This window comes from Xiphophorus maculatus, chromosome 12 (genome assembly GCF_002775205.1).
Source record: "Xiphophorus maculatus strain JP 163 A chromosome 12, X_maculatus-5.0-male, whole genome shotgun sequence".
Lineage (NCBI taxonomy): Eukaryota > Metazoa > Chordata > Actinopteri > Cyprinodontiformes > Poeciliidae > Xiphophorus > Xiphophorus maculatus.
Genome location: NC_036454.1, coordinates 26,941,007 through 27,001,954, shown reverse-complemented (window position 1 = coordinate 27,001,954; position 60,948 = coordinate 26,941,007). Strand labels below are relative to the sequence as shown.

At 41.0% G+C, this 60,948-nt stretch overlaps 3 protein-coding genes and 1 pseudogene across 3 annotated transcripts in view; 2 read left to right on the top strand and 2 right to left on the bottom strand.

The window, feature by feature from the left end:
• Positions 1-1,849: 1,849 nt before the first annotated feature.
• Positions 1,850-12,235, top strand: LOC102220827 (annotated as a pseudogene).
• Positions 12,236-14,498: 2,263 nt separating this feature from the next.
• Positions 14,499-36,137, bottom strand: LOC102231650 (leucine-rich repeat-containing protein 75B-like). Its single transcript, XM_023342991.1, has 4 exons — positions 35,334-36,137; positions 30,002-30,130; positions 23,648-23,760; positions 14,499-17,511 (listed from the first exon to the last, which is right to left on the bottom strand). Exons 1-4 carry the CDS (start codon positions 35,604-35,606, stop codon positions 16,917-16,919), a joined length of 1,110 nt encoding a protein of 369 aa, XP_023198759.1. The 5' UTR covers positions 35,607-36,137; the 3' UTR covers positions 14,499-16,916.
• Positions 36,138-41,788: 5,651 nt separating this feature from the next.
• On the top strand, positions 41,789-50,920 carry LOC102231385 (glutathione hydrolase 1 proenzyme-like). The gene is made up of 12 exons (XM_005815925.2): positions 41,789-41,991; positions 42,087-42,217; positions 42,303-42,392; positions 42,708-42,900; positions 44,022-44,182; positions 45,221-45,370; positions 46,841-46,977; positions 47,118-47,305; positions 47,396-47,523; positions 48,774-48,886; positions 48,973-49,086; positions 49,908-50,920. Exons 1-12 carry the CDS (start codon positions 41,798-41,800, stop codon positions 50,052-50,054), a joined length of 1,746 nt encoding a protein of 581 aa, XP_005815982.2. The 5' UTR covers positions 41,789-41,797; the 3' UTR covers positions 50,055-50,920.
• A 1,949-nt stretch (positions 50,921-52,869) lies between these two features.
• Positions 52,870-60,948, bottom strand: part of anapc5 (anaphase promoting complex subunit 5) — a 16,773-nt gene continuing 8,694 nt past the window's right edge. The window contains exons 11-17 of the mRNA XM_023342986.1: positions 60,847-60,948; positions 60,609-60,683; positions 60,343-60,464; positions 59,296-59,403; positions 59,020-59,167; positions 53,393-53,555; positions 52,870-53,298 (exon numbers count right to left, since the gene is read on the bottom strand). The exon at positions 60,847-60,948 is cut by the window's right edge and continues 34 nt beyond it. Of these exons, the coding sequence (XP_023198754.1) occupies positions 53,078-53,298; positions 53,393-53,555; positions 59,020-59,167; positions 59,296-59,403; positions 60,343-60,464; positions 60,609-60,683; positions 60,847-60,948 (939 nt within the window). The 3' untranslated portion in view covers positions 52,870-53,077. The remainder of the gene's footprint in view (positions 53,299-53,392; positions 53,556-59,019; positions 59,168-59,295; positions 59,404-60,342; positions 60,465-60,608; positions 60,684-60,846) is intronic.

The window sequence follows — 60,948 nt, the reverse complement described above, 5'->3', positions numbered from 1 at the left end:
CAGTCATCTCCAAGATCATCGCTTTTATCTCAGATATTGCAGACTGAGTGGACCAAGACCTGTCCATGACGTTTGGCTTTTATGGGATAAGGTACTGTGTGTTACATACAATACAGATGCTTTTGTTAAAACTATGCCAAGAGTTATATTTCTAAAAGTCTGTGTATATATGTATTGGGTATGTATATTAGCATGATTTTGTAGTTAGAGTAAACCAAACATTCAATTTGAAATTCAGAGTGCAAGTTATGCTTATGTGTTTAAATAAATCTGTTCAAGGAATTTCTTTGCGGTTATAGAATTAGTGCTTCTGAATGTGCACTGGCATAATTTTGTTGGTAGAAAAACATACTTAAAGGAGTCAATGATATTGAAAAGTAGTTTTGGCAAATAGTCTGTTACTGCAGTGGTTTTGTACAAATAAGGAAAAACGTTGTTGGAACTTCTTTTGTGGAACAGAATTATTAAAACATCCGATAAAAGCAACAAAAGTGTTAAGATGACTGGATATTGAGAAAAATATTTACATGCATAGAATGAAATTGTATTTGATAATTCACATTATTAACTGAGCAGAGATCTATTATAAACTCTACGGGCTAAAATTTTAGTTTCAAGTTTATTTGACATGGGTGGAAAATGTTTATTTGCAAGGGATTTCCATCTTATTTAGATAAACTACTAAGAATTTAAAATATAAGACATTTATTTTTCCAGCAAGGTCTGTGAAGTTTACCATTTAAAACATATACTATAAATTCAGTTAGCCAGAAAAATTTACCTTTTTGTGAAACTTATTACATTTTATAGGATACTTTCTGTTGATGTTGAGACAAAGTATTGCAGTGTTTTTAGTTGTTTTTTTTGGTGTGTGTTTTTATGATGTAAAGCACTTTGAACTGCCTTGTTAGTGAGTTGCGCAATACAAATAAGCTTTATCGATTGAACAAGATTAAAACTTTTTGGAGAGGTTCGGGTTTGGTATTAAAAACATAAAGACTGACATAAAGATTGTAATAATACTTTTTTAATGTGAAATGTTCCACTGTCATACAGTGAAAGTACCCTGTTGGTTTTTTTTTCTTACGAGGCTCCATTTCTTACTATCTTACCTGTAAAACAGGTTCATCAAAGTCTGGTCTGGTTTGCAGCTATATATAGTTCAAAATGGTGACCTATTAAGAACTATGACGTTCCTTCTAATTTCTTCAACCGGACAAACTTTGCGAGCCAAACACTCTTATAAGACTGCCCTGGAAAAGCAGCAGTAGTTACAACATTGCAACCAAACAATTAATCTTTTTTAAGATTGTTGCTTAACATACCTGCATTTCTATTACCATTGGATGTCTAAAAACATGTTAGACTTTTAAAAAGAATTTCAGATTTTGACCAAATCTCTTCCAACTTTAACTGGTAGTTGAATTGGGTTAAAGGAAAATGTTAAAATGCTTACTGGACCAGTAGACTGGGTCAAGCCCATAACCCAACTCTGTGTTGTGTTAAATCAAGTCAAGCCTATTATTAGACAGAGAGAAGAAAATAACTTCAATTGCTACTGTTTTTTATGTGTCAGTTTTATAAATTTTAGTAGGAGTAGCATACAGCATTCAAGAGTTTTGCATACAGCTACATTGTCCACATATTTGCACAAAATGAAACTAAAGCCACAATGAACTCCACAAGACAAAAATACATTTGAAGCACTCCTCCCCTTGACTGTGACATTTACTTTCTTTTTCTGCTGTTTATCAGTGTGAAGAAGGGCTCCGCCTCATCTGATCCAACCAGGTACATAATCCTTCACTCACTCAGTTTTATTCTTCAGACACAGTGAGACAGTGAGAGCAGAGAAGCATGGCGGAATCTAAGGCGAAGATCTGCGTTGTTTGTACAGCGTTTCTGCTGCTGGTATTTATCTTTTTCATTGTGATCATAGAAGTTGCTAAGAGGCCCAATACCAGTCCCACAGAAGCGACTTTCACCAAAGGTGCTGTGGCTGCGGACAACGCGAACTGCTCAGAGATCGGACTGTAAGTTCTGATTAACACTTTTCTTCAATAGTCAGAAGAATGAACAACTGGACTTGCCTCTGGTTTAATGATCACCATACACATGTTTTCATGATGATATGACGATGGACACATTATCCTCAGCTGCAACTTACATCGGGATCTTGCCGTTTTGGCCTCGTGGGTCAGATTACGCTTCCGCAGTTGTATGTTGAAATCTGAATTTTGCAGACAAACTATTTGTATTTTTATTGGCTATTTGGAAAATTTAATTAAATGGCAGCTGCAGTCTTTGTTCCCTTTACAAATTATATTTGCCATTAAATCTTTTTTATTTCACAACATTTAACACACTAACCAAAATTTAAATTAAAAAAATACACACATCAATAATGAGTGTGTATTTTACAGCAACATTCTTAAAAAAGGCGGCACAGCAGTAGAAGCTGCCATCGCTGCACTTCTGTGCACCGGCATCATGAACCCTCAGAGCGCAGGGATCGGAGGAGGCTCCATTTTCACCATAATGAACAGTTCTGGTGAGAAAAAGGCTTTGACGAAGCTAATCCTCATAAAGCAGAACTGTTTTAATAATAGTTACTGATAATAACCGATGGTGTGAACATTTCTTTAAAGGTCATGTGAAGATCATTAACTCCAGGGAGACCGCACCGTCCAATGTTGACCCTGATCTGCTCAAGTCTTGCCCCAAGGATTCTTCAAAGGCTGCGGGTACGTAGCTTGCTTAAATATGTCAAACAGAGATAAACATGTTAGTCACTCTCATCTGTGAAGCGACTATTTTTTGGGAGAGATCGGGGGGTTATTTGTTTTCAAGTATTGCAAAGGCAGAACTGTGTCTTGACTTTGGCCACATGGATGGTGAGGGGCGGGGCAATAGAGCTGTTAGTAACATCCATTTTAAATTCCATTAAAATAGTACAATGGGGACAGTTTTGACTAATGTTTTGTGCATTTTCATATATGTTTAGGCCTCCAAAAGAGTGCTTCTTTTCAGAGGAGAATCATAATAATAAACATTTGAATTACAATAGCCCTTTGCAGCACTTTTGCTCTGGTGAATATTTAAATATATTTTTAAAATGTTGTATTTTTCTGAAATACAGTTTTAGTATGTTACCAAGTGGATATACTTATTAAGATCATATTAAAAATGTAAAAAAGATATAGTTTTAAAAACATGCTTCTAATATTCTTTTTAAAAGATGTATTTTGGGACACTTTCTAAAAGTATACTTTTTCTAAAATATACTTTAAATTCCAATTAAATATATTACTAAAATTCTTTGGATAATCCTTTTAAAAATACACTTTGTATGTATTTGCAAAAATTTATATTTTACATGTACATTTTAAAAACATATTACAAGTATATACAAACAATACTTTTCTGAAGTTGTACTTTTGGTAATATTTTTAAATAGGTTCTGTGTATATTTTAGTAAGATTACTAAATCTCAAAATAAACACATTTCAATAATATTTATAAGTTCTTTGTAAAGAGCATCTAATTATATTTCAATGAAACACTTTCAGTATTCAGATACATGCTACTTTATGCAAAAGAAGTATGCCTTATTAGCTGCCTTATTAATCTTTACACCTTTTTTTAAATTACAAAAAAAAGAAGAAATTAAACAATCCTTATAGTGAAACTTTCTGTAATGTTGTTTCCCTTGTGAAAAGTAAATATACTAAATATGTTAAATCTTAGCATACTTGAAGCCACACTAATCATCAGTAAACTTCAAGTTGGTTAAGGATTATTTAACTTTGAAGCATTTTATTTTGGAACAACTAATTTTGTGCTTAGTGTATTTTAATTGTAATTAAATTGTAGAAAATCACAATTTGAAGTGTACTAAGTATACTATCACATGCTTTTTTTTGGAACAAGCAAAGATATACTTTGCACACTTTAAAGTATATTGCTTTTTTGTAATATAAACATGCTTGATTGGGATATCTTAAGTATTTTTGTGATCAAATTACATTTTTCAAGAGTGCATTGCCAATATGCTATCACAGAATTGTACAAAATTATCAATATATTAAAAGTTTACAAACAACATGCTTATGAAAATTAGCACAATAAAACAATAAGTACACTTTAGAGTAGGGGTGCACTGATTGCAGTTTTCTGGCCGATTACTGATCTTTTAAAAAGCCTAACTTACTGATGCTGATTTTGGCCTATACCATTTTTTTTTGTCTGAAATGTTGCTCAATATATCAAGAAAATTGTTGAATTGGCAACAATGGGGTGACTATTGTTAACTGTAAATGTGCAGATATGACCTTTTTGGCCAGTTTGTCAGTCAAACCTCTCTCACGGGAGAAAAGAAAAGCACAGTGGTTGGTTTTTAGACCTTTGTCGAGGTTGATAAGATCGGCTTCACATGTAAAAATCAGATGATCACCAATCTCCCAACATTAAGAAAATTGACACAGATAAATCGGTGTACCTCTACTTTAGAGGAAATGTGGAAAATATTTCACCAAGGACAGAGTGTTGTTTTAATACAATGTCACAGTATTCCAGTATTACTGCAGACAAACTGACATTTCTCCTTTCTAAGAACAATGAGGATCAACAACAGAACATTCCCATTCATTGCACTTTACAGAAAATGGCAAAAAAAGAACAGAGCAATTAAACAGAGAAAGCACTTTTTTAAAGAATACAGAAAAACAGCAAAGAAAAAAGCCTGACTTATAATTTTAGGACGTCGTGAACTCGTTATGTACAGTATGTGACATCATCAGAACTGATGATGATTGGGACCGAATGCTTGGAGTGAAAAACATTTCTGGGTGTCTTCTTTGCCTGTTTATGTTAGAAGGAGAAAAAATAGTCAGCAACATCACAGAATCAGTTGATGTTGGCATTAACTATGAAGCTGTTTTAAGTGTGGATTTAAGTTAGACAATCTACCTTAAAATCTTTCCATCCATGATCTGAACACACTGATCCTTGCAGGGTGGTTAGGGGGCTGGTGGTGCCCGTCTCCAGCTGTCATCAGATGAGAGGCCCTGGACAGGTCACCAGTCCATCACAGGCTCTGAAAGCTAACAATGAATAAAATGTATGAAAGAGAAATGGTAGATTAACAAGGAGAATAAGTTCTGTCCAATTATTTTCAAATCAAATCATGTTTATTTAAGCACTTAGTGTTGGAAATACACCAGTTTTTGCTGTTGTTAAAAATGTAGCAAGCTGCTCAGTAAAACAAAAAACGAACAAAAAAAAAACAAAGAAAAAAAGCACTTTAGGTTTTTTGTAATGCCTGATTCCTGGGTTCTCAGGCTTAAATTTGATTGAGAATCAGTTGAAAACTTGAAAATTAAAGTTCACAGATTCTCTCCATGTCATCTGACTGAGATTTAGCTATTTTTCAAAGAAATCACAACCAACATTTACGTCTCTCAAAGGTCATTCAACCAACAATTTACTTAGGAGAGCTCAATACAAACTTTTGAGTTTGCTTCCACTTATAGCTAACTTTATTTGCTCTATGACATTATTACTGTCACTCATCTCTGTCTTGGGGTGGGGGTGACAGACATACAATTCTAATAACATGATGTTTGTAATTTTATGGTGTCAAAAAATGATTCCCTATATCCAATAACTCTAAATAACAGTAGAAATATTAAAACTCTGTCCCTTCATTTATCTCTGTAGGAATAAAATGGATTGGAGTTCCAGGGGAAATTCGAGGCTATGAATTAGCTCACAATCTTTATAAAAATCTGAATTGGACAGATCTGTTCAACGAGACCATCGAGCTGGCAAGAAATGGATTCCCTATTCCTCCAGCCCTAGGCTCCTACCTGCCAGAGATTAAAGAAACGGAGTCCCTGAGGTATGGAAGACCATAAGAATCACAATCTGGTTCTGAGGTATGAAGGACAAATATTTATATTCTCTTCCTCGTCTCAGGAAACTATATTCATATGAAAATGGAAACTTGATGAAGACTGGAGACAAGATCAAGTTTGAGAAACTGGCCAACACTTTGGAGCTGATTGCAAACAAAGGACCGGACGTCTTCTACACTGGAAGCATAGCAAAGGATTTAATCAATGTTTTAGGTATTGTCATTAAAGTTTCCTACAGCTGTCTTTATGTCTCTGCATGGCCCTTTTATCTAATTACAAATAAACAAATTCATTTGATCTGTAAGTGCCACCATACTGCTACATTGATGTGGGTGGCTATGGGTTTTCATGATGTTTTTTCTCCTGCTCAGCAGAAATAATTTAATTCACTGTTTTTTTTTTTGCCCAGGAGGAAACCGCACAGAGGAGGACTTAAAGTCATATAAAGCCACAGTGACTGATGCATGGGATGTCCCTGTGGGAAAGGAGTACACCATGTACATACCTCCACCCCATCAGGAGGATCACTCCTCAGCTTCGTCCTCAACTACATGAAAGGTTCCTGCTGGACACAGATGTCAGAGCTGTTGTTCCTGTATACTTTCAACTTATTACCTTTTAGAACATTTACCCTAATAATTCATGTAGAAGGAGCTTTGATCAATCTTAGGAGAAGATGTACCATGACAATGGACTAAATTATAAATATACATATCTAAATATAGAAGTGTATACACACATATAGATGTGTATACACCCCTATACACATATACACATACACACACATATGTGTGTATACACACATCTATAAGTGTGTCTTATAGATGTGTAAGTGTATACACACTAAACATTATTTTTGTTTACAGGCTATGAAAACACACCAGCCCCTCAGTCTGTTGAAGAAAAGATTGAATTTTATGGTCGCTATGTTGAAGCTCTTATATGGGCCAATAGATTAAGGAAGTATATTCGGGATCCACTCGTCGTTCCAGAAGAAGTAAGTGATATATATTAAACATTGGCCTAGTTGTAAAATGTTTTTTTCACCAGAAACTATTCTAAGCAAAGGTATGGTAACTGCTATTTCATACTATATGGCTACAGAAAACCTGACTGTGTTATAGGTGTTTTTCTCTCTCTATGCTCTTGGGTACAAAGAGGAGCTCTCTGCCTCAGAATGTCGAGTTGTCTCCGCCTTGGATACAGTTTGTCTGGTAGCCGACTTGATCAGACAACAAGCTGAATGCATTTGCAGCAGAACTTTCCATCTCTGTCTGTCATGGAACATATCGGGCTTGGAAATGTTGGCAATCTTTTGGGAATCTTAAAACTAAGATAAAAGTCCTTTGGTAAAACACACCAAGAAACTTGGTTTATGCTCACCATGCTAAGGGTTAACATAAGATGCCGAAGAAAATCTAAAATGTTAATAATTATTATTTTTTAAATAATTTTTAAAAGTAATATTTTTAAAAATAAATATGTAAAAAAACAAACTTTTTTGAACCAACAACTCTCTGCCTGAAGCTACTTGAAATGACATCATAGTTCTGTGAAGTTATCCATAGGTCTGGTATATCACAGCCATCACTGACAGCATTAATGCAGCATATCATTGTTAACACGACCAGTCAGATTTTCCTACACTGTAGGAGAACAGGCCAACATTAAAAAACAGTTTGCAACAATGGTTTTCCTGATGTGCAGTTCAGTGCAGCTGTCTGGACCCATGATGCCATAAGGCCTCAACATAACAATAAAGTTGTGTTTCTAAATACAAAGAATGTTCATTTAATTAATGTGCAAATCATGTGACCCAAACATGCACCTGGCAAATTTAGTGGCAGACTGATCTGGTTCAACACATGACTCCTTTATCCTGGTGAAAAGCAGTTTAGGGAAGAGACTGTAGGCAGGTTCTTAAGGTAATGGCTGGCTTCTTGGCGAGGCCATGAAAAACTAATTTGTTAGGACCACTAAAATCTGCAGGGGACAGTGGCTCACATGCCGACGCCTACCCCAAAGCACAGAGGAGATGCATTCCAATAATACTCACACCTGTGAGCGCTCAACTGAGGAGCATACTGCAGGTCTCCTAAAATGCCAGTGGTGTTGTGTGTGAACTTTACCGTGGCTACAAAATACATTTTCAACTCTCCACCTCACTCACATTGGTTTTCTGCCTCTGTGAAATTGGGTTTTCACCCGTTTTCCTCATGGTTGCCATTTTAATTAACAAAGGACATTGATCAGCTCGCTCATTTAAATCAACAGATATTCACAAGGTGCTTTGCATTGACCATTTATGGTTTAATGTGGGTGAGTAGAGGACCTAACAGGAGGTGGGACTTTGTGAACAAACTTTGAGGTTCAGCTGTGATTTATAGAGGAAAATTGCCTCCCAATGTGCATAAACAAGGTTTCATAAACTTGGAAATTTTGGGGAGTGTGTTCTTTAATCACAGGTTGTTAAAGAGTATTCCAGAACTTGCAAGTTTAAGAACCTTCTAGAAAAGCTTAAAACTAAGATTCAAGAACAGACAGCAAAGTTCTTAAAGGTTATAGAATAACCATGACTAACAAATGAATCATCCAGGGCTAAAGCACAACAAATTTGTTGCAACCGAATGGCTATTGGTTTTGTGTCAACAAAAATTAAATAAGACAACAACGCCACCTAATTGAACTAAGAATAAAATAAGTAAGCTGGGAGGAGAAGTGCGTTTTAAGAATCAGCTGTGAGTGGATGACAGCATTTTGAAATGAATCTTTAAAAACTGGTTACAAATTCCTTTAAAATAAACTCCATACTAACAAACTTTCTTATTCATGATTTCTTTCTTTCTTCTTTGTATTCCTTTATAGCTTCTTCAGATGGCAAAGAAAATGACAGATAGTAACTTTGCAGGCAACCCATATGACAATTGTACATCTAATTCCAGTCAATTCGATGTCTCCTACCCTTATGAGACTATGGGTACCACACACGTGTCTGCGGTGGACGAAAATGGAACATTTGTTGCCGTCACCAGCAGCATCAATGGCATGTGAGTATCTAATTTATTCTGCTTCAACATCTATAGACAGTTTTCAAAGAAATTACCGAGTAAGAGTCACTGAAAATCTTGGGGTGTGGAGTGGCGAGTTAGAGAAACACATTCTGATGTAGATCTACAGTTTATTTTACTCATTGAGCAACTGTTCAGCTAAAAAACAATGAAACAGTAATGATTCTAGTCAACCATGCTTTTAAAATGATTCAGGATTCAACATTGTTCCCAAAGAACCAGTTGTGAAAAAATAATTCAGACAGCGTAAATAACAATTCTTACCATGTGATTTAGTGTCGATGTCTGCAGTTAAGAGTTTACAGGGATGAACAAGGGTTATTTTCCACTCACAAAACATTCTGACATTCTCTCAGATAAACAGGGGAAGAAATTACTAAAACTAATTGGTAGGCGTAAAATGGCAAGCTGCAGTTTTGACAATATACCAGTGGTATAACTGGTATATTGTCACCACTACCAGAGGGATTGATGAGCTCTTAGGATCAGAACCATTAAATGGGCTTGCAGCCAGTCAAACAGAAATACCCAGGGGTCTCAAACTCCAGTCCTCGAGGGCCGCTGTCCTGCAACTTTTAGATGTGTCTCTATTGCAACACACCTGAATAGAATAATTAGGTCATTAAGACTCTGGAGAACTGATCTACACAAGGAGGAGGTAATTAAGCCATTTCATTCCAGTGTTTTGCATCTGTGGCACATCTAAAAACAGCAGGACAGCGGCCCTTGAGGACTGGAGTTTGACACCCCTGGTTTATAGGGTGGTAGTGATGGCCAAATGACGCCTCGTGAAGCAATGAAGCTTCCCAGCCCATTGCTTTACCCAAAGGTTCATTACTCGGTGGTTCATTCATTTCTCACTAGTGACATCTGCTGTTGAAACTGTGGCAGCCTTGTCACTCAGATAGACATACATAACAAAATTAATAAATGCAATATTGTCACAAAGTGTTTGTCAAACTCATGTTTAGTAACAGGAGAGTCAATTAAATCTTATTTAACTAAGCTTTTTTAGTTATTAAAACTATTTGTAGCCCTGTGACAGACTGGCGACCTGTCCAGGTTGACCCCGCCTCTCGCCCAGAACATTAGCTGGAGATAGACACCAGCACCTCCCGACCCCACTAGGGATAAGGGTGTAAGAAAATGGATGGATCGATGAAAATTATTTGTAGCCAATCATGGTATATGTTGACTGTCAGTGGCTGTTTTCTTTTGTCGTCGACTGATTTGACAATAGACATTTGTTTTATTGTATTCGGAGTGCAGTGCTTGTTGGGGCAGACAGTATTTTTTTGAGTTTTGATTTGCCTCCTGAAAAACTAAAATTCTTCTTCTTCTACTGTAGGTAAGTGAACTATTACCAATTACAACTTAACAGAACCTGACATTAAAAATCCAAACTAACTCTCTATGGTTAGGATCTACTTTCTATGAGCTTCATAGTGGTCGATGTGCTAGCCAAGCTAACCCCAAAAATATGAGGCTAAAGTGAGTTAAACATTTTTTAACAGATTTGGCTCCAAGGTTTACTGTCCAAGAACTGGAATCCTCCTCAACAACCAGCTGTCTGACTTTTGTGGAGTAGCCGATGAAATCGGCATGAAAGGTATCACTGAAGGTAATCACATTAATATGATGTCTGTTTATTTTGTTAAGTTAAATAGAGAATAACCAGCCTGGATCATTTTAAATCGCTTCTTAAAACTCATTTTTATTCTTTGGCATTTATTTGAAGTAGTGTTTTGATACTCTGTTTTTATTGATTTGTGTTGCTGTCGTTCATGTACAGCACTTTGGTCCAGTTTTACACCTGTTTTTAAAGTGCTATATAAATAAATTTGACATTGACATTATTCACTTCTGCTCCGCTGCGAGCGTTTTTTAAGGTTTTGCTGGCTCTAGTTGCCTTTATTTGAAAGTGGTCAGACAGGAAAATGGGTAATGAGAAAGGGGTAAGAGATGTGGCTAATGCCATCAGGGCAGGATTCGAACATGCGACAGTCACATCAAGGACTAAGGCCTCCACATGTGGGTTCTTTGCCCCTGCGCCACCACAGTACTCCAATTGATGATTAAAAATTGCCAGCATTTTTAAAACGCAACACAGACAACTGATCACTGTCAGGAGAACAAGAAAGTGATGATTAAAAATGCTGGCAATTTTTAATCATCACTTTCTTGTTCTCCTGACAGTGATCAGTTGTCTGTGTTGCGTTTTCAGGGGAGCAGCCCCCCTCCTCCATGGCCCCTGCTGTGCTGAAGTCAAAGTCGAGGACGCTGGCGATTGGAGGGAGCGGTGGGAGAATGATCACGACGGGGATAGCCTCTGTACGTGGCCATGGCGACCACAGTAAAGAGTATTCAGGATTAGCTGCTGCACATTTTACTCTCCTTGCTGTTGTCATACTCTGTTTCCATGATTACCAGTACTCTAATGATCACATTCCCATCAGTGTGTTTTCTTTCTCTTCCAGGCTCTCATCAACCACCTTTGGTTTGGGAAGAGCCTCAAGGAGGCCATTGATACTCCGGTTGTCTTTGTTGACTCTGAAAACAAAAAGAAATTAGAACCCGGCTTTGACATTGTAATGTATTTGTGACTCTTTCAGCATCAGATAAAACACTGCATAGCTTTAAACTCATCCCGTTTTTCCTTCTTTCTCCTCAGACTTTAATTAAAAAACTTGAGGCACTTGGATATGAAGTAGGAAACAAATTCTACAATGTGGTTAACGCTGTGGAGAAAAAGAACTGCATCACTGCTGAGTCTGATGACAGGAAATGGGGAAAAGCAGCTGGTTACTGACAAAGTAATGAAAGTAATGCTGGTCATGGGGGTTGTTCTGAAAATGAGTGAGATCTTCCTGCAGCAGAAGTTGTTTGTTGTTCTTAAACGTCATTGAACAACAGGCGAAGAAGCGGGTTTAGTTTTCTGAGTGTTTGCTGTAACCTGGCTTTATGTTACTGGAATGAGCTGACAGACTGTACCAAGATGTTATCAGGGGGAAAAAAAAACATTTTTATGTAGGAGATGGTCTTAAATATTTTTGCCCTTTCATTAATGGTTTTTTGAAGATGGTGAAGAGAATGTACTAATCCAAATAATCTCCGCAGTTACTTCATATTTTTACCTGTAAAGAGGATTCACAAATACATAACAGGGACGGTTTGGTGGAAATACTGCATTTTAAATATTAGCTGTAATTCCTTCTTTTAATTGTACTCCACAGTTTATTGAATTTCTTGTGTTTGTTGCAATAAAATATGAACATTATAGCAATTTTAGTAGGAAATATTTATTTTCACAGGCTTCATGATTTTAAGTTCCCTAAAAGTGGCACCAAGGTAGAAAATTATCTATAGAAGATAAACTGAAATTTATTAAGTAAGCAAACAAATCCTGCAAAAGACTTATATCACTTTTGCGATATACTGTATGTCCTTCATCTGATCCTCTGAAGGTTAGGATGTCATCTGGTATCTGAACAGTTACTAGCAGTGAATAAGTGGATACATTTCTTAGAACAAGTTTGGACTTGATGCATGGATGGGATCAGTGTGTATTAAAAACTATTTTGGTCTCATTCAAACATATAATTTGAATTTGTATCAAAGCCTTAAAAATCAGGCTGCACAGTGGCGCAGTTGGTAGCACTGTTGCCTTGCAGCAAGAAGGTCCTGGGTTCGATTCCCGGCCGGGGTCTTTCTGCATGGAGTTTGCATGTTCTCCCTGTGTATGCGTGGGTTCTCTCCGGGTACTCCGGCTTCCTCCCATAGTCCAAAAACATGACTGTCAGGTCAATTGGTTTCTCTAAATTCTCCCTGAGTGTGTGTGTGCATGGTTGTTTGTCCTGTATGTCTCTGTGTTGCCCTGTGACAGACTGGCGACCTGTCCAGGGTGTACCCCGCCTCTCCCCCGGAACGTAGCTGGAGATGGGCACCAGCAACCCTCCCGACCCCATTAGGGACAAGGGTGAACAGAAAATGGAAGGATGGATGGAGCCTTAAAAATCGTGTATCTGGGGTTAATTCTCTTTTTTGTCAAGAAACCGGAGCAGTCAATCACACACACACAGTCATGTTTTCAGGCCTACACCTAAATTTGACCTCTAATCTTAAAACGGCACGTCTTCATATGAAACCTGAGTTTTTAAGTATGGAGCAGTTGGTCTTTACAATATAGTTGTTGGAAAAATGGGCCTTACAAGGTGAGAAATGCTAAAACACACACAGAGTTTGCCTGTTCTCCCTGTGCGTGACAGATCTCTCACTCGATATTCCAGCTCCCTCTATGCACTGGCCACGGGAGTTAGTATGTGGGTTTATTGCTGTTCAATATGTTTATCTCTGTGTTAGTAAAAGCAATTATAGACAAACAATGGATGAATATTGAGGGAATTACTCATCGACTGGCAAGGATGTAATAGCATGTTCTAAAGAGAGTTGAGGAGGTCATACACTACATCAGTGCTTCTCAATTCCGGTCCTCAGGCCCCCCTGCCCTGCATGTTTTAGGTGTTTCCCTGCTGCCACACACCTGGATTGAATATATGAGTGATTAACAGGCTTCTGCAGCACTTGGCGGTTGCAGAACAGGTAATGCAATCATTTGGATCAGCTGTTCTGAAATAGGGGTACAGCTAAAACATGCAGAGCAGGGGGGCCTGAGGACTGGAATTGAGAAGCACTGCACTACATCAACATTATATTCTCTCTTTAAAATAAGAAGCTTTAGCAATGAACTTCTGGAGAGATAAACTTTCTCAAGAATAAAGAGAACAATTAAGTTAACAATCTGGGAGCAAATGCTTTGCTAGAATCATGTAAAATGAGTTTTCCTCTACATATTGGAGGCTGTATGGGGTCTTAGACTAAACTCTGAATTTGTGATTCTGGACATCCAGCGGCGGAGAAGTTTCCTCAGTGAATCCGTGAAGCTCCTTCTCTGTCAGCTTAAAGGTCTACAGCTTCAACAGTAGCGCTGAGGAAATTGATATTTCACCGGTAACACAGAAATAAACCAATCCTGCAAAGGAAAGGTCAAACAACACAAACCTGGTGATTTCTTGGGGCGGGCTGTGTTGCCTTGTCACACGATATTTGGACCTGGGGAGGGGTTGTGACAGTCACACTGTGCCCTGACCTTATAGGAGCCACCTGTTGCAAATGTCACATTACCATGTCTGGCAGCACGAACAAAAGGTTGCCAGGAGAGGATCACGGTCTGGGCCTCACGCGCAGAACGCCGTGTTCTTCCCCGGCTAACGGCTGCAAGCTGAGGCATTTCCTCGACAGCACAAACACGTACAGCTTCCCGGCTGCCGGTCTGAAACAACACGGCCCAAACCCGGCTCCTTTAACAGGCTAATCTGGAGAAATCAATCAGATGCTTGTTATGCTTTTGCCTGTGACCCACTGCATGTTCTGACAGCGACCCAGCTGGTAAAAACAGATCAGTAAATCATTTTAGCCTTACCAGAAAAAAAAAAAAATCACAACAAGACGTCACTTCTCGGTTTGGACAGGTTCTTTTATTGGCAGTCATTGAATGAACGAGACATATGTACACAGACCACAACTAGGAAAAGGTTTGACACTTACTGACACATGAACATAAACTGCAGAACGTTGCAAAATCATCCATATATCTTGAACCTTTTCGTATAATGTTACAACCACAACTTTCAATGCATCTTGCAGGGGTTTTAGGTAATAAACGGGAAGGAAAATTAGACATGGTCTTTCTATTTTAAAATGAAAATCTGACTAATGTGATGTGTGTTTGTATGTAGCTGCCAGTTCTCAATGAGCGATGTAGGAAATGTAGCAAACGTGTTGAGAATGGACAAACAAATGGATGTGGACGGTCCTGAACACCTCCCTTTCACTGTGAAACATGGCAGTGGCAGTGTCATGATGTGGGAATGGTTTTCTTCTGCAGGAAAAGTGAAAGGAAGGACTTGAAACTGGTGGCAGTGGTTCATCCCTCTGCAGCCAGAGCTGCAATCGAATGGCTCAGATCAAAGCATATTGATGTGAAGTGGCTCAGTGAAAGTCCAGATCCAAATGTATTTCAGAGTCAGTGGGAAAAATTGAATATTGATGCTCATGAACACTCTTCTTCCAATCTGACTGAGTTTTAGCTATTTTGTAGAGAAAAACAGGTCGATGATTAAAGTTGGTGGAGGCACGTCACATCTCCAATGTTCTTGCCAGGTTTCTGTTGGTCTGACTCACAAACTGAAACAAAATCTAATATAGTTTGTGGATTTAAAGTGACAATATAAGTGAAAAAGGACGAGCTGTATGAACACTTTTGCAAGGCGCTGCACGAACCAAGAGGAAACAAGAGTTTAGTCTGGGAGGATTTAATATTCCACATAAATATCCTCTGCTGGGTAACATTTACAGAGCAACTCTCCGTTTTATTGCATTATCCCATAAAACATCATCCGTTCAGTCCAACAGCAGGACTTCTTTGGGCTAAATGTTATTGTTCTTTGTCATTACGTACAATTAAATACGACTGCTGAATCAGACGAGAGACAAAACAACAGCATTTAGACGTGTTACGGACACAAATTACACAAAAATACACAAATAACACGTATTGAACATTTATTATATATCTGGTGAGCTTGTTTTGCTAACAATCATCAGCTGCGTAGCTCGTACTGTCTGAATGTGGGACACTTTCAACGTCTGCCTTGTAAATACTCAGGTACGAACCATGTGCACAGAGTATACGCTATGGAGGAGGTGAAACGTCGAATAAACGACTGGGCCTTAAAGTGCGCCGCAGTGTTCTGGTCAGCCTAGGTGATCATATAATGCTACTGCAGAAAGACTGGGACTGATAGATAACAGTCAAGGAAGTGCCTCACAACACAGGGCCACTGATATACGACGACGTTAAGTGGAAAGGACGACACCTGTGGAGACGGACGGCAGTAGGAAGAGCGGCTTGGCCCTCCTTGCTCTGACTCAGAAGCCGCTTCGGCTTCAGGAGCCATAAATGTGTCGAAATACTGTGGCTATGACCCTAAAGAGCGCAGTGATGTCAGCTTTAATGCGAGCACAAAAACAACCGGAGACACCTCTCCGTTGTCGAGTCCTACCCGTTGTCTTCTGAGACCGCTTTGTCCGCTAAGGTGCACAAAAAAAAATGTATAAAAATGACCCGTCGAAACGCAACAACTGTTTTGTCTTCTGTTCTCGTTTCCATCTGCACATGGGCTTTCACGGGTAGACACTGGGAAAGAACGTAAAAAGTCGACCAAGCAGTTTTGCCAGCGCCACGTGACGGGTCGCTGGCTGTATAGTCTGTTGAACTTGTGTCATAGCTTTTGTTGAGAGATTAACAGAGAACACAGAATGTGGAGCCTAGGCCCTGTCGGACAGAGAGAGTCTCAGTCCTGGCAGAGAACCCACGGTGGGCCGACGGTTTCCAAACCTCACTCCAGGTGTCCCCCCTCTCTCCTTCGGGATGCGGCCCCTTCGTCCGACCAACTGATTCAAGTCTCCTGGGGATTGGCTCTCGACAGAGACCGAGATGGAGCGATAGACGTGGATAAAAGGATAGAGAGAGAGAGAGAGAGAGAGAGAACTGGCACCTTGACTCCTCCAGCCACCCTCCAATGAAACCGCACCTTTTTCCCAAGAGCGCCATCCACCAACACAGTAAGTCTGCCGTCCAGGCCGTCGGTTTCTTCCTCGCTGTCTTACGGGGGTTAACTCAGAGATGGTAAAGATTAGCTTTAGTAGCTGTGTCGGGACAATTGGTCCGCAATGTGGGCACCGGGCTCCCTGATCGCCTGTAAAGGGTGACTTTGTCTCGTGGTGTGAGGGCAAGAGGGTGAAAGAAGTAACAGAGTGCTGCGGGGCGTCATCTCAACCGCAGCCGAAAGCTCTCCGGACGGGAAGCAGCCCATCACCTCTCACAGTAGTGTAGGGTAAAATGTTTAGAGAGCTGTTTCTCCCCCAAGCCCCACGACTCCAGCTCAAACCTATCCCCCATGTCTTCCTCCTCCTCTTCGACTTCCTCCTCCTCCTCGTAGTGGCTGGGCTCCTCGATGGAGGTCTCCAGGTGGTAGGAGTACGGCTGGCCCTCCGTGTACTCGTAGATGGTGGGCAGGCTGCTCTTCAGGCTGCAGCGGCGGCGCAGCGCCACCAGCAGCGGCTGGGGCATGGTGAAAATGTCCACGTTGTTGCCCAGGTCGATCCAGGCCAGGCTGGAGAACATCTTGGGGTCCTTGAGCAGTTCGGTGAGGTCTTTGATGATGGCCAGCGTCAGGCGGTTGCCGTTGAGAGCCAGGGTGCTGAGTTTGGGCAGCAGGGCGAGGGGAGGCAGCAGCAGCCTCAGGTTGTCGTCCGTGAGCTCGGTGAAGCTGATGTCCACGGCCACCACGCTGTCCCTGTTGCTCTGGAGGTAGAAAGCCACTTGTCGGACGTCGCGGGTGGACAGGGGGATTCCAGACAGGTCCACGCTGTCGCTGGACAGCTTCTTCTGTAGAGTCGTCTTGAGACTGTAGAGGAGGAAACAAAAGGGACCCGTAAAGCCTTTGAACTTACAGAGCAAAACAGGTTGGGACGTAGAAAGGAAAAGGATATTTATTTTGGATTAAGGAAGGATTTTATTGCATATTGTGTTTATTAGTAGTGCTATTTTAACTTTAGAGTAAAAAAAAAAAAAATTAAGAAAACCAAAAATGTGGTCATTCTTAATGGAGGAGCAGATCTGTGTGGGAGTGCATGTATTAGTGAATTAGTATTGAAGTTATAATTTTAGTATGTTAGCTGAATGTGTGAGGATATTTATATAAATCTGGAGCTCGCAATGTTGTTTATGAACATGTGCAGAGGAAAACATGTATTTTTATAATATCTTGATTTATGAATTGTATGTATTTTAATGTGTAGGTTTAATTATATGAATTTGGAGGTTGCAAGGCTGTTTCCATGAAAAAATACAAAAACATATAGTCTTAATGCATTTTGATTTAGAAATGTTATGTATTTTAATACATAGAAATGCCAAACCACTGAAGTTGTGAACAACTTGCAGCTATGTGCTCTTGGCATAAACTCAGACTTGTTCTCTTCTAAGTTTTTTATGCATTGTCTAATAAATGAAATGAAACGATAATGGAGGTTTTGACGACACCAGCTCTTAGTGAAATCTGGTAGCAGGTAAAGCAAAGTTACACTGACTTAAACAAGGATTTATTTAACAAAATAATAATCATTTTGCTGAAGTTTAGGGAGCCTTATTGTAATTTGACGACAACTTCTGACTCACACTTCTAAGATCTTTTTCAAAACACTGCGTTAGTGGATTAGGGATGGTAGAGATGTGTGGTAGAGCCTTGAAGAAATTTCTTCAGAGCAAAGAACTGTGTGGAAAGTTGCATTTACAGGCTGTTGTACTTCAAGTGCCATGAACTCATGATTTGCATGCCTGTTATAAATCTAGCGTGGTGGATGGAGTCTTAATGAGGTAAAAGTTCACAGTGAGCGTTGGGAGAATCATAATGACCGATGGAAAATGTTGAATTATCTAAACCAGGGGTCTCAAACTCCAGGCCTCGAGGGCCGCAGTCCTGCAGTTTTTAGATGTGCCACAGGTACAAAACACTGGAATGAAATGGCTTAATGACCTCCTCCTTGTGTAGATCAGTTCTCCAGAGCCTTAATGACCTAATTATTCTATTCAGGTGGTGCAGCAGAGGCACATCTAAAAGTTGCAGGACTGCGGCCCTTGAGGACTGGAGTTTGACACCCCTGATCTAAACTGATATCAACATCGACACAATATTACCACAATCACATGATTTTCTGGGCTTTGTGACCCTGATATGCCATTAATCTCTAAAAATGAGAGTTGGAGGATATGGATGTAGAGTAGAGATGCGATGATCCGATATTAATATCTGCATCGGTCCAGATATTGAATAAAAAACCAGACAGGGTATCAGTGACTATGTGCCCAAGCCATAAGGGCAGATCTATTCAGTCTAATTCTATGATTTTTATTTATTTTACATTATACTTAGAATTAATAATTGCACTTTCTGAATGAAGGTTTGTTGCAGTTTATTTTTACGTTTGACCAAAGTCATCAACCTGCTGTTCCTGTCAGTTTCTTTACTATTTATTTTACAACCAACTGAACAAATCAAAGCTGTGTTGTTTTTACATGTTTGACCAAGCTGTTGTTGTTGCTAAGTGTGCTGTACTGGTGCATAGCTATCAAATGCATTTTTCATTCAGTGAAGTTCTGTCTGGGGTTTTTTTAAAAAAAAGAAAGGTTTTAAGTCAACTCAGCACTGTTTCTCAGTGTTGGATCGGTATCGACTCATACTAAATCTCAGATATCGGTATCAGAAGGGAGAAAAATGGATCGTGGATAGATGGATCTAACATGAGGCTGAGATTGAATCAGGAAGCACAAATAGTTCTCCACTCACTCACTTATTCAGACCTGGGAAACACCCAAATACATTTCAGGCTGGACAGGAACCCTGGATGAAGATGTGTTTTACTTCTCCCTTGGTGATTTCAACAAAAACATCTTCATCTGTCACCTGAGCAGTATGCTGCGCTGCTACCTCCTTCACTGAAGGCTCAGAATTTCCAGCAGAGGTGTAACACAATAGTTACTGATTAACCTTACAGATGAAATCATATCCATTATTCATAACTCCACCCGGCTCGGCCCTTTGTTCTCCGTCGGGTACATTTTGCAGGAGCCCGTCTCGGCCCACAGAGGACAATGCAGCGTGTCGAACTTGAGCTCTTCCTGAAGTGGGCTGTGATTCTGGTGCGGTGTCAGAGTGAATTAGAGCATCCTCCGCTGCCTGGCGACTTACAGTTTCATCCTCAGCGGTACCTGTCACTTCTCATGCTTTGAAGTGTTTTTTTTCCTCCCCATCATATTGAAAATAGTCACGCCCTCAGCAGTTCTTGCTGTGTGGCATAAGGAGCCAGTATGGGTTTATAAAGATGGAGGAAAACCTGGATGTAGAGCAGGCAAGGTGAGAGGGATTCTAACAGCTGTCCATGGTGACATGTTTGTCAGGCTGGCTGTATCTTTTATCAGAGTCTTGATTCGGCCCTCGTTACCTTTTTATATGACAGAGGCGTAAAACCCTAATAGCCATGGAGACGGGTTTCTCCTGAGGTGCTAATAGCTTGGATCACACAGCTCTCAGATTGATTCCTCTTTCTGCACCCAGGAAGCAAAGAAATGGTTTTCTGAGGCGATCTGTCCAGAAACTTCCATCACCTTCCAGATTCATTTGACACCAGAGAACAAGGGCGACACTACCGCTGGTTACCAGGATCTGTCATGTGTTGCATACTTTTCAGCTTTATTTTGGTTTGTTTTTGACATTTTTTCGAAAGATGATCATACCGGAAATCGAGCAATTCCTAGCAAACCCTAATACCAAACAGGATCTTTAAACCCTCGTGAAGTTTAGACAGATCCAGAGCAAAGTGCACAAACAAAACAACTACCACTAAATCTACAAGGTATCAGCACTGAGATAACATTCATAATTCAAATCCAACTCTATGGTCTAGTAACAGATGTCTGTCAAAACCATGAAATTAAATTTACATTTTAAAAGGTTTTTTTTTTTTGCTAACAGCCTGTGAGCCTCCGGTGGGTCATCAGTCTCCATAAGTTTGAATTCTGTATGAAATTGCTACAATGAATTATTAAAATATAAATTTTCAAATTGTTTCTGGAAGCAAAGTCAGCATAACTTTATGTGAAAAAGAATTTCAACAAGATCCAATTTTGTAAGAGTTTATTTTTCCCCCCTCGGCTATGTGTGGTGAAAAACTAACACTTTCTACTACAACATCTGCACTGAAGCGAGTCCTTTCAACACAGAAACAGACAACTGGAAGACTACGAAGTGGAAAAACGTGAGGTCCATCACATCAGAAACCATCTTATTATGCTCTCATTTTAATTTCACAGTAAACACAAACACTCAGTGACGTATCCAAAACATGACCTGGGGAAACTCATTAATTAAGCTCAGCTGGATAAAGCAAGCGCTTTGGAAGAAAGAGAGAAAAATGCTTCATATCTCTTGTTGTTGCAAAGAATATACAATAATAATAGTAATGATAGATAGATAGATAGATAGATAGATAGATAGATAGATAGATAGATAGATAGATAGATAGATAGATAGATAGATAGATAGATAGATAGATAGATAGATAGATAGATAGATAGATAGATAGATAGATAGATAGATAGATAGATAGTGTCTTATATGAACTGACTAATAAATATTTATCAACATACCAAGAAAAGCATGTCACATCTTTTATTTTTGTTGGAGAAACTCTAAACTGCTTTAACATCCTGCTGTGTGGAGCTGCAAGCAAATCTCCATCAGCTGTGCCAGTCCGGTGACGTTCCTCTCTGTACGCAGAGGACAGACAAACGGCTCGGCTCTTTGTGGCGCCGCTGGATGGTTCATCAATCTATCATCCAGCAGTAGCTCTGAACATTAGTCGCTCCAAATGCTCAGAATTAAACGAATCCTGTTAATCTATCTAATTAGTTTGCTTGAGTTTGGACTTCCTGTTTTTCCTTTTCTCGATTAATCAAATAGCTTGATTAGAGCAACGGCCCAGAGCTGAAGCCAAGTCAGATATTAAAGATGGCAGCTCCAACTTTAACAGGGCCTCCAGTGAGACACCAACACAGAATAGTGGATAGTTGTGTTTCAACAAATCATAATTATGGAAAGTGTGGCAGCCTCTCGTCACAAAACAGCCCAGGTTTGTCTGAGTCATTCTCACACACGGATTTGATCTGAACTTTTGTTGTTCCATCTGGGCCATTTGGATCATTTTCCCCTCTGAAAGGTGAAGCTCCAGATCAGTCTCAACTCTTCTAGGCTAAGAGTTTTTTTTTCTCTCAGCAGGATAATTAGCTCCATCCATCTTCTTATAAACGCTCTGACTTTTTAGCCTCTGCTAAAGAAAAGCACCCCACAGCATGATGCTGCCATCACCGTGCTTCACAATGGTGATGATGTCTTCAGCGTAATGTAAAGCTGAAACGGTTAACCGTTTTATTCATGATGAATCTAATTTAATAATAGATCAATTGTTAACTGGAGTACACAGATAAAGAAAAGGCCATTTGTTAAAAAAAACAACCCAGTCAGAGCAGAAATTAAACCAAAACAGTACAAATATATATATATATATATATATATAAAACAATGAAGATTAAAAAAACACTTCTATAGAGAACTCCTGTAGTGGCCTAGTTCTAGCTTCACCTGGATCAAATTCTGTAAAAACTTTTTAAAAAATCTATAAGCATTTTTTGTGTCCAATTATTAATTGGTTGATCTAAAAAATGCTTTTCACATTTTCACGTTGAAAGAATTTCTTTGGTTTGAGATGCGTCCCTTGCTACAGATGATCAAACATACACCAAATAAATTGTATTTAACATGTTCATTTTCTTATTCAAAAAGGAACTAAAATAATCGAACAGAGGAATCGAACACTTTGACAAGCGTGAGACTGATGTGCAGCGTTAGTTTTACGCCACATGATGTTTTCCATGGACACCAATGTGTTTCATTTTGCCACAATCTGACCAGAAAGCAGCTGGAGACACATTTGTTCAGAGTAGCTTTTAATTAGTTTTATTTTGTTTCATGTTTCATCTCTCCTTCAGTTGTACCTTCTGACTTGTAAAAAGTGCTACATAAATAAAGTTACTTGCTACTTTTGAACTGGTGAACAACGTGGCTTTTGTCTACTTCACATTTTATCACACAATTACAAACTTTGAGGTTGCTGTGTGACAAACTGAGTACGTGTTTCCTCTCAGTAATAACGAACACGGATGTGAAGCCCTCACCCGGGGGTGAGTTGGGGACAAGGCGAACAGCAGGCTGCAATTGTCTCGTCTCTTCAGCTCTGACAGATTTTTGTTGTCAAATGCAGCAGCAGGTGAAGCTGTCAGACCTCCACCCCTGCATCCTCTCTATCAGTATTCTGTTTTAGGGCGGATTTCAGTGTTAATGATTCATGTTGCTGCTGCTGCTGCTGCTGTCTCCACCGGCATCAGCCCATCCCTCTGCAGATTTATGAAGCTCCCAACATGACTAAGTGAAAAAAAAAACACCTATCAGCTGAAGAATAGTTGCCATCGAATGTATTTACAGTCTCAAAGACGCTGTGGGTGTCAGATTAATCTTTGATCCTTTTAATTTTTCCGGGATGAATTAAACTTCGGCGAGCGCAACAAAGCACAGCTCACGCACATCGACAGCTGGCTCTATGATCCTGTTGATGCTCAAGTGACTCATAATGAACCAGTCGGATACCACAGAGCTCATATTGTCTTCATTTCTGTTTTATGATATGAACGACTACTTTTAGTGTCTGCGAAAGCATCTACAAAAGAACTGCGAAGGGTTTTGTTCCAAACGGGACTGGGAATCACTCTGTAATGAAAATCTACATTTTGTGGAATAACTTAGGTTTGCGTGAGCAGACGGGGAGAGATTCGAAGAGATATCAGCGCCGGCTGAGGGCACCGAGCGCCGCTCCCTGTTGTGCAGATCTGCAGATTAGTTACAGACTGGATGTCTGGACACGAGGGCTTACCAGGCCTGGGATTTCCGCCTGGACATGCTCTTCCTCAGCCACTTTGAGTGCGGGGTCAGGTGGTAGATCAGCTGCCTGCAAATCTTATCAGAAGACTTTATGGTGTCCGCATCCTGCAAAAAGGAGAGCGAGGAATTAAAAAACAAAAAAAAAAGTAATAAAAGGAGAAGGTTGAAGCAGTGAGAGGAGAAACAATCGTTGGAGCTATCAATGCAAAACTTCAATTCATTTCCAAAAAACGCGTCGCGCGTTATCTTTCACATGAAAAGGAACGGGGACAAAATAAGGTCCAGCGTTTCCTCGACGCCTTGAGCGAGTGCACAACAAAACCCAATTTAGCCGCCTCGTTGGAGCAAGAAAATCTAATCACATGCAGGGGGGAGAAACACAAGAAGCGCGGCGAGGAGGAGAAATTAAACACAGCTGCGAGGGAAAGCTGCAGAATTTAGGTTAATATCAGTTCAGCAGACACTGGAGGCCACAACCTGGGGAGGATGATGAGAAACAAACTGTGAAATAGATTCATCTTTTACTGCAGAAGCATAATCTCATGCTGCAAAACTTTGAACAATGCAAGCTTTAATTTCAGTGCAATTACTGAGTCAGGAAAAAAAACCCATTCCACGTCGAGGAGCTACGGTTTTTAAAATGCGTGGCCCAATAACTTGTAGCTTTAAAATAAATTTAACAGAAACATCTTCTATTTACATCTTATGCCTTAAAGTTGATCATTTTCTAGGAATTGTGAATAAAAAACACGCGACTTTTTGTTTCTGTTGGATAACAGCAGGAAATGTTGGGGTCACCGAGTCTCCATGACAACCGCTGGACTCTATTTACAAGCCAACAGGTTGTTTTGGAGTGATGTCAGAAACGAGCCTTTCCTGTCCAACCATCAGAAAGGAAAACATGGGGTCATCTGCTTGAGATTTAATCAGCTCAGCTGAGACAAAGGCTGAACCTTTATAGGAACACACACACTGTGTGGGTTTGGTGTGAGACGACTGGAAACTGTTAGGTATGGTGGAGGATCTGTGATGCTGTGGGCCTGTTTGTTAGACTGCATTACTATTACACAAGTGCATCTGATTTTAATCCATTGAAGAGTTCTTATTTTAAAACATAACCTCTTTAACCTAATTCATTAGAGATGGTCTATTTATCTACGTACATGCAGGGAACAATAAATACAGAAATGGCTCTTCAGACATAAAATGGGCCACTAGTTTCGTTTAAAACTATAACTCCTTGTCAGGATATTTTTTTTATTTTAAATAAGAGCAGATGAGAGGGAGTGGCATCTACTGTGGACTCACTGGAGTTTGGATGTTATGAATAATGAAATCCAGGTTATGAATAATGACATAGGATTGTTTTTTAAAGCTGCAGTATAAAACTTTTATACACAACACGTTATAAAATATATTTTTTTAGGATTGACTATGTTTTGACAGCATAATCTAAATCGGCCAATTTATAAAACGATTAGCCAATTGTGAAGCTGTGCGAAGAAATGCACTGCTGCCTAACAAAAACATCCAATCAGAGCCAGTGAGCTAAGTGAGTCTTAGCGCTGTCAATCAACCTTGTGAATATGCTGCTAAACGTATTTAGCAGCATATTGAGAAACGACTCACTGTTAAAGAAAACAGGATGCTAACTGACACAAAACAGTGTCAGTTAGACTCAAAATAGACAGAATTTAGTCTCAGCCTCTCTGAGCTGCTCTTTAGAACCACAGTGATGGCAGAACGTCAGAACTACAGACATGGTGGAACAACTGCTATAAACTCATCGCATCTCTGAATGGTGCTGTTTATGTTGTATCTTATATGCATATCATCAAATCTAGTGTGCTGTGGACTTAAGATGGAGTACATGCACACATATTCATGACATACTTTGATTAAACTAATTTATCTTCGGTGTGATTCCAGTACCAAAAAATTAACTTTATACCAGGTGAGTCTCTCTAACCTGAGAATGTGAACCTGTACTGAGCTGATTCTGTGCCTTTAAATCATTTTAACAATACTCCTGGAGAAGATTTATAACTTATAACTCTGAAACAGGAACAGGTCTGAAAAACAGCGTGTGTGCTACACTCAAGAGAGAGATTCATTTGATGCATCAAAGAGTGATGTCATCACTGCTGATGTCATTGTTACCAGTAGAACTGAACATTCTACTGATGCATTAACATCAAACACGTTTTGAGTGTCAGGCGAGTCTGGTTTATATTCAAAGTCTATGTGAAGCGTTGGATGCGCTAGATGTGTCAAACGCTCCAAACGGTTCAAATCGCGCCGCGCTAGAGGCTTGAAGCGTGATGCAATAGCCCTCGACGCGCTTCCACATAGACTTTGAATGCAAACCAGCTGCGCCTGACGCTCAAAACGCATTTGGTGTGAACACACCATTATATGTCCATGGTCACATTAGGTCAGTGCTTCTCAATTCCAGTCCTTAAACCCCCTGCTCTGCATGTTTTAGGTGTGTCTCTGTTTCAGAACAGCTGTTCCAGAACAGCATGACCTCTTCTGCAGTCATCAAGTACTGCAGTAGCATGTTAATCACCCATAGATTCAATCCAGGTGTGTGGCAGAAGGGGAACACCTAAAACATGAAGGGCAGGGGGGCCTGAGGACCGGAATTGAGAAACACTGCATTAGTTCCATCATATTAGGACCAAATCCTGGTCCTAATATGATGGACTCACTGCTTTGGGTCAGGGGTAACATTTAGTGGTAAGATGCTATTTAAGTTTTAGATAGGGTTAGGGTTAGGAATAGACTAATATTGTTTGGGGTTACTGAAAATGTGTGGATTAGGCAAAATCCCAGCTACTAAAATGAAGGAAATCAATGCAAAGTTCTAATATGGGTCAAAATAGTTTTGACAAACCTGTACAGCATTTTGTTTTCTAAATCATTATACACAATGATGATATAATATTGGGGTGTTTTTCTGCCAATTGTGTAGCTGCAGTACACTAGTAGTCTAATGTGTTGAATGTGCTGAGACACATTCAACACATTAGAAACCAATCAGAACCAAAGGTTTGTCTTTTGGTTCTGATTGGATGTTTCTGGATAGTAGCAGAGCCAGATGCATTTTTGCAGATTCTCTGTTTCATATTCTACTGTCAGACACTTTTAACAAATATTCATCCATCATCTAACACACTTATCCTTGCACACACACATTCACACCTTAGGACAATTTAGAGAGATCAATTAATCAAGCAATTAATGCCGAGTGTTAGCAAAACCTGGGTTTGGATACTGACCTAGGTTAGTGCCACCTGGGTGTGGGTCGGCGTAAAGGCCGAGCCGGGCATAGATTGGCCTTCACGCCAACGCCAACATGAAGCCCCTTCATGCAACCAGTGGAGGTTGGTCGCATGGACGTATGTCTTTCCTCGGACCTCCATGTTTGTGTGGAGGTTTGGCTTTGCGTGGACTCCTCTGATTGCAACCTGGGTGTGGGTCGGTGCAACGGCCGAGCCACGCTATGCATGGAGACCCCTGGTTGATTGGAGGTCTGTATTTCGTTAGACCTCCCTGATAGATTGGAGGTCTGTCTTTCCTCGTAACTCCCTGATTGATTGGAGGTCTGTCTTTCCTCGTACCTCCCTGATAGATTGGAGGTCTGTCTTTCCTTGTACCTCCCTGATAGATTGGAGGTCTGTATTTCCTCGTACCTCCCTGATAGATTGGAGGTCTGTATTTCCTCGTACCTCCCTGATAGATTGGAGGTCTGTCTTTCCTTGTACCTCACTGATTGATTGGAGGTCTGTCTTTCCTTGGACTCCTCTGGTTGTAGGGAGCCTTCTATTTGCAGGGGGACCTCTGGTTGGGTGGAGACTCTAGGACGGTTGTTTTCCAGAGCAAGTTTTAACTTCACCTTCAGGTCTGCAACCTGACCCTGCAGAGATTTTACCGTTTCCTCCTGTTCTTTGAATTTTGAAGCTTGCTCAGCGTGACTTTTGAGCTGCTCCTCATATTTAAGTCTCACTCTGTATTCTTCTACCATGACTTCTATCAGACCTTTGTTGCGGGAGGCGTATTTTTCAGCCTCCCTCTTGAAGTAGTCCAGCTGTTGAAGAATGGTCTTGTCAGCTGTAACTTTGGTAGAGCAAGAAACCTTTGATACAGCTTTAATCTCTGGCACGTTTCTTTCATGTTCACGTTTGACTCGCAGGTGATGTTCTTTTACTACCATAGTTTGCAGTTTCTCAATCTCCTCCTGCTGTGATTTGACTTCAGCCTGATATGCAATCCTTCGGTTTCTTTCCTTATGGAGATCAAAAGTCTTACTCTGCAGTTCGTTTTTAAGATCGTCTACCTGCTTTGTGAGATCGATGACGTGTTGGCTTGTTTCTTCCACAACTTCCACTGCGGGGGTGATCTCGAAGCCAGCAGAGGGAGTTGTTTCCTGCTTGACTTCCAGTGATGTTGGACTCTCAAAGTTGCCAGAAGGACCTGATTCCCCCTGGATCTCTACTGATTCATCTTCCGGCTTAATGGGGCTGTCACTGTCATCTTCAAAAGAAATGACTTCGTCGTAGTCGACTTGGATGTTGAGGTCCATCATGTCGAGCCATGAAAGCTCAGCTGGAAAAGCTTCATGTTCACAAACAATCTGTTGTTGCTTCATGTCTATATTGTGGTAAATTCTTGCTTCTCTGAAAGGCGTGTAATATCTGGAATCGATATCCCGCTTGTTTCAATTAATTTCGAACGTGCTCTGAAGAGTGATCTGTCGCGATAGAACTGTGGAACAGGTCTGAGAAAACGCTGTCTGCGAGCTACATTCAAGAGAGAGACTCCTTTGTGGTATCATAGAGTGACGTCATAACCGCTGATGTCATTGATACCATTGGAACTGAACATTCTATCAACCTTATTACTGGGAGGCTTACTGGGGAAACGATTAAGGGTGTTACTTCCGTCGCCCACCAGACGTAGAAATATTTCATTGTAATTTGGAGGGTTTTTGGCTAATCTATATTCATGATAGAAGTTACATCTCTGTTTTCAGTTATTGTACAATATTTTGTAAACTTGTTTATGGACACCGTCTGCTATCAGAGAGCTATTCAGTACAGAGGATTGTAATTATGAGCTTAATCACGGGGAGCAACAGTGACACCGCGTTAAGTTTTGTAAAAGAATTTCAAAAGAAAAGCCTAAATATTCCTCTCAGGGTAGTGCTAACTAATATTAGCCTTTACTATCTTTTTTCTCTCAGGTTATTGCACTGCCCTGCTGCACAAGACAGTAAATTAACCTTAGCACAAACCTTTGCATTTCATTGCCCCCATTAGCATTAGCCTTTTCCCTAAAAGAAGCTTTTAGCTATTTTTCTTATTTATTAGCCATGCTTAATACACTGAATGGAGTGATGCTCCACATGCTACTGACAGCATTTTGGCTAATGTTAGTAGTTTGGCTCATTTTAACTTGTACACTAATTTCAACATACTGAATGGCATAAGTCCATGTTACTCAACATGTTTGTCAATCTCCACATGCTATTGAGTAAATTGTAGCTTACTTTAGCATTGACGCTAATTTGTAGCATCAGAACGCCCACGAAGTGTGCCAACCGACAGGCACATTTTGGCAGGCTCCGTTAAAATTTCTTCAGAAATGTTCTAGTATGTTTCTTACTATACTGTCACAACACAGTGGAGTTAAAACAAATATGTAGATTTGTTTTTTTATATAGGTTACATACTCTGAATCTGTGGAAATTAGCACCAGACCTATAGGCTGGTACAGTGCATCTTTCCTTTTAACGTATATAACTCATTGTCCCTGTTTTAAATACATAAAATCTAAAATTGTGAGCAACCTTCATCCATGGCTGCCCCAGACATCAGACCAAATATGACCTAGCATGATCTAGAGAGACTGTTCAAAGTTCCTCCTCCTCTGTCTCTAATCCAAGCCCGTAAAATATTAAAGCAGATGACTAAGCGCTGTCCTACTGTTAAAATAAGTTTGTACAAACACAGCCAGCAGGGCTATTTTTCATCACTGAGTAAATGCACTCAAATTAAAATGCTGCATTTTTCAAAATGATTAACTGTGAGTTTCATTTTCTTTCCTTGCGGCTTGATGCTTTCAACTTTCCCTGTGTTCATGGATCGCTCTATTTTTGGGTTTGAGGAAAAAAAAAACCACACACACATCAAAGAGAGTAGCTTGTGGTGCACAGCGAGCAGAAATGCAACATCCGTCTGCAGGAAAAAATACCAGCCTCAGATTGGATTGTTTCTCCAGCCGAAGAGCCGATCATTAATAAAAGTAAATGTCTCGCGTCACGGCGCACACGGGGCTTACTGACCTTCTTGGGACACTGCATCTCCCGAGCCAAGCTGAGCAGCAGTTCGTGTGAGATGGGGTCCACCAGATTGAGGAAGGCGGCGTTTTTGTACAAGATGTCGTTCAGCGAGGCGCCCTCCAAACCCAGGTCCTAGCGAAGAAGGCGAGATAAGAGAAATGAGGAACAACACAACAGCAGCGAAAACGTGACCGGACCGAAGCAGGTCATGACTAACACTCCCAACGCTTGGCCTGGCTACGGGGTGAAAGGAGTGGGATGGAAATAGGTGCCTTCTGTGTTGGGGAAGGGAGAGGAAAAAAGGAGTGCTTTCCTTTAAATATTCATTAAAAGAGACAAAGAGTTTTTCATCTACAGTGGACAGTGAGATCTGGGGCGGCGTGTCAGCGGGAATGTTACCCGAAGACAGCGCTAAAAATATTGCTAGTCAGAAGTAGGACTGGGCATTTATCGTATCGTTTATCATTTATCATGATAAGCTTCTTAACAGGATAAGATTTTGATTTATTGGTGTCACAATAAAATCATAGTAATGATGTTTTAAAACCCCTAAGACTGTCAGGATTTTTAAAAATTTTCCCCACGGTTTGTTTAATAAAGCTGTATCAATAAATATCAATGAAATCACACTTCTTTATGTGAGTGGTGACTAAGGCTGGACAATAAATCAATAACAGTAGATACTGAGACAGACACATGATTAATATCAATAGATAATACATCTGATAGAATTTTCAGTAAGTTTACTGAATATCCAGAAGCGCTCTGCATTCTGGGAGATGTAGGCAGAGGAGAGGATTTAGCTGCTCAGCCTCTCACAGCGAGCTAAGCAAGGTGAAAGCCATCAACTTACTCGCTCTTTGGTTACCTAGCAACAACCTGTTGCTAACTCGCGCAGCAGCAGTTTCAGGTTTCACCACCTGCCTCATAACTTCTTAAAAACACGAAATGGTGTGGAGTGAAAAGTTTGGCATTGTCTCAGATGTTTAAAACAAAAAAAATGGATCAATAATTATTGATATCGACCAATATGAAACGCTGATGTTGCGATACGTTTTTCAGCCATGTGGTCCAGCCATGCTGGTGTTCTAAAGTACCGTAATTTGAAATGGGAATGTTTTTCAAGAGTAATATTTGTTCTTGTGGGACTATAATTGAGTCAGATTTACAGTTACCTAATAAATAAGTAATAAACAGTTCTCATTGTCACTTTTACAGTACCACAAAATATTGTCATAAAACTAAAAAGTCCATGTCGCCCACCCCTAATCAGAATGCTACGCTCACTCACAATTCGCACTAACTCGTAATAATTTGAGTCTTTCAATGATGAATTCGGACCATTCTTTTTCCAGGTTGGGAGTTTTTAAAAAACAACAATGCGACCACCGTATACCTGACTTTATATCCGACCAAATCCTCCTCTTTCATGGTTTTATCAACATGTCCACGTCGTTGTGGACATGTTGATAATGAGAGAATAACATGCTTTAATGAGAGAATAAAGCCTTCGAGTGCATCCATGCAGCACGCACATGCGTGCACAAAAGCATCTGCATGGATTTTCTGCCCAGCGCATTCGGCGTGGATTATAACAGACAGTCTGAGTGGGCGGCTGGCAAGCTCCCCTTTTTTAACAAGGGCAACAGTAAACACAGACTGAATCCAAAGCGGAGGAGAAGAAGAAGCTGCTGCCCGTCTGAGAAGGAAGGTATAAAAATATACCCCCCCCCCCTCCTCCATCTGTCCGTGTTTAGACACGATCAATTGTCATTTGCAAAGCGTGACATGACGGAACAAATCCTTTTTGCATCTGCAGGCGACACTCAGATCTCTGTTTCCTTCCTGGAGCAGAGCGAACACTTCTGAGAGCAAAATCTGTCATAAATCCGCTGAAAAGCATCATAATGTAGAGATAAATAATAATAATAAAGAAGGAACTGATTATGAAGAGAGAACGAGGCTGCACGTGTGTCCCATATGTCGCACGGAGGCCGGCCAGTTTCTCTTCTTCTTGTCTTAATTAAGGAGGTGCCATTGTCCCCCCCTCCCCTGTATGGAGACTTCAGAGTAATTAACACAGTATTGAGCGGCTAAAACGCAGACCCAAATAAATGAGATCCCCAAGGAGATGCTGCTAGATCTGGATGCACCTACTTACATTTTAATGCAACATGTCATAGCAGGTGAGAAAAGCCTTTAAAAACAAACGTCTAATTAAGATCTGCCCATGTTTACTCGGTGTCACTGGACGCTGCTGCCTATTCCATGTCACAAGTGGAATGGCTGGAATATGCAGCAATTAACATCAAATGTAAAAAGAAAAATTAATAAAAAGAGTGGGGTTATTTTTAAATTGCGTGTATTTTACAGGTTGGTATAATGCGTGCGGCTGTTAAGTGAAAAGGCTGCTTGTTTTCTTTCAAAATAAAAGAGTGTGTTGTGGGTTTGGAGCCTGGAAAGCCAGAAAATCAAATGCCAAGAAGATCTCTGAGAATATTAGTGAACAAAAAGAACCACAAGGACCAGGAAACACAGCAGACAGTGCCTGGGGGACGTTGTGGAGATGTTTAAAGGCAGCATTATTTCACAGAACAACATCCTTAACTTTGGAGATTTCACAGGAGGTGGAAATCCATCGTCAGAAAGTAGAGAGAGAACAGCACAACGGGAAACTAAAAAACAAGTAATATAGATGTAAAATTGTATTATGAAAACTTTCTGGCCTATATTATGATAAATGTAATGATACATCATCTCTAGAGCAACAGCATACGCTGCTCTAAAAATGACCCTATTGTCAAATGACACCAGTACACCAGTTGCACTAAGTAGTGCACTTGTGTCTTTAAGTAATAAATAATAACTGTATTCAATCATATGTTTCAAATTTATTGACAATTAAAGATGATGGTAAAAAAGACAAAGTTCAAACAGCAAAAGTACCAAAAGTAGTGTCAGATTTTGGGGGTTGCAAACACCATTAGCTCAGTTTTTTCACTCTTACAATTTATATTTTTATAATTTTCTGCCAATGATAATCAACGATAACATAAATGTCCATTTATATTTCAAAACCTGCCACCTGAGGTGACAGGCTGGGGTAGGAGAGCATTAATCAGAGACGCAAAGTCCTATGGCAACTTTGGAGAAGCTGCAGTGACCCACATGGTGGTGGCTGCATCATGCTGTGGGGATGCTTTTTGCAACAATTTGGGGGGGGAAAAAAAAGTGATTCTAAATGCTCAAAGCAGGGAGAGCCATACAACACAAGACCTACAGCTTACACAAATGCACACCACACATTTGCAAAAATATTTCTTTCCACTCACCGATGAAGTCCTAACCTATCAAATAAAATACACTTATGTTTGTATTTGAAACGTCACAAAATGGGAAATAGTCCAAGAGGCATTAAAGGAGAAAGTACTTTGCAAAAAAAAAAAAAAAAAAATAGACTCACACAGAACAAAGAAAGTCTATGCTGCAGAGGCAAGGTCAGCACTTAATGTTTTTTTATATATATATTACTTCTGTGACCTTATTCCTTGTAGTAAAGAGTAAATATAACCTTTAAAGAAGCATTTGTTTTTCTGTCGAGGTAAACAAAGCGGCAGGCAGGGCTTAAATTGTCGCAGCGGAGGGAGATAGCCATTAAATGTGGGGAAGCGATAAAGAGGCCATGTAGCTGTAATGGCAGCATTAGAACAGCCTGAGGAGAGACACGAGTCTGCCTACAGAGGAGGAAACAAAGGCACCGACGCACGGGGGTCGGCGTGCGCGTGGAAATATCCAGAGCCCATCAGCCGGGGAGAGAAAAATTAAATTAGAGAAAGCGTAACGACACACACACACACACACACACACGCACACACACGGCGTGCGGCTTGACCGGCTATCCCTTCGAATCTCATGTCAACGCGCTGTGCATCTTACCGCTCTGAGTCACGAGAAACGGTGTGTCACAGGTACGCCGCTCGGAGAGCGGCCTACTTTACGTGCAAACGAAGCAGAGAGGGGAGGGGAAAGAAACAGAGTGACGGTCAAAACCGCACAAAGAAAGAGGCCAGAGTGGAGGTGAGTTGGGGTCAAAGGTCAAGGGGATCAGGAATTGAAGCCCAGCCTGGATGACAGCATCATACGTAGTTCAAACAAAATATAAAACACGGTCTAATAGGTTTCACAACAGAAAAAAAAGATCAAATGTTCCCACTGCATATTGATTGTGATACTTTTACTTCTCATATTTTTTTTATGCAACAGAAATGTGGCAAAAATATCGACTAGTTAAATTTAGTCTTAGATGCACAGAAGGTCTTAGTTTTTTGCCATTCTGCTGTTTATGGTGCATCACTAGGAGTAAATGAAGCTGATTAATTGATTGGCTGTTTCCTCTGGTAACTAGCCTGCAGTCTGCTGCTTTACCAACATGTAGTTGAGAATATTTGTTTTAAAACAGCATGACCACAACTACATGGGTGGATGGCTTCCATATAATGACTGTAAATGTTTTTCCTCACTGGGAATGTTTCCGAACAGCCAAACACACGTTTCATCCCTGCTGCTGTATTTTCCAGCAGTAAGGAAAATACAGGAAATAACGACTAAAAAACAGTTTAGTCTAAAGTAAGATGGATAACAAAGAGAAACGAGGAAAAAGAAAACAACAAATGATCAAAACTACAAATCTAGGAAAACCCAAAACAACCCAAGACTCAGGCAAAAGTAGGTCCCATATTACCAACGCAACCAAATCTATCACCACATTTTCATTGGATTATCGGACAGCTAATTTATTGACCCAGATTTCCTGATACCTGAAACCGATCTTATCCATACAGGTCTGAACTTCAGCCACCGTCCTCTTTTGCTCTGTGGTGACAGAGCGCTGACTGATGCACCCGCCCACCAGGTCGCCTGGTTGACAATAGTCACCCCACTGCTAACAACTTACCAACTCTGTCATTTTATTTACCAGCTTTACAGACCAAAAGTTAGCACTGGTCAAAATTATACAGCAATCGGCAGGTCGTGCTTTTTAAAAATGGATGATCGGCCAGAAAACTGCAATCGGTGCGCCCCGATTGGACTCTATGAATGAAGATTTAAGAGTAGAGAAAAGTTGAATGTCTTCTAATATGAGTGCAGTCTAATAATAATCAATTTGACCAAATCCAACTGCCCACCCCTTTAAAAAGTTTCTGGCAGCGGCCCTGGCATGCACGAGACTAAAAGTGTTTAAACATGCTAACATCCGCCCCTCATCTGTTGCTCCTTAACGAGAACAGGATGCGTGGTGGTGATGGGCGCCTGACCTCTCCGTCCCCTCCTTTACCTTCCTCAGCAGCTTGAGCACGTCGGTCGCCTGCTCGATCCTGCGCTCGCGCAGCAGCTTCTGGATCTCCTTGATCCACGCCACCCTCCTCATGTAGGGGCTGTGGTTGGCCCTGCGCAGCATCCCGGGCAGCTTGTCCGACTTCAGCATCAGCGCAAACAGAAAGTCCCCGCCGCCCCGGCCGCCCTCCCCGGCGCCGTCCTGCAGCCTGCGCCGCTTTTTGGAGAAATTCTCGTCGTCCAGGCTGCTCTGCCTGCTCAGTCTGGAGCCCATGGCGAGCCGCGCGAGGTGGTTGTGCGCGCGCAGACGGCGTCTTTCTTTGATCGAGGCAGGGATGCAGCTGCGACAGTGTTACCAGAAGGACAAACGCATGACACGGCCCCGGTTCCGACGCTCCTCGTTGGGTTCCGATAAACAGCGCCGGGTTCGTCTGGAGCTGCTGCTGCTGCTGCTGCTGCTTGTCCGGGGCTGAGCTTCGACACAACAAAATAAATACAGAGCGGCGTTTTACGCGTCCGGCCCAGGGCTGCTCGCTCGGCTACGTGCGGTACGTGTGATGCCTGGGATGATGAGGAGCTCCGACTGCTTCATCCTCCGCTGCTGTTTGGGTTCGTGTAACGCGGGGCGTCTGACCAATCACAGCGTCTGCAGCCCGCTGAGCATCTCTGTAAAAACCCCTCGGTGCTTCACGGCGGGATAAAATGGTCAAACTTCAGTTTGTCAACGCGAGAAACACAACAGTCAACAACGAGCAAACGTTGTACTTGTTTTTAAGATTTAAACGTTTTTTTGTTTTGTTTTGTTTGTTTGTTTTTTTTTTACATGTTGGCAGCAGAATCTGGGGGGGAAAAACAAAGATTTTAAAAACGTAACGAAAGATACACAGAGAAAAGGAAAAACATAAACAATGACATTCAATAAATGAAAACCTTTTTTGAAGAAATATTGTTGGTTCTTTTCATTTGGTTCGGACAGTCCAAAATGCATGGAACTAAACTGCAAACATCTTTTTTCCTGGTTTTTAAGGTGTGGTTGCTACGGTGATTCCAGTCTGTTTCTCAGCAGCAGGTTTAAAATCACACAGAATACAAAGATCTGCACCAACAGCTGCTGCTAACCGTATAGATGGTTTCGAATGGCAGAAAAATCTGGTGCTTATTTATTGTGGGTTTTTAAAAATATATATATACAGCACTACTGATGTTTTATGGAAATTACGATTTCCAAAACTTCTCTCAGCTCTCACCAGTGTAGGCTTTTCTCACCTTTCAGTTCTGTTGGACACCAACAGGCAAATACGTCGCAACTTGTTCAGACTTTTTCAATTTTCAATTCAGATGAATAACAAGACATGACACCTGTGTGTAGGCCGCTGAGCTTCCTCCTCCATGCTGTCGCTGATCCAGCCTTCAAAAGGCCTAAAAGTATATATTATTACCAGCTGTTGAAACAAGCTCTGCTCTCTCCCACCGGCCATTAGATAAGTAGGAATTTCTCTTTTGGTCAGTCCAGTTGTCACTTTGCCTTTGTACAAGCTGTCAGATCCAATTTGCTTCTGCCAGTGCTCTTTCTTTGAGGAACTTCCATGGCCCAGTTGGATCAGTATCTGTTTCCATGGGCCCACACTGACAGGGGGGAGGAGGGAAGGAGTGGCGCCCCAGGGGGGGCTTCAAACTACAAAGTAGACAGCTATCAGTAATTTCTCCTGCCTCTCCAGCCTGATTCTATTTGTAGCTCCAATCCTTGTGGCTTAAAGCACTTTGATCCTGGTTTGACCTTATTTTCTTCTATGATTCAAGCTTATCCGTTTTTTGTGTGGGATATACACGATCTGCTCTCCAACACCTGTTTCTCCTCCCTAAATATCCCCTGTTGCTCACTTTCCTCAAAGCTGTATTTCTACAAAGACGTCCTTTTCTTATAATGCTACTTATTAGCACCAACAGATCTACAGTTCTGCAATATTTATCAGACATCCCTGTCCTTTTTTTTTTCATGTATCGTCATTGCTTTTTCTCATGAGGTTCAGGTTTTGCTTTCTTAATAAACCAGTCCAGATATGGATCACCAGGATATGTGTTAAAGACGATTTTAATCACAACGCAGTCAGTAAAAACTGTAGGTCTTGTCTTTCAAGGGGAAACCCTCTAGTGGCAGAATGAAGTATTACAAAAACAATCAATTTGATAGAGAAGTCTCTTCAAGAAACTCGTTTTCCTTCTATCTACAGTTAGAGAATTTCTCTCTTTGTGCAAAAATACTTTAATATTTCACAATATAGTGAAATTGTAATATCTGTAATGTAAACATTATCCAACTGCTCTAGTTCAAAACATAAAGACAGCAACATCCTAATGATATTAATATAATACATAGATTATTGCACTGATAGTTAGTCCATTTACAGTTTCTGTTTACTGTTGATTGCTAATTTAGCAATGTAGCTAGGCAAACAGCTACATTAACACAATTTAATAAAAGATTAAGAGCAATTTTCAAGTGAGAAATTACACACTTGCCATTCTGCAATTCATATACTACTAAAAGTTTAAAAAGCTGACATGAGCCGGTTATTTTAGTAGAGCTATCTGCTGATGTTGCATAACTTCTGTCAGAATGATGGTATTTAAATCTTGCAAGTGAACAGAATATGAGCCTTCATTCAGCCTGCTGACTGGCAGTGATCAGCAGCCGGTAGGAAAAGGAGAGCGCTGTGTCATTCTGCTCAGTCCAACACTTTCTCTATCATTTCTGATAAGAACAGGAGCAAGAACATATGAACAATTTTTAAGTAGAGCTTCCTAAGGCTTCCTAAGCGCGTGGCCTGAGACTGGGAACCCTAATGCGTATTCTCCAACACACAAAATCAATACCTGACAAATGTTTTTAATCAGACAAGTCCACCTGAAGATCCTAATTGCACAGCATTTTGTCAAAAATAGCTTTGAAGTATATTTCCACAATGCGACCTGATGATGTCTCCTGAGTTATATCGGTTTGAGTTGAACATAAATCTTGCATCGCTGCAGAAACGACACACATTTCTCTCAATAGAGACGTTTTTGTGCGTGCTGGCTGACACGTGGCCCCGTTTTCAGCGGTTCTCCTTCGGCTTCGTCATCTAAACCCATTAGGTTGTCGGGTGGAAAACATGAGCATGCGGTAATGACATTTCGAAAGGACAACAGAAGAAATCAGGTTTGTGAAGAGAGCACACAGCTCATGCAGAATAACGGGACAACTGGAGGCAGCAAAGCATTCATGCCTCAGTTGCTGATATGGATTTGGATGCTGATTATGAGCATGATGACCTCAATTTGACTCTTTTGAGTTCTGCACACTCAGCTCTAGCCAACATATAACAGTAAGGCAATATCACTAAAAAAAGACAATATTTCTGTAAGTCAGATCTGTGCTACTGGATTTATGTGTAGTTTTTTAACCCCTTACGGTAAAAGGTGACAACATCTCTGAGTCTGGAAAGGGTTACAGACTCAGGGACGGGGATTCTAGTAAAACATGGTGTGGAGCTTTTGTCCACAAACGGAGAGAACTTAAAGTGTAAGTTGGCCTAACTAAACTATTCCAGGAGCATATCGAAAACTCCTTAAGGAAACCAGTAAAGAATCTAGAACAACATCTAAAACACTGCAGGGCTCATCTGCCGCGGATAAGGCCAGTGTTCATGATTTCATGACTCAGCAATAACAAAAAAAAACCTTCACTTCAGCTCCTACAGCGCTTGCTGTAACTGATGGACGCATGGCCGATGCTTTTATGACCTATAGTTCATGAATGCGTGGGTTAACTAGCAGTAAATCCACCACTGAATGGTTCAGACGACACAAAATAAAGGTTTTGGGGGTGGCCTATTCAAAGTCGGTAGCATGAATCTGACTGTGACGTGGCAGCATGATATTAAACTGGCTGTTCGTTCTCAAAATCAAGCCAGTGTTGCTGTACTAAAACAATTTTGCATTCAGGAATGGGCCACACTTCCTCCACAGCAAGGTGAAAGACTTATTTATTGGTTTTACTCTGATGCCTGGTGAGAGTTTTGGCCATCAGGGACAACCTGTTATTAACTGCAGGAGGCGTTTGCTTTCTCACACAAGTCATGGTTGGTTTGGACAACTTTTCAAAAGAAATAAATCATCATTTGAAAACTGCATTCAGTGTTTTACTCTGGTTCTCTTTGTCTAATCTTTGGTTTAATGATCTGAAACATCTAAGTAAAAAAAAAAAATTAAAAAATAGAAGAAATCTGTAACACCTGCTTCACAGCAATATCTGTGCATATGTTGCCATCTACAGTATATCCTGATGTGATAATGCGGTTTCAAAACCCAGCCGCTCATCACTGCTGGCACATAAAACACAGCCGAGATAACAACAGAGATCCTGTCATTAACAGCCCAGCAGCTGACCATGAAAACACGTGACATCACCACCTCCCTCCTCCGCTGCCGCCGCCGCCGTGTCCCAGCTGTTCATGTTACTGCAGCCGACTCGTGATTAAATTTTGCTGCTGCACGTACAGGAGCAGAAGATCCACCTTTTTGTTGTTGTTGTTGTGCAAAAACAAACTGGGGCAAATCATGGCGGGAAGAGAGACAGAGAGAGAAGGAGCGCGTCCTTCCCAGTTAATCCAAAAGAAAACCTACAGCTGTAAGCGTCTGGATCGGGGATAAAAAACATTTAGATGTTCAATCATCCAGAGACAATCACGTGCGAGAATAGTTAAGGAAAGCTTCTGTGGTCTGCTGCTGCAGTGCACAGTAATGTGATTGTCCTCTTTTGAAATAATTCAGCTGTGACTGCTGAATAAACATCGCTGCTTCGGGTGACTTTGAGCCTGAGAGACGCAGAACAAGATAGAAGTGATTCGATTTAGAGCCAATCGGCAGCTGGACAGGAGCGAGTAACGCAGGTCAGCAACAGGGCCGTGCACCGGAACAGCTGACGGTAACGGGGTGTGGTGACGGTATTCACACCCCTTGTTGTTTTACATTTAGTCAAGCCTTAAACTATATGATTCCTCAGCACAGTGTTGAAAAGTGCTTATGTGAGGATTGGGAGAAAGAGGACGCAGGGTTCCCCCCAAAAATCTTTACAAATAAAAACTTGAAAAGGGTGGAAAGCATTTTTATTAATCCCCCTTGAGTCAGTAATATGTAGTACATATGCTACTGGTTTTCAATTGGATTTAATTCTGGACTTTACTGGGCTCTGGCTGTATTTTTGGTTTCATGAGCCTTCACCCCTGTCTTGTATATTTTGCAACCTCTGGCAAGTTTTCTTCCAGGATTGCAGTGATTTATCTTCCCACCAACTCTGGGAGGGGGAAAAAAAAGGATCTTATAATCGGAGATGGTATATTTAGTGTTAGTTTTCTGGTACACATTGTTTTACGTTTAGACCAAAATGTTCAGTTTTCCTCTCTTAATGCCAGAGCTTCTTCTTCTTCTTAAAAAGTTTGTGGCATTCCTTACATCGCAAACTGAAAACAGGACTTTTTAAGGTTTTCTTCCAGCAACTTTATGCCTAAAACCCAGAAAGGGTTAATTGGAGGAGTGTGTGATTAATAGTTGTCTTGACAAGACAACTTCTCTCAACTGTGAGGATTCAGATTTTTGTAAAAAAAATAAAAGAAACACACAAGCTAAAAATCTATTTTAGCATTGATCTATGACATAAAATCCCAGTGAAACACAGTGAAGAGTGTGGTTGTAGCATCACAAAGTGCAAACAGGAGGTTTTTGCTTTTGTAAGACACTGTGTTAGCTGCTGAACGAACACATGAAGATCACCAATCACAGAATGCAGAGTCAGGACTTTAAATAGATCACCCTCACCTTCCCGTTGACAGGCCGTGGCAGACTGATGGCAAAGTGAGATGGAAGGTTATGGATGATTTGGGGGACAAACCCCAAGAGTTTCACTCTAAAGAAATGAGAGGAAGGCATCCATCACTTGGAAAACTCGCGTCATTATCTGAGAAATGATAGATTAAACAGTTACTACCTCTGATTTGTGTGAAGATGTGATTCAGCAGTTTGGCTTTTGGAGCACATCTTCAATTACAGGGTCGTATCAAGACAGAAGAAAGTTGCAATAACTGTTATTTTTCAGTATTTCGTTATCTGTAATCCTCTTTTTTGAAGCACCCAGCGGAAACGCAGCACATGTTCAATAAACACAGTATGACAGTGAGCTAACACCTGAAAAACATGGATGACGCACCCAGTGGCTTAAGCCAGACATCTTTAACACCTTACCATTACAGCTGATGCTCATTCAGGATCTGGTCGGCTCTTCAGCTTGATGTTTTTCTCTTTTTATCAGCCTGTGAAACATAACAGCATATCAAAGGTGACCAAACTTAAAAATTATGGGGGGAAAAAAACAAAATCTGTGGGTGAAACTTTACCCACCTGAGCTGCAGGTCTGATGAAGGCGGTTTGATGATTTTCACGAACAGGAAAATGGTCGGGAAGTCCCTGATTGCTGGTGTGGTGGTCCTTCTGGTGGCCACCGTGAGCCTGTTCTTGGGGGTCTTCATGGGCTTAGGGAGGAAAAACGCGCCTCCCCCCTCAGACTACTTCTACTCAAAGGCCGCCGTGGCTGCTGATGCGGGAAAGTGCTCAGAAGTGGGGAGGTAAGAGCAAAGCCAGAGCGCATATGTTGAGCCGTGTGTGTGTGTGTGTGTGTGTGTGTGCTTCTCATCCGGTAAGTGCATTCTTGTGTTTCCAGGGACATTTTGAAGAGAAATGGCTCAGCTGTGGATGCTTCCATCGCCGCCCTGCTATGTGTCGGCCTTTTGAATGCTCACAGCATGGGCATCGGGGGAGGGCTCTACTTTATAATATATAATGCTTCCACAGGTGAGTGCGTACAGCAGGTCAAGAGGTCACAAGTGAAGAAAAAGTACGGGCACTTTCCTATCACTCCTCGCTCTCTGCCGAACAGGGATGGTGGAAACGATAGATGCGAGGGAGACAGCGCCCATGAACGCCACTGAAGACATGTTTGGCAACAACACTAAACTCTCTCGCACAGGTACCGACTAGCTGTGTGCTCGCAGAGTGTTTTCCAGCAACAGATTGCATTTTTGCTTCTGTCTCTCCTCTTTAATCCCTAACAGCAGGAGAAGGATTTAGGGTGGACATATTCTAGTCTTAAAGTTGTCCACCCAGCTTCTGAGGAGTACTCTGTCTTCTGCAACATTCCTGCCACATCTCTTGCTCTATTTATAACAGGATCATTCAAATAAAACAGCAACAGCTGTTAAATATAGACAAGCAACAATGCCTTGTGTGCTGTTACTTTAATCAGGAATGTTTGACAAAAACACAATTTGCTTTTGCACGACAGGTGGATTATCCATAGCGATCCCAGGAGAGATCCGAGGTTACGAGATGGCACACAAACGGCACGGCAGGCTTCCCTGGAAGGAGCTGTTTGAGCCCAGCATCGCTCTGGCTCGGGACGGTTTCCCCATCGGGAAGGCTCTGGCTCACGCCATATTTAAGAGCAAAGAATCCATTCAAGGAGATGCCAACATGTGGTGAGGGGGAACAGAAAGAGTTGGCTTTGACAATGTGTTCATAAAAAAAAAAAGAAGCAACTGCTGCATTGTGTTGTTCAGGTAAATGCTGGGTTCATGCTGGTAGAGAAGGAGTTGGTTAGTTTTAAACATTGGTTCAAAACCCCCAGTTAGAGAAGATAGTAGAAGGAGCCTCATCATTGTTCACCGACCGCAAATTTGAATTATGCAACAATCTGGTCAGAACCTTTTCCAACAGGAAAAGTAAGATGGCAAAATGATTTTGTATAATAATGTAAATGTCAGTGGGTTTGTTGTTTTACTTTAATGAAAACCGTAGAGTAAATTTGAACATTTACACTAGCCTTTTAGCTGCTAAATGATTAGCTCAAGTTAGCTGTGTTCCCACTTGCACCAAAGAGTTGGCCATAAATAGAGACGCTTAACCGACCGCTCCCCGTGGCGGTGCCCGGCCCGCGGCTCCATTCCCCCATTTGTGACTTCTCACTGGGTATCCAGCTTCCTCCCACGGCTCAGAAACATGCATGCTAGGTTAGCTAGCCCCTCTGGACAAGTCACCAGTCCACACTGACTTCATTCAGTCAAAGTCTGAATGTTGAAAATCGTTAGCTATAATGTTAGCAAACAGTTAGCTGGTTAGAAAATAGTTAGCATTTGATAGCTTAATCAAACAAATGTAATGTGTGGTGTGAAGTAAAGCCTTCCACCCAACCCTTAACATCTTTAAACAGCATCATTTTCTCATCTTGCCATTACTTGTTTCATTGTGTCAAATAGGTTCAGTGAAGTCGTTTCAAGTTTTGTTTAAAATGGCGGCCGGTTAGTAACCATCTATTCTACTCTCTAGCCCCACAAACCAGGTCACAATGTTTGAACTAATGTGTTTGTTTGGAATGATCCAGCAGCCTGAACCCAGCATTTGAGATAAAGAAATAATAACCCAGCAGTATTTTATGGGTAATAATCTGCATACACAGGAGCTTTTTCTCTCCTGAGGCTTTGTGGGCTCAGGGTTCCACATTTTCAGTCATGTCTTGCTGTCTTTAATTTTCTCTGTCTTCAGACACTTGTAACATCTTCATTTTGTTGCATTTTTTTTTTTTTTGTGGTCATTTTCACAGTGAGGTGTTCTGTGATTCTGAAAAGAGAATCCTGAAAGAAAATGATATTGTTAAATTCCCAAAGCTGGCTGAGACGTATCAGAGGATAGCGGACGAGGGGCCTGATGTGTTTTATAACGGGACCATGGCACAGAGCATCGTGGAGGACATCCAGGCGGCAGGTGCTGTGCTCAGGGTGTTTACTTTTAAAGTGAAAGGAAGTGGGGATTGATCAAAACAGACGTAGAGGAGCCCTGATGAAGTTGCACAAAGTCTTAAAAATAGACCTCTTATTTGAGTAGGATTAATTACATGTGGGTGGCAGAGTTTCATTTTGTCATCAGGGCAGCACTCAGTCATGTCTTATACAGAGAGAGCCATCTTTCATTTTATTATAAACAATATAAACAACTTCTCTCTTACGTTTTCCTCTGCAAATTCTCTAAAGGTTTCTGGTATGAGAGCAAGACAGCAGCAGAAGGTGGCTGAGTTTATGTCTGTTGAACCATTTCTTTGTTGATGTGGCCATGTTTTAGTACACTTCCCAATGCTGACGAATTTTCATGTAGAGCCCACCTTTATTTTTATTCAAAACATGAGGAGAAACAGATCTACAACGTCACAAACCTTCAACCGTACTTAACGGTTCCCATGAGGCGGTTTTCCACATATTCCTCCTTGGTTTTATGCTAAGTCCATCTTGAGGGGTTTGTTATAAAATAAAAAAATAAAAAACAATCTTAATCTTTGAACAAAACACACTGTTCCACTTAAAATCCCAGTGCAGCTTCGACATCTCCACACTCTTAAATTTACGATGATAGGACAGAGATAGCTTTTTTCCAACATTAACACTATCCGATTGGCAGGTCTGTAGCATGTCATGGCTGTTACAAAGATTTGTTGAACCCAAAATAATACTCTTTGCTGCAATTTTCTAAACAGCAAACTTTACTTCTCCTACTATCTTAATTTGTAACCCAAAAAAAAAACAGAAGGCGAAGGTTTGCTAACTGCATGTCCTCAGGAACTCTGATGAACTTAAGTTTTATTTATTTCTAAGAGATGACAAAATGTCCTAATACGAGATAATTTACTCAAAAAGGGTGGAATTTTCAACATTATTCAAGCAAACAATTTGCAACAACACACACATCAAGACGTAGAGTAAAACAAAACCAACCTGAAGCGCATTCTCAGCGGTTTCATCTGTGTTCCAGGTGGCATCATCACGCTCGATGACTTGCTGGAGTACCAGCCTGTGCTGAACGAGAATCCTCTGAAGCTGAACGTTGGGGAATACACCATCCACGTTCCAGACGCCCCCTCCAGCGGGCCAGTGCTGGCACTCATTCTCAACATAGTGGACGGTGAGCAGGCCGGCTGAGTGCTTGGGCAGCCATGCGGAAGAAAGGATGTCAGGTTTCCCTAGGTCATCCCGGGAATGTTTCCCCGCCTGCTGTGGAGGCAGAAAACACTTGCGCTTGCCAGACAGAAATGGACCCTCACAGCAGCTCCATCTGTTGTAGCAGGGAAGCTGCGTTCCCAACAACAGAGAGATAACCTTGCAGCATTAATGTTGCATAAGGGAAAACTAGGACATACCTGTAGACTCGCAGCCATTGCAAGTAATAAAACAATTTAAGTAAAATGTGAATATATAATGATATTCATGTAGAATAAAAAAGCTAGGATAAGACGTTAAAAATTCTGTTTGTTATTAGGAAATGTTCACAAGTTGATAACTAGTCTGATAACGTTCTTAATTATCCCTCAAAATGAAAGTGAGTCAATCTGGTTTAGAAGATCTATGCGTTGTACTCGTAAACCTAAAATGCATTTTCCAGCAAAGGAAAAAGTTAGGACACCTCTACCTTCCAATAACTAGTGATGACACCTTTGGATGTAATACCTTTAGTGAGACCCTACTTGTAGCCATCTACCTGTCTTTGACTTTGGAAAGTTTGTCCCACCCCTCACTCTGAGCTGAGAGACGTTTGAGGGGTTTCTTTCACGTTCAGATTTTAAGTTACTCTCAAAAACATCAGGGTTTAAACTTTGACTAGACAAAGAACTTTCAAATTCTGCGTTTTTATCCGATTCTTGGTGGGTTTTGGGCGGCTATTGTGTTACAGGGTACATCTCCAAACCAAGACACTTCAAAATAAGTGTTAGGTCCTTTTCTGGAATGTTGGGTTTATTTTATACCAAACAAGTCCTCTGTTCTGGTGTCCAACTAATTTTTCTTTAAACTGATTTGTCCAAGAAAAAAACAACAACAAAAAGAAGTTCTGGTCCTGGTCTATGTTCTCTCCTGCAAGCTGCAGTCTGACCTTTATATCTTTCTTGGAGAGCAAAAGTTTTCTCCTCATCTCCCATAAAACTTAAACATCTAAAGTTTCTTCTATGATCAAATTGACACCCGCTTGCATATGAACGAGAGTCGTCTGTAGATTCTGTAATAACATTTTAGGATTTTTCGAGACTTCCTTTAGCTTCTTGCTTCTAGCTTTTAAGTTTCTTGGATGGCCAGAACTCAAGGATTTCTGACCATTTAACCTCATTTAGAGCAGCAATCCTCTGATCATGTGTACCTGATGTGATATTAGTGACAGAATTAATCTTTCGGTGTCCCATTTGAACAAATGTAACTTGGGGTTTGCAAAAGAAGGTTTTCAAATGTCTTTTCTTCAGCATGTCTGGTAACAACGGAATTTGTCAGCATTGTCAACACTGATCAAAAAATCATCTGTGTCAAAATATGTTAGAAAACATATGGTTTCTATGTATATGTTTAATTTTCACATAACTGCATAACTGTATTGTTTCTGCTTTTGCAGGGTACAACTTCACGGACACAAGTGTCTCAACAGCCGAGAAAAAAACTCTGACCTACCATCGCATCGTCGAGGCTTTTCGCTTCGCCTACGCCAAGAGAAGCAGACTGGGCGACCCCCGGTACCTCAACATTACTGATGTAAGCTCGCCCGATTCATGCTTTTCATTCACGCCCTTCCAATTGAACTGGAACATCAAGCGCTTGAGAGCCTCTCATCATCACGCCCGCTTATTTTCTTCTCGAACACCGACTTGTTTTCCTTTTCTCCACCGTCTCAGCTGATCCACAACATGACCTCAGACTACTTTGCTGACGGCATACGGAGTAAAATTACGGATGACACAACCCACCCAGATAACTACTATGAGCCAGAGTATTTTGTTCCAGAAAACCACGGCACAGCTCACCTGTCTGTCATAGCAGAGGACGGAAGTGCAGTCGCTGCCACCAGCACCATTAATCTATAGTGAGAGTCCTAAATGTTCAACTTTTTAAGACTCTTGATTTAGATAGATAGATAAACAAAACCTTTCTAAGAGTTGCTTTTGCTTCGCAGCTTTGGGTCTAAAGTCATGTCTCGGTCCACGGGAATCATTTTCAACGATGAAATGGACGACTTCAGCTCTCCGTACATGACCAATGGATTTGGGATCCCGCCGTCACCCAACAACTTCATACAGCCAGGTTTGACCAAATCAACCAATCACATTACAGCAAACCTCAATGTGTTTTCTCGGCATTGTGTGTGACATACCAACAGCGCGGCGGATGATTGTGACCTAGAAGAGAAAACAATCTTTTCACGAAAATTCGAAACGTCTGGTTTGAATTTGTATACGGCCCCCTCTACCTTCGCACCCTTAAATCAAATCCAGTGACAACAAAAGTCGCCTGATCTCAAATGGAGTCCACCTGTCCGAAATGTAATTTCACTGTAAATACAGCGGTTCTGTGAGGTCGACAGAGAAAACAATGGAGTCAACAGATTCACATGGACTCAGGAACACAGCAGCAGGTCAGGGAGGAACTTGTGCAGAATTTGGAAGCACGGTTTGATGACAAAGCAATTTCCCAGGCATCCGGAGTGTTACGGTCCAACCAGTAAGGCACAAGGACAAAGGTATATATATATAAAAAATATTTTCTATTTATTTTTCAAAATACTCTTCACAAAAGATTTTCAACAAATCTCAAACATATAGCAAAATGTCAACTAAGGCACGCCTAACTCAGGACAGCAAACCAAAACTGACCTCACACGACAAACACACAGGGGGATTTATACACAAAGGCTGGCCTGCACAAACGAGGAGGAGTGGGAGAGAAGACAAACAATGCATCAACGTAAACAACTAATTCAAACCAGCACATTTTGACTACAACACAACTGTAAGAAACAAAACAACCTATCACCAAAAATATTTTAGCAGTTGTGCTATTAGTAGAGAGAGGCAGATTCTTCAACATCAAGTCCCCTGCTTCCAGGAGCCTGATGGGTTGTTCCACTTCCTGGTTTGCCTTTCAACCAGTCCTCTCTGCCCCAGCCAGTCCTTCAAACTCAGCAAAACAAAAATAGTTAAGGATTCAAATAAACATAAGGTGTTTACTAAATGTGTGCACCCATAATAGTAAACTACTCATTGCAATAACCACCACAAAAAAAAGAGTGAAATTCTAAATGTATTGTGTGAAAAATTCTAAATATATTATGTGAAAACATTTAAATAAATACTGACACTGGGGAAAAGATGGAGGAACCTCTACACAGAGACATCTAAAACAGGCAGTTTCTGACTTTGAGAACTGCAGTTGGACACTCTGGGTTCGGACAAAATCCCAAAAAATGTACATAAATGCTTGTCATTGTAACAAGACCAAAAATGGCAATTTTGCAAGGCACTGTAGAACCACTTTCTGTTTCTCTGTTGTTGCAGGTAAAAGACCTCTGTCCTCAATGTGTCCAACAATCATCTTTGACAAAGACAACAGAGTGAAGATGGTCGTAGGAGCATCTGGAGGCACAAAAATCACCACGGCTACTGCTCTGGTGAGTATGACCCAGCCGCTCTCGTCTCCTGTGGATTCCCACTCTGCGTCCTGCAAAACTTATGGAGCGTGTTGTGGTGGCAACAGGTTATCCTCAACTCCCTTTTCTTCAACTATGACCTAAAAAAAGCTGTGATGGAGCCGCGAGTTCACAATCAGCTCAACCCCAACATGACGGTGGTGGAGCAGGGCTTCGAAAAGGTGAGCCAGGCATGGACGCAGCGTGCAAAACGACAGGAAAGAAAAGAAAAGTTAGCAGTGATGATACAAGGTCAAAAGACCTTTCGGTAACTTCTCTACGGTGAATCTGAAACTGGTGTTAGTTTGAAGTAAAACTGTTGCAAAATCTCATTGCAAGTATTGCAAAACTTTTAAAAAGGCAGAAACCTAAAATGAACTTTCTCCAAAAGTAAATATAACTTTATTCGGTGCATTTATGCAGCGCAACAACAAGTATATATTATATCTAAGCATTTTTACATTGTAAGACTGGTAAGACTTTCCCTCTTGAAATTTGAACTCCAGTCTACCTCAAGAAAGAGTTTGGTTGGATTTGCTCTCAACTATTTTTTTTTTTTTTGTACTTTTGTTTTTGATATTGTTTTGGTTTATCAACTTATTATGTTAAGGTATTTTGTAGATACCTATAAACCTTATTCAAATTTTGTTGTAGAATTGAACAAAAATAGTTTGAAGGTAAAAACACCTAAAGTTCACAAGTTTGATGAAATAACCAAATTAAATAAAAAGTATTGGTATCAGTATCGGCGATACTTGCCCTCGTTTCACTTGATATCAGATCGATATCAAAATGTGCAGTATCGCATGCCTCTAATCTGTAGCAAATACTCACACGCATATTGTGTGTGATACAATATGTATTGTATTCACATACATACAATATGTGAATACAATAGGTATTCACAATATGCTTTATTTTTTCAAAAGCATTATTGAAAAAAATGATCGTTTATAGTCGTATGAAATAATCGTATGAAATTCATTACTCTGTATCCGCACAGAGCGTCCTGGAGGGGCTGGAACAGAAGAACCATGTGACCCAAACACTGAGGACTCCGGACTCCGTGGTCCAGGCCGTGGTTCGGCAGGGAGAGCGTCTCTGCGCGGAGTCCGACCCCCGGAAAGGAGGCTATCCAGCCGGATACTGAGCCTGTCCGGTTTCCCTCAGTGATCAGTTTCCACAGAGACTCTGACAGAAACAGGAAACTATGTTTACACTACAGAGACGCCTCTCCTCCGCTGCAGGAACATGGGAACGGACTCAGTCCTAAGACCTGTTTTTCGGCAAAACTTCTCCTTACATAAATTATTTTTGTGTGTGTTTTAAAGTAAAGTAAGACGTCGTGGCCAGTATAACTCTCGGATGCTGGTCAGGAAAAGAAATTTTTAGGGATTTAAGCAGAAGCCAAAGGTTCCAAGTGGATCTATTTTTAGCTGGACAACCACTGATGAAGCAACGCAGCTGTATTTCCAACAAACGCCTGATGAAACCAATGTCAACTTTTGGCAAGTTGTCAATGCGGCGTTTTAACCTGTTTTGCAATATAATAATAAAAAGTAATTCTACTGTAACTTATGACACTGGAAAAGAGGACTACAGGTAAAACGCTGCAGCGCCAGCAGGTATGATGAGTTCAGAGCGAGGACTTCTCAGGTGGCTCCGCCTCGAACCAAACCGGAAGCTCAACTTGTTTTCTACTCCACAGTGAAATTGTTATTTCTTCATGTTTAATATCGTAGAGAGGTTAAGTGAATGTATAGCATCTTCCGAAATAAGAAAACATTTGCAGATATATTTTTCTAAACATGCATTGTTCCTATGCTATGTTTTGTTGCCATGCTTGTTATTAAAACATCGAGAAACAGAAATGTGTGTCTCATGTGAGAGCTGAAGGAAAGCGGAGACTGCATTTCACCCTGAAGGCATCACCAAATCATTTTGACACTATTTTCACTCCATACACCACCACCATGGGACAGAGAAGTTTGAGACACGCAACACACCCGTAACATCTCCAAAAGGGTTTACAGGGCCTCCATAACGTTTCCATACAAACTTTCAATACTCTTGTTTTTAATGTTATTATAAACATTTTCCAAATTGGGTTTTATATTTCTTTAAACTACAAGTCAAAATAACACAGCATTGAAGTTGGCTTCCGATTCATCATTGTGGTAAAAGGTTATATCAGGTTTTGGCACCAGGAAAAGCAGCAAAGTTATATATATATATATATAAAGTTTGAAATTTAATATCTTCACTTCACAAAAATAAACAAAATTGGTAAATTGCTGCTAAATACCCTACTCAAAAACTAGGAATCCGGTTTAAAAGCAAGGAGCTTAAAGGCCGGGAGGCAAACAAACAAAAAAAACAGCAACGCAATGTTCTTTATTTGAATGATTGTGTTTCTCTATCAGTGAGCTGGGAAGAAATCTCGAGTTGTGGAGAACCGTTGGTAGTTATCCAAGTAAGAATCAACAGGAAATATTTAGTTTTTATCAATTTTTTAAAAACCTTTTTGAAACTAGAATTAATTTTGTCTTGGAGACCCATTCATTTTAGTAGCATTTTCTAGTTACTCAGACTTGGAAAATGATAAAAAATCATCTTCCATCCTGTTAAACACTGTGTTGGAACAGTAGGAGTGGTATTTACCTTTGCATATATTATTATAGTAATTTGCAATTGTGTTTTGCATGTTGTGATTTTTTTTCATTTATCAGAGGATTTAGAGGCTTAGGAAGCCTCCAGGTAAAGCCTTGTGTCATAAATTTGAGGTGCTTTTTATTTTAGAAAGTTAATTTCTTACACATTTCCAAGTAAATTGCTTAGTTATAAAGTGGGAGGCTTGTTTCTATAAATCTGTTTGACAAACGCCCAGAGTAAAAAACACACAACAAAAAATCAAAAACAATTTACACAAACTAAATGTAATTTCAAAGTCAGTGAACACACACTCCTTTCCCTCCTGTACACCCGAAGCACTGGCAGTGAAATGCATGTTAAAACATGTAACTCCAGGCACTATACGGCCACACGAGTTACCTCGCTATCCAACGTCTCCACTGTTAAAGGCAGCTCTATCCTATATCTCTCTGGGATTTGCATGGTAAACGAGGCTTATTCTACAGCAATGTTATACAATTCAACTGTAAATCCATAGGAAGAGAAGCGAAGGCAACACATTTTAGACAATTCAAGAGAACAAACCAGGGCGTTGAGGATGGAGATTAAGAAACTTCAGCTGAAATATCCATAACAAAACAGAGTAAAGATTAATACAGGTCCGAGCTGTAGCATCACATCACGGCTTCATCGGTATTCTGGAGACAAAAATAAATCGGCCAGGCTCCTGAAACACATTCGCCCTGCGCCCCTCGCTCATCAAAACATGGAGGAGGATTGAGCGAGTCCGTGACTGTTCCCGATGAACTTCAAACACCGTCTTCCTCCAGGTAGCAACCCGGCCGGCTGCACATGATTCATCACTCAAACCAGATCCACGCCACACAAATCAAGACACAAAGTACAGACTCTCGCTTACGTCTCTTTATTCATGACTCCTGTCTCTGTTTTGTTGAAATATAACTAACATTTTGAGGTGCAAGTTCCTCGACAACCTCCTATTCAAATCGAAACGATTAAGAAATGAGATGTTCACTCCAAATACACAAAATCTTACACAATATTTTTGGTGTAGTTTCCGTTCACAATATCTTTGTACACTTGGAAAAAGATGAAGCTAACTAGTAACGATTTGGCAAGATGTAGGAGCTTGTTTTAAGTCAATAATTCCTTAATATTGATAAGAACGTACTAGCCCAACTTTTATTATTTTTGCTTATAATGTGGATAAAGTGTCATTAAAAGTGAAATCTGCCTGTTAAAATAGTACTTTTTTAAACTTTTACCAATATTTAGGGATTACTGACTTAAAACAAGTTGCTCTTTCTAAAAGTTATTTGTAAATTAGTTCTCATTTCAAGTGAACTAAGATATTTATACTAGAAACTAGACCAAAAATACTTGGTGAGACTGTGGTCTTTTTGCTGTGTCTTAGTGCCGAGACAAATCAGGACAGGGCTTCACCCCCACCTAGTGGTGAGCCGCGGTACTGTACGTGTCGTAATGCAACCAGTCTGATGACGCTGCGAGGGTTGCGCTCTGTCAGAGCTGCATGAAGACCGGTGGGGCTGGGGACTGCAGCTCCTGGTCCAGCAGCCTGAAGTTCATGGCGCTTTTGTTGCTCTGCGCCGTCTGTCCCAGCGAGCGGTGGAGCTGCGCCTGGAGGTAGTGGACGTCCCGGAGGCGCTCCTTACAGCTGAGCCTGGAGAAATAAGACTCGGCCTCGTTGAGACCGTCAACAGCCAAAGCTGCCGAATGCTGGCCTGCGAGGAGACGAGAAGACAAAGAAGCAGAAGCAAAGAGTCAGATGTAAGATCTTCCACGTGGCTTGATCAGATTCAGGGGGTTAAAGGTCACCTAGATGGCCCTGTTCTTTCAGCCTGAAGCCAGCTACAGCCATGTGACAGCGAGCTGCCAGCAGCATGGCGCGGCCTTTGTCGATGACAGCTCCGTGGGCGAGGATGGGCTCCATGGCTTCATGGAGAACAGTCAGCGCCTGCCCAGGGATGCCCAGCATCAGCTGGAGGAGGAAGAAATAGAATCACCTGATATGGTCATGGGAATAGAGGAGTCAGATTATTTCAGTTGTACATCATCTTTAGTCCAACTGATGTTTTCTTTTAGTACTTGGCAGTGTTGGGCACACTTCCGCTAACCTGCTAACAGCCGAGCTAATTTTTCGCTCAGCGCTTTAGCTAACTGAAAATGTTTAGCTTAGCTTCCCCTTTATTCGCTTTCCTCAATATATTCTAAAGCGCTAATTTGCTTAAATGTTTTGTAAACTTTCAGCCGAATCTGTGCTGCCGTTTTACTTATCGACATCGATATCCAGGCTCTTATTTTGAAGTAGATGAAGAGCAGATCTGCTTCATCTCCTTTGTTTTCCCCCCAATAACTTTAGTTAAAACATGAGACGTACAGGAACAAAAGTAAATCGTAGAAAACAAGGCGTAAACATAAACACAACATCAGAGGGCATTACAGAAAATGTAAATTATAATGTTAAAACTAGAACATTTCTGAAGAAATTTTAACGGAGCCTGCCAAAGTGTGCCTGTCGGTTGGCACACTTCGTGGGCGTTCTGATGCTACAAATTAGCGTCAATGCTAAAGTAAGCTACAATGTACTCAATACCATGTGGAGATTGACAAACATGTTGAGTAACATGGACTTATGCCATTCAGTATGTTGAAATTAGTGTACAAGTTAAAATGAGCCAAACTGCTAACATTAGCCAAAATGCTGTCAGTAGCATGTGGAGCATCACTCCATTCAGTGTACTAAGCATGGCTAATAAATAAGAAAAATAGCTAAAAGCTTCTTTTAGGGAAAAGGCTAATGCTAATGGGGGCAATGAAATGCAAAGGTTTGTGCTAAGGTTAATTTACCGTCTTGTGCAGCAGGGCAGTGCAATAACCTGAGAGAAAAAAGATAGTAAAGGCTAATATTAGTTAGCACTACCCTGAGAGGAATATTTAGGCTTTTCTTTTGAAATTCCGTTACAAAACTTAATGCGGTGTCACTGTTGCTCCCCGTGATTAAGCTCATAATTACAACCCTCTGTACTGAATAGCTCTCTGATAGCAGACGGTGTCCATAAACAAGTTTACTAAATATTGTACAATAACTGAAAACAGAGATGTAACTTCTATCATGAATATAGATTAGCCAAAAACCCTCCAAATTACAATGAAATACTTCTACTTCTGGTGGGCGACGGAAGTAACACCCTTAATCGTTTCCCCAGTAAGCCTCCCAGTAATAAGGTTGATAGAATGTTCAGTTCCAATGGTATCAATGACATCAGCGGTTATGACGTCACTCTATGATACCACAAAGGAGTCTCTCTCTTGAATGTAGCTGCAGACAGAGTTTTCTCAGACCTGTTCCACAGTTCTATCGCGACAGATCACTCTTCAGAGCACGTTCGAAATTAATTGAAACAAGCGGGATATCGATTCCAGATATTACACGCCTTTCAGAGAAGCAAGAATTTACCACAATATAGACATGAAGCAACAACAGATTGTTTGTGAAGATGAAGCTTTTCCAGCTGAGCTTTCATGGCTCGACATGATGGACCTCAACATCCAAGTCGACTACGACGAAGTCATTTCTTTTGAAGATGACAGCGACAGCCCCATTAAGCCGGAAGATGAATCAGCAGAGATCCAGGGGGAATCAGGTCCTTCTGGCAACTTTGAGAGTCCAACATCACTGGAAGTCAAGCAGGAAACAACTCCCTCTGCTGGCTTCGAGATTACCCCCTCAGTGGAAGTTGTGGAAGAAACAAGCCAACACGTCATCGATCTCACAAAGCAGGTAGACGATCTTAAAAACGAGTTGCAGAGTAAGACTTTTGATCTCCATAAGGAAAGAAACCGAAGGATTGCATATCAGGCTGAAGTCAAATCACAGCAGGAGGAGATTGAGAAACTGCAAACTATGGTAGTAAAAGAACATCACCTGCGAGTCAAACGTGAACATGAAAGAAACGTGCCAGAGATTAAAGCTGTATCAAAGGTTTCTTGCTCTACCAAAGTTACAGCCGACAAGACCATCCTTCAACAGCTGGATTATTTCAAGAGGGAGGCTGAAAAATACGCCTCCCGCAACAAAGGTCTGATAGAAGTCATGGTAGAAGAATACAGAGTGAGACTTAAATATGAGGAGCAGCTCAAAAGTCACACAGAGCAAGCTTCAAAATTCAAAGAACAGGAGGAAACGGTGAAGTCTCTGCAGGGTCAGGTTGCAGAACTGAAGGTGAAGTTAAACCTTGCTCTGGAAAACAACCGTCCGAGAGTCTCCACCCAACCAGAGGTCCCCCTGCAAATAGAAGGCTCCCTACAACCAGAGGAGTCCAAGGAAAGACAGACCTCCAATCAATCAGTGAGGTACAAGGAAAGACAGACCTCCAATCAACCAGGGAGGTACAAGGAAAGACATACCTCCAATCTATCAGGGAGGTACGAGGAAAGACAGACCTCCAATCAATCAGTGAGGTACGAGGAAAGACAGACCTCCAATCTATCAGTGAGGTACGAGGAAAGACAGACCTCCAATCTATCAGGGAGGTACGAGGAAAGACAGACCTCCAATCTATCAGGGAGGTCTAACGAAATACAGACCTCCAATCAACCAGGGGTCTCCATGCATAGTCTGGCTCGGCCTTTGCACCGACCCACACCCAGGTTGCAATCAGAGGAGTCCACGCAAAGCCAAACCTCCACACAAACATGGAGGTCTGAGGAAAGAGAGACGTCCATGCGACCAACCTCCACTGGTTGCGTGAAGGGGCTTCATGTTGGCGTTGGCGTGAAGGCCAATCTATGCCCGGCTCGGCCTTTACGCCGACCCACACCCAGGTGGCACTAACCTAGGTCAGTATCCAAACCCAGGTTTTGCTAACACTCGGCATTAATTGCTTGATTAATTGATCTCTCTAAATTGTCCTAAGGTGTGAATGTGTGTGCGCAAGGATAAGTGTGTTAGATGATGGATGAATATTTGTTAAAAGTGTCTGACAGTAGAATATGAAACAGAGAATCTGCGAAAATGCATCTGGCTCTGCTACTATCCAGAAACATCCAATCAGAACCAAAAGGCAAACCTTTGGTTCTGATTGGTTTCTAATGTGTTGAATGTGTCTCAGCACATTCAACACATTAGACTACTAGTGTACTGCAGCTACACAATTGGCAGAAAAACACCCTAATATTATATCATCATTGTTTATAATGATTTAGAAAACAAAATGCTGTACAGGTTTGTCAAAACTATTTCGACCCATATTAGAACTTTGCATTGATTTCCTTCATTTTAGTAGCTGCGATTTTGCCTAATCCACACATTTTCAATAACCCCAAACAATATTAGTCTATTCCTAACCCTAACCCTATCGAAAACTTAATTAGCATCTTACCTCTAAATGTTACCCCTGACCCAAAGCAATGAGTCCATCATATTAGGACCAGGTTTTGGTCCTAATATGATGGAACTAATGCAGTGTTTCTCAATTCCGGTCCTCAGGCCCCCCTGCCCTTCATGTTTTAGTTGTTCCCCTTCTGCCACACACCTGGATTGAATCTGTGGGTGATTAACATGCTACTGCAGTACTTGATGACTGCAGAAGAGGTCATGCTGTTCTGGAACAGCTGTTCTGAAACAGAGACACAACATGCAGAGCAGGGGGTTTAAGGACTGGAATTGAGAAGCACTGACCTAATGTGACACTGGACATATAATGGTGCGTTCACACCAAATGCGTTTTGAGCGTCAGGCGCAGCTGGTTTGCATTCAAAGTCTCTGTGGAGGCGCGTCGAGGGCTATTGCATCACGCTTCAAGCCTCTAGCGCGGCGCAATTTGAACCATTTGGAGCGTTTGACAAATCTAGCGCATCCAACGCTTCACATAGACTTTGAATATAAACCACTCGCCTGACACTCAAAACGTGTTTGATGTTAATGCATCAGTAGAATGTTCAGTTCTACTGGTAACAATGACATCAGCAGTGATGACATCACTCTTTGATGCATCAAATGAATCTCTCTCTTGAGTGTAGCACACAGGCTGTTTTTCAGACCTGTTCCTGTTTCAGAGTTATAAGTTATGAATCTTCTCCAGGAGTATTGTTAAAATGATTTGAAGGCACAGAATCAGCCCAGTACAGGTTCACATTCTCAGGTTAGAGAGACTCACCTGGTATAAAGTTAATTTTTTGGTACTGGAATCACACCGAAGATAAATTAGTTTAATCAAAGTATGTCATGAATATGTGTGCATGTACTCCATCTTAAAAATCTAGAGCACACTAGATTTTTGTTGCTTTTGCCACCATTTGATGATATGCATATAAGATATAACATAAACAGCACCATTCAGAGATGTGATGAGTTTATAGCAGTTGTTCCACCATGTCTGTAGTTCTGACGTTCTGCCATCACTGTGGTTCTAAAGAGCAGCTCAGAGAGGCAGACTAAATTCTATCTATTTTGAGTCTAACTGACACAGTTTTGTGTCAATTAGACTTTTGTTTTGAGTTAAATTTGGCTCGTTTTTTGTTAGTTATGTCGCCACAGTTACTCGAAATGCCAACAAAAGTAATAGTTCCCCTCACGGGATTGAGCTGCACGTTTAGATATATATGTTGTGAGGGGCCACGCAGCGGTACGAGCCGCATTAACGGTAGTAGGAAGGGGCAGTTATTTTGAGGTGTAGAACAATAGGGGCCTGCCATGCAATGCATAGGGATGTTGGCCCATAGCAATGCATAGGGATTACATCCCTTTGCATTGCTATGGGCAGGCCCCAATTAATTGGTGCTTGAGTGTTGTAGTCTTTCAAGAGTAGATATCATTTGAAGTGAAGTTAGCGCTTTAGAATTAGCTTCCTCTAATTACAGTGATTTGCTAAAAATGCGCTTTAGCAAATCTTTTGTTTTTCTTCCAAGTTTTTTATTTAACAGTTTAAAGCACAAAATGGTGCTGAATTAATCTTTATGATTAGAGCCTTATGGTTAGTACAACTAACGTTTTAGCTAGTGATGCCCACCACTGGTATTTGAATATTTAGACATTTTTTGAGAACTCATCTATGAACAATTTTTAGCTTTTCTGCTTGTGTAGATTTGATTTACTCTTACAGGTTTATTTTAGTAAATGCCCAATCAGCCATCAAGTCTGTAAACTAAATACAGAATGACCGAATGTCTCCCTATTTATTTTATACATCAACTTGACAAACACTTTTCTGTTCAATATTTTCTAAGCAGATTTATTCTACATGCGTATAAAGCTTGTAATCACGCCAGCGAGTTTTGGAAACATTCGAAAACATTCACTGTGGAGCTTGAAATCTTGCAAACCAATCTGCTTCGGTTGTGAGCCAATGCATGGCAGCTTTCATCCAGCAGTAACACCTCCCACGCTGCGTGGAAGCTGCTGATAAACGGACACAGCAACAGGCTTTCTTGTTGTGGCTGACCTGAGTGAAGGCCAGATGAAGGACGCCCTCTGAGGCCAGGGACTGCAGGTGGTGCTGCCTGGCCAGAGCCAAGGCCTGCAGGAGGAGAGGAAGAGCCGTGGAGAAGCTGGACGACTCCCAGTGGAGCTCGGCGGTGGACAGCATCACTCTGGAGGGCGCAGGCAGAACGCGGGAGGCAGGCGACAGTTAAAATCCGACTTGCCGGAGTAAGTTTGGTGCGTTTTCTTCTTGATCATTGCAACGAGAAGGTGTGCAAGAACAACATAAGAGCCGAACCTGATGATGATCTCCGTGCACTTGGTCTTCTCGCAGTGAACCTGCAGCTGCTGCAGGATGCTGTAGGCCTCGGTGCTGCGGTTCAGGGCCTTCAGAACTTGGGCTTTCCTGCCAATAAATAAACTTTAAACACCGCAGTAAAGAGAACAGTCTCTCCAGGACGGTGTAATGGTGTGTTGTGATAGTAACGGCCTACAATTACCAGCTACGTTTCCATAACAAATGTGCGCAAATCTTTACCTAGATTTTGCTTATGCCTACAAAATATAAGGTAGCAATGCTACTGTTAAATAAAAATAATAAATTAAAATCCTGCTTTGATAAAGGTTGTTCATGTGATAAGTCATGGACATAAACAGTTAGATGAAATTACATTCATAACCATATTTCAGTAGCGGCGCTAGCGCTCATCATCTATCGTTTGATTTATTTTTAACTGGAGTTTAACCCTTTGTTAATTTTTTTAACGAAGGGTTTTAGCGAATAAATTGAAATAATTTCCAATTTTTAACAACATTTGTCCTCCTCTATGCTTTGACCATCACTATGGTTGCAATTGCGGCACATAACCTGTCAAAAAAAAAAAAAAAAAAGACAGGATTTTGACATAGTTTGTATTTAAAGTGCAAATAAAATATTCAAGCACCTTCATGAAATGGCGCCCTTAATACATCATGTCCTGAGAAGTGCAACATAAGAACGCCATTCAAGTTAGCATATACATATACTATACACAGTATAGTATATATACACAAATCCTACAGAAAATCTCAAAAAATGATTCTAAGGAAACAAAAATCTCTTGAAAGATTGGAGTTCAAGAGACGCTGTGAAACAAGAAGTCGACAGGGATTGGTCAAGATTCAGCTGAGTTGCAGTGATTGGTCAGAAAAGAAGGAAGTACAGAAAAATGGCAATGACTTGTGAAAATGTCAAGTCCATGCAAAATTTGCGATTAGTGTGTGTATTTGAAGTAATAGCTTAATGACACCAGACGTCCTTCCTAGAGGGACTGAAGTAGCACTGTTGTGTGTGGTTTGGCATTACCTGTACAGTCCCTCTGTTTTGTTTAAAGCAGACATGGCCTTTACAAGCGGCTCCGCTAAATGGTACTTCCTGTTGTTCATGTGTCTCTCAAACTGGATTTTCAGATTGCAAAGCATCCAGAGCTGAAGATAGGAGGAATACGAAAGTTAAAGGATCTTAGATTGGACAATTAAACATATAATATGTAAGTAAGTAAGTACCTGAGGTAAATTAAATACACATCTGCCAGGTTGTGAGCTAATGTATTAGAGCAAAAAGAAAAATACCTTTGAATGTTGCGTGTGAGGAGGAAACTGTTCCTTCAGATGCTGAAAAATCTCTGCAGTTGCACTGTACAACCCCTGCATCGAAAACGAGACAGATACGCAGTCCAGCGTTTACAGTCCGTCCACACGCTGCAAAGTAAGGCTGTTTAACATTCACTACCTACAGTAAGTTTACAGTGAGATGAAAACGCAGCTTCCCCTTGAGAGTCGGGACAGAGAGCAGGGGCAGCAGCGTTACCTGTTCGGCGTGCAGCTCGGCCAGGTGGCACAGAGCCACAGCGAACGCCTCCGTGTTGTTCTGATGGACCCCGAAGTTCACCGGTTCCAGGCTGCTCATGTT

Bases quoted from the DNA above. Each gene is read 5' to 3' on its own strand.
- LOC102231650 (XM_023342991.1), bottom strand. From the start codon at position 35,606: ATGGGCTCCAGACTGAGCAGGCAGAGCAGCCTGGACGACGAGAATTTC. The intron at 30,131-35,333 runs GTAAAGGAGGGG...CTTCTTCGCTAG, and splicing joins TGCTCAAGCTGCTGAGGAAG to GACCTGGGTTTGGAGGGCGC. The intron at 17,512-23,647 runs GTAAGCCCTCGT...CCTCCTCTACAG, and splicing joins AGGCGGAAATCCCAGGCCTG to TCTCAAGACGACTCTACAGA.
- LOC102231385 (XM_005815925.2), top strand. From the start codon at position 41,798: ATGATTTTCACGAACAGGAAAATGGTCGGGAAGTCCCTGATTGCTGGT. The intron at 42,218-42,302 runs GTGAGTGCGTAC...TCTGCCGAACAG, and splicing joins AATATATAATGCTTCCACAG to GGATGGTGGAAACGATAGAT. The intron at 47,306-47,395 runs GTGAGAGTCCTA...TTTGCTTCGCAG, and splicing joins ACCAGCACCATTAATCTATA to CTTTGGGTCTAAAGTCATGT.